This window comes from Narcine bancroftii, chromosome 9 (assembly GCF_036971445.1).
Source record: "Narcine bancroftii isolate sNarBan1 chromosome 9, sNarBan1.hap1, whole genome shotgun sequence".
Classification (NCBI taxonomy): domain Eukaryota; kingdom Metazoa; phylum Chordata; class Chondrichthyes; order Torpediniformes; family Narcinidae; genus Narcine; species Narcine bancroftii.
Genome location: NC_091477.1, coordinates 3,092,780 through 3,156,057, shown reverse-complemented (window position 1 = coordinate 3,156,057; position 63,278 = coordinate 3,092,780). Strand labels below are relative to the sequence as shown.

Genomic DNA, 63,278 nt, shown 5'->3' with positions numbered 1-63,278 from the left:
CTGGACAGGATGCTGCCTGGGGGTGGGGTCATGGTACTGGACCGGATGCTGCCTGGGGGGGGTGGTCATGGTACTGGACAGGATGCTGCCTGGGGGGGGGTGGGTGGTCATGGTACTGGGCTGGATGCTGCCTGGGGGGGGTGGTCATGGTACTGGACTGGATGCTGCCTGGGGGGGGTGGGTGGTCATGGTACTGGACTGGATGCTGCCTGGGGGGGGGGGTCATGGTACTGGACAGGATGCTGCCTGGGGGGGTGGGTGGTCATGGTACTGGACTGGATGCTGCCTGGGGGGGTGGGTGGTCATGGTACTGGACTGGATGCTGTCTGGGGGGGGGGGGTCATGGTACTGGACAGGATGCTGCCTGGGGGGGGTCATGGTACTGGACAGGATGCTGCCTGGGGGGGGGGGGGGTCATGGTACTGAACAGGATACTGCCTGGGGGGGTCATGGTATTGGACAGGATACTGCCTGGGGGGGGTGGTCATGGTACTGGACAGGATGCTGCCTGGGGGGGGGTGGGTGGTCATGGTACTGGGCTGGATGCTGCCTGGGGGGGGTGGTCATGGTACTGGACAGGATGCTGCCTGGGGGGGGTGGGTGGTCATGGTACTGGACTGGATGCTGCCTGGGGGGGGGGTCATGGTACTGGACAGGATGCTGCCTGGGGGGGTGGGTGGTCATGGTACTGGACTGGATGCTGCCTGGGGGGGTGGGTGGTCATGGTACTGGACTGGATGCTGTCTGGGGGGGGGGGGTCATGGTACTGGACAGGATGCTGCCTGGGGGGGGTCATGGTACTGGACAGGATGCTGCCTGGGGGGGGGGGGTCATGGTACTGGACAGGATACTGCCTGGGGGGGTCATGGTACTGAACAGGATACTGCCTGGGGGGGTCATGGTATTGGACAGGATACTGCCTGAGGGGGTCATGGTACTGGACAGGATACTTACTGCCTGGGGGAGTCATGGTACTGGACAGGATGCTGTCTGGGGGGGTAATGGTACCGGACAGGATGCTGCCTGGGGGGGGGGGGGGGGTCATGGTACTGGATCAGATGCTGCCTGGGGGTGGATTATGGTACTGGACCGGATGCTGCCTGGGGGGGGTCTTAGTTATGAGGTGAGAATAGGCTGAGTTTGCTTTTGTTGGAGCAGGAGGGGGATTAGTATGGATGGGCAGCATGGACCAAATACACCAGAAAGGAAAAATGATCTGGTTTAAGGGGGCAGCTGAGATGGGATACTGACCTTCCAAAGAGCTGCCCCAATCTCTGCCATAGAATTTAAGCAAGGAACTAAAGCTCAGTCCTACATCTTATGCTGCACTGCTCCTATGTGAAGTAAACCTCAACGCTGCAGAAACTCAGCAGGTCAGACAGTGAACTTTATATAGCCAAGATAAAAATACCGAACCAATGTTATGGGCTGGAGCCCTTCATCAGGGTATGAACAAAATGTAAACCTACTTCCCCCTGTCTTATTTCCCTCAGCTCTCCATCCCCTTCCCTCTCTATTCATCCAGCTGTCCCTCCTCCCCCTGCTCACTGCCGTGTCCTCCCTTCTCCACGTATTACCTTCTGCCTTTGCAACCAGGCTCCTCCCTCAGACCTCGCCCCCTTTTTATTTGGATGCCTGCTGACATTTTTCCATACCTTGATGAAGAGCTTAGGCCCCTAAACTTTGGTTCTGTATTTTTACCTTTGCTATATTAAACACACTGACCTGCTTTTACTTCAACCTCAGTGTCTGCAGGCTGTAATGTTTTGCTGCTATGTTAAGTGTAGGTTGTTGACATCAGAGTGGATTTGAGTGATGTCTGAAACACAAAACTGCAGATGTAGTAAAAACACACGAAAATGCTGGAGGAACTTGGACGGTCTTTTCACCGTCTATAGGAGACAAAGATCTATTGTGGACGTTTTGGACCTGAGTCCTTCAAGGAGGAAGCAGAATGAGCCTGAAGCAGGAAATGCGGATGTTTGAGAATTCAGTAATGTCTCTCCTTGATATGGTGATGGTTCACCAGTAGAGGATGCCAGTGAACTGTGGGTGTCTGGCTATCACTGCAGACTTCTTCATTGTTTTGCTCTGCTGCAAAGTCCCTTTGAGGAATGCTGACCCTGAAGACATTTTCCTCTGCCCTCCGGCCACTGCTGCTCAATTCACCCATCACCTGCCAGCCTGTTTCACCCCCCCCCCACCCCAGCCTTTTGCCTGTACGTCAACCGTGGCTGTTGCTATTCCTGATTAAGGGTTTCGGCCCAAAACCATATGTCTGTTCCCTTCCTCAGATGGTCAGACTTTTGACCTTGGTAATTACCTGTGTCGTTCAAGACATCAGGTGCTTGGATAGCCGGGACTTGATGGTAAGTCCACGTTCGGGGCTTTGAGAGTGGGCAGGCAGCAGAGTGAGAGCCCACTGTCAGGGAATTGGGAGCTCAAATGGGAGAGCAGTTGGGGCCAAAAATATGGGGGAAAGTCGATTATTACACGGTATCGACCATGAATATATACGGGTATATTTTGTGATAAACAACCATTTCCCACCATGACACCTGCCTCACCTGCTGAGTTCCTCCAGCTTCTAAATGTTGACTCACATTCCATCTGCAGTTCACCATCTTCCCCAAAATCAAGCCACACTATTTTCTAAGCCTTGGGTGGAACATCCATGGTTCCCCTTTCGTCTATAAACAAGAGTCTGCCATCCAACCTGCTCTAACATTCCTTCAAATAAGATCAGGGTGGTTCTGCCCGTAGACATACCCCCCACCTACCTGCCTTTTCCCCAATTCCCGCCAAGCAAAAATCTGTTAAAAATATTTCACGAGGGCTGCATCCTTTTCTAGAGAATTCCACATTCACTAATCTCTGGGAGAAGCAGCTTCACTGCAATGCAAATTGTTTTAAATTTAAATTCAGACATACCGCCCGGTAACTTCTACCCCACAAGCCTTTGGCCCCACCCCACAATTAACCTACAACCCCGTTAGTTTTGAAGGGTGGGAGTACACCAGAACTGTTGAAAACCCACGGGGAGAAAGTACAAACTCCTTGCAGACAGCGCGGGATTCGAACCCTGGTTGCTGACACTAACACTATTGCGCCTTCTTCTTCTTTGGCTTGGCTTCGCGGACGAAGATTTATGGAGGGGGTAAAAGTCCACGTCAGCTGCAGGCTCGTTTGTGGCTGACAAGTCCGATGCGGGACAGGCAGACACGGTTGCAGCGGTTGCAGGGGAAAATTGGTGGGTTGGGGTTGGGCGTTGGGTTTTTCCTCCTTTGCCTTTTGTCAGTGAGGTGGGTTCTGCGGTCTTCTTCAAAGGAGGTTGCTGCCCGCCAAACTGTGAGGCGCCAAGATGCACGGTTTGAGGCGATATCAGCCCACTGGCGGTGGTCAATGTGGCAGGCACCAAGAGATTTCTTTAGGCAGTCCTTGTACCTCTTCTTTGGTGCACCTCTGTCTCAGTGGCCAGTGGAGAGCTCGCCATATAACACGATCTTGGGAAGGCGATGGTCCTCCATTCTGGAGACGTGACCTACCCAGCGCAGTTGGATCTTCAGCAGCGTGGATTCGATGCTGTTGGCCTCTGCCATCTCGAGTACTTCGATGTTTGGGATGAAGTCGCTCCAATGAATGTTGAGGATGGAGCGGAGACAACGCTGGTGGAAGCGTTCTAGGAGCCGTAGGTGATGCCGGTAGAGGACCCATGATTCGGAGCCTGACACTGGATCAGAGGTCAATCTCAGGACCTTAACAGTGGATCACTGAGTGGATCACTGGAGTCTCCCTCCCCAACCCCGTTGACGTGAAAGTCTCTCTCTTCTCCATCAACGTGATCGACCTGGATCGTTGTCTGAAGGGGGTGCACAAAATCATTGAGGACCCCTTCCACCCCTCACACAGCATCTTTCAGCTGCTCTCGTCGGGGAAGAGATCCAGGAGTATCAGCGCCAGCACCACCAGGCTGAGGAGCAGCTTCTACCCATGGGCAGTGAGAACGCTGAACGACCAAAGGAATTGTTCACACTGACCCTCCCAGACTCTCATATTCATGAAGCAATATTTATTTGCATAGATGAATACTTGTCCTGCCTATGTATAGTTCATCTGGCTGTGTGTCTGCATGTTAACACTGAAGACTGGAAAACCTGTTTCGTTGTCAAATCAAATGACAATAAACTTGAACTTCCATTCATTGGACTTTGAACTCCAACACTAAAGCCTGATTGGCTGCTGTATGACTCACCAGTTGCTGGGCAGAGGGTCTTGGTTGAGTTTAGGTTTCGGAAAATTAAGAAAAGATTCTATAAACTGGCCTCGTGTGGTGCGCAGAGAGTGCACCATGAAGGTGGTGGATGGGAGAGCATTCCATTGTGGGAGGGCCAGCACCATCAGTCCCCATGGTAGATGGTTCTATAACGAGAGGGTCACGGGTTGAAGGTGAGAGGGGAGAGATTTAAGAGGGGCCGGGGGTAACCTTTTCACACAGAGGGTGGTCCATATCTGGAATGAATTGCCAGAGGAAACTAGAAGTGGGAACAATTAAGACATTCAAATGACATTTGGTCAGACATACAGACAGGAAGGGTTTAGAAGAGGTTTACAAGATTCTGAGAGGAGATAGGGTGAACAGCCATCTCCTTTCTCCCAGGGTGGGAGTAGCAAACACCAGAGGGCATATCTACAAAGTGAAGGAAGGGAAGTTTGGGGAGATATCAGGGGTATGTTTTTTACACAGTTTGTATGGTGGGTACCTTGAATGCCTTGCCATGGGTACTGAAGGCTGGTACAATAGAGACATTTAAAACACGTATGGACAGGTACATGGATGCAAGGAAAATAGAGGGTTATGGGTGTGAGGGAGGGAAGGGTTAGATTGTTGAGTAGGTTATGGAATTGGTGCAGACCAGTGGAAATAGCAGAATGATGTTTTGGCACAGACTAGAAGGGCTGTATGTCCTGTTTTCTGTGCTGTAGTGTTCTATAGTTCATAGAGGAAGGCACAATGTCATGGGCTAAAGAGCCTGTACTGCGCTGGAATGTTCTATGTTCTAAGGATATAGATCAAATGGAGGCAAATGGGACTAGCCCAGAATATCAGTGGGTTGGCATGAATGTGTTGGGCCAAAGGGCCTGTTCTGTGCTGCACGACTCTGTGAGATCTAATTGCTTGGAAGGAGTGTTTGGGTCCATAGATTATGGAGAGCAGATGTTCATCCATGTTTTCATGGGGAGGAGTCCTGAGAAGAGTGGAGATGGGAGAGAGTGTGAGGGGAAAGAAGTTTTCTGCAGTTTGATATTTAATTTAGACCCACAGTGCGGTAACAGGCCCTTCCAGCCCATGAGCTTGTGCTGCTCAATTACACCCTATTGACCTACAATCCAGGTACATTTTGAACGGAGGGAGGAAACTGGAGTCCCCAGGGAAAACCCTCGCAGACACGGGAGAACATACAAACTCCTCCCTGACAGCACTAGATTCAGACCCTGGTCACTGGTGCTGTAACAGTGTTGCACTGACTGCAAACCAATGGAGCCCTGATTGGCTGTTTGGAGCCCTGATTGGCTGTTTGGAGCCCTGATTGGCTGCTTGGAGCCCTGATTGCCTGTTGGAGCCCTGATTGACTGTTTGGAGCCCTGATTGCCTGTTTGGAGTCCTGATTGGCTGTTTGGAGCCCTGATTGCCTGTTTGGAGCCCTGATTGCCTGTTTGGAGTCCTGATTGGCTGTTGTGTGATTCATCAGTTGTTGGGTAGAATCTTTGGTTGTGCTTTGTAGAATTGGGGAAGGAAACCAAGCCTGTCCTTCCCCTGGGCAGTTTCAAGTCGCCCACACTGCAACTCACTACACAGAATGGAAAGTTCGAGGAAGTAGAAACAAGTGGGGGCCATTCAGCCTCTCAAGTCCCATCTGTGAACATTTGATCCATCTTCACACCACTTTCCTACACTCACCCCATGCCCCTTGATGGCCTGACTGTCCACATAATCTATCAGTCTGTCAACATTGTCAGTGACTGAGGGTCCATCGCCCTCTTGGCCTCTCCTTCGTATACAAGCCGCACCTTTAATCCATTCTCCTTTACTGGATGAAAGCGCTATATGAATGCAAATTGTTGTTGCAGCATTCTCTGCACTGACTCGGAAATGAGCCCCTTCCCCCTGAAGCACGTGGACCATGTTACAGACCACACTGGGACATCTTGTGGATGTGAAAGCTGGGTTGGGATCCATGTTCTGTTTTCACTGCAGGAAGATGCTGACTCTGGGCTTTGATTCCATCCGTATCCTGTTTTCACAGCGTTTGTCCCAGATACTGATAGCACGGGAACAGGCCCTTTGGCCCAGACTCACCGTACTGGCCATACTAGTCCCATCTGTCTGCATGCAGCCCCTATACTTATAAACCAGCCATTCTCAACGGGGGCCACACCACATTTAAATTTATTTTTTTAAATTTGGACACACAACATGGTAACAGGCCATTCCGCCCCACAAGCCCATGCTGCCCAAATCACACCCCATTAACCTACACACCCTGTACATTTTGAACACTGGGAGGAAACCGGAGCCCCTGGGGAAAACCCACGCAGTCTCAGGGAGAATGTACACACTCCTTACAGACAGGGCGGGATTCAAACCCTGGTCCTGATCGCTGGCACTGTAAAGGCGTGAGGTTAACCGCTACACCAACCGTGCTGTGTGTGAGGGGAGGGGGTGTGCGGGGTGGGGGTGTCACAGGCTGAAATCATTAAATTTTTTTTAGTCGGTAGGAGAGAAGGACGGAAGAAACTAAATTCTAGCTGCTTCACAGGGAACCCAAGAAATAAATGCAGGTGGAAGCCATTCGGCCCGTCAAGCCTGCTCTACCATTCAATGTGGTCATGGGTGATCTGATGATGGGCTCATCTCCACCGACCTGCCTTTCCAGTTCCCAAGTGGGGGCCATACCCAAATAAAGGTTTAGAATGGCGGCTCCCTTTATGGAATGTAAACTCAGTACCGGCCCTTCAGCCCACAATGTTGTGCTGACCTATCTACGCCATACCTTGATAAAGGACTCAAGCCCAAAATGTTGGCTATATAAAGGACAACATTTAATCTGCTGAGGGGTGGGGGCGTGGGACGAGCTGCCAGCTGTGATGGTGAATACGGGCTCAATGTTAACATTTAAGAAGAATTTGGACAGGTACTTGGATGGGAGGGGTATGGAGGGGTATGGACTCAGTGCAGGTCAGTGGGACGAGGCAGGATAATAGTTCAGCACAGACTAGAAGGGCCACAGTTCTTTTCTGTGCTCTAATGTTCTGTGGTTCTCCCCACGATTCCAATAAACCCACGGTCCTATCCTGTGCTTGCAGCCGTTCGAACTGAGGAGAACCGAGTACTGGAACCGAGCCAAGGCTGACAGCCTACAGGGGCTTGGTTGAATGGTTTTACTTCTGCAATGGCTGAGACAAGGGCCATGGGCAAGCGGCAGCCATTGGCTGTGACCGGTGACTCAGTGGTTGCTAGGCAAAGGTCTGCAGATGAGACACAGTTTTGAAGGACTATCCAAGGCTGTAATGAAGAGGTGATTAGCTGCGTTTGTGCGTGTCCCGCAGACTCACCACAGCTCTCACAGCAGACTTCACCCTTGCGAACCATGGAGGAAGCAGCGGTGTATCGACGAGAACTGGTTTACATGGGACCAACCTTTGACAAGGTCCCACACTGGTCCTCGACCCAAAAGGTTAGGGGTTTTGGGATCTCGGTCAACTTGGTAAACTGGATCAGCAATAGGAAACAGAAGGTATTTGCAGGATTAGCTCCTGGTTATGAGGATTGTTTGATGGTTCTGGGCCTGTACTCACAGAACATTCCAGCACAGCACAGGCTCTTCAGCCCACGGTGCTGTGCTGACCCATGTAAACCTGCACCACAACATTCTAACCCTTCTCTCCCTCACACCCACAGCCCTGTATTTTTCTTCCATCCATGTGCCTGTCAAAGAGTTTTATAAATGTCTCTATTGTTCCAGCCTCCATCACCACCCCCAGCCATGCATTCCAGGCCCCCGCCACTCTCCGTGTTAAAAACTTACCCCTGACGTCTCCCCTAAACTATCCTCCCCTCTCCTTAAACAGACGTCCTCTGCTATTTGCTATTGTTGCCCTGAGAGACAGCTGATGGCTGTCCACTCCATCTAAGCCCCTCATAATCTTACACACTTCATGAAGTCTTCTCTTGTCCTTTGTCGCTCTGGCTCTGTAAACCTTACTTGCTGGAGTTTAGAAGGTTGAGGTGGTTGTGGGGAGGGGGAATCCCATTGAAACCTTCTGAATATTGAAAGGGCTGAAATGAGTGGACGTGGAGAAGATGTTTCCAATGGTGGGAGAGTCAAAGACCAGAGGGCACAGCCTCAGGATGGCCCTTTAGAGCAGAGATAAGAAGTTTCTTCATCCACGGGGTGGTGAATCTCTGGGGTTCATTGCCACAGGTGCCTGTGGAAGCCACATCACTGGTTAGAATTAAAGTGGAGGAAGGTAGATTTTTCAGTTAATGAGGTCATCAGGGGTTATGGGGAGAAGGCAGGAGAATGGGGTTCAGAGGAACAAAACATCGACCATGATTTACTAGGTTGTTGCCCGTGCTTCAGGAACTGAGTCACAGGGAAAGGTTAAACAGGTTAGGACTGTATTCCCTGGAGCGTAGAAGAATGAGGGGAGATTTGATAGAGGAATTTAAAATTATGAGTGGGGGGGTAGAGACAGTAAATGGAGACTGGCTTTTTCCACTGAGGGTGGGTGAGATACAAACCAGAAGACAAGGGTTAAGGATAAAAGGGGAAAAGTTCATGGGGAACTTCTTGACACAGAGAGTGGTGGGGGCGTGGAACGAGCTGCCAGCTGAGGTAGTGAATGTGGGTTCAAATTTAACATTTAAGAAGGATTTGGGCAGGAAAATGGATGAAGGGATATGGACTGGGTGCAGGTAGTGGTACTCAGCCAAAAAAATGGTTTGGCACTGATTTAGAAGGGCCGAAGGTCCTGTTTATTTATGATATAATGTTCTGTTATTCTATTTGTGAGCTTTAAGGGAATCAAATTATCGGAAGTCACTGCAGGAAAAAGGCACTGAGGGAGAATGGTGGTGCAGGCTCGAAGGGCTGAATGGCCTTCACCTGCACCTATGCTTAGAGCCAAATGCAGGTAAAGGCGATTGGAGTAGATTAACATATGGGTCAGCATGGACATTGGGCTGAAGGGCCTGTGCTGTGTAATCCTGAGAACAATCTGGCAGCTTATATTCGAGGGTGGACTCTGTGTGGTTAAGTATGGTAGGGACTTTCCAAGCAAGCCAGGAGCCAACTTCCTAGTTTGGAGAGTTTAAGATTACGTTAGTATCTAGGTGGTAGTGTGCACACTGGTCTCTGCAGCCAGCTGCGCCTTGCTACTCCACGCAGAGGGCATCATGTCCATGGACCACCAACAAGACGCTCTGCTGAGTAACTCACAGCAGGATGTTGCCAGCAATGTTGCTGTGGAGGTCAGGGGGGTTCCCTCGAACCCTGCCCCCGGCCCGAGGTAAGATCCGAGCCACGCCGTCCGCTGTAGGTTCAGCTTCCCTGTGTCACGGGCTCCAGGCAAATGGACTGGTTCACCTGGTTATCACAGCTGAGGAAAGAGCCTGCGGAGCCTGCTCGCTGCAGATTATCTGGAGAGGGGTTCGCAGTGAGGGGGAGGAGGGAGAATATTTCAGAGGTGAGGTGCTGACCTCAAGAAGACTGGCCCCTCTCTTTACCCAGGGCAGGACACAGATCCCACAGTTGAGATGTACCATAAAGGAGTGTGGGAGATCCAAGACCTCCATCTGACCCTCACAAACCCTGCAGACGCTGGAAATCTAAAACAAAAGCAGAAAATACTCAGGAGGTCAAACAGTGTCTGTGGAGAGAGGTGGTCAGCCTGCAGGTCAGGTCAGAGCTCCTTATCGAGTCTTGATACCGAATCCCTTCTCCAGGTGTATGTTGTTCCCTCGAGCATCCACAATTCTGGTGTTTCTCAGTTTCACCCCTGAGACTGTTCACTCGTCATCCTTGAAGGGTCTTCGTCATGAAACATCAGCAGTGTCTCTCTCCACAGATGCTGAGTTCCTCCCGGACCTCACCAAACCTTTAACTTCTTCTCTCCCCAAAGGCGATGCCTCACCTGAAGTGTGTTTCCGGCATTTCTGTTTTAGAATATCCCACTACCCATCTAAAGTAATCTTTGTAAATGCTTGTTGATGTATCTGTTGATGGAGAGAGTTTGCAGAAGGCAAATGCTCTGTTCATTGGTGCCTGCAATCTTGTGCCTTGCATTCAAGGGGTTAGGGACACTGCATTCGCAGTGAGAAAGGCGAATACAATGCTGGCATTCATTTCTAAAATAGCACAGAAGAGCAGGGATATAGGGTACCGGTGAGACCGCATTTGGAGAACTGGGTACAGTTTTGGGCACCGTATTTGAGGAAAGATGTGATGGTGTTGGAGAGAGTTCAGAGGAGATTTACTAGAATGATACCAGGAATGAAAGGATTAGCATATGAGGAATGATTGCCGACTCTTGGACTGGACTCGGGGTGCAGAAGGATGAGTGAGAACTCGTAGAGACATGATGCTGAAAGGCCTGGATGGAGAAGATGAGGCAAGGGTGTTTCCCATGGTCGGGGAGTCTAGGACAAGAGGGCACAACTTCAGGACAAACGGTCATCCATCCATGGTCTCCATGGACGCATGTGGGAAATGGTGGCACCACATTCAACCTCTCATTTCTTCTCTTTGTTCTTCTCCTTTTCTAACTTTTCTGTTTTATATCATGTCTATCTTTCTTTTCTTGGGGGGAGGGTTGGGGGGGTGGGAATGGGAGATGAAGAGACGTCATATATAAGTAAATCACAGGATAAAAATGACGTGGTCTGTAACAACCAATGATGTACTCTCCTGTTTAAGATTGAAAAATCAAATTAGAATATATTTTTTTAAAAACAGCTTCAATTTAAAACAGACACGGAGAAATTTCTTTCGTCAGGGGGTCGTGAGTCTGTGGAGGCAGCCGTGGAAGTGAGGCCATGGGGTGTATTTAAGGCAGAGATTAGTCAGGGCATCAAGGGTTAAGAGGAGAGGCCGGCCGGGGAGTGGTGTTGATCAGCTCATGATGAAATGGTAGGGCAGACCCGATGGGCCGATTGGCCTACTTCTGTACTTATATCTCATGATCTTGTCTATTAAAATTGTAAACGTTTTGCAGATATGAAATGGGAAGTTTAAACCTGGCAAACATTGAGTGCGGTGAACTGATACAAATCTATGTTTAAACACCCTGTGATGACAATATTGTAGAGCAAAGTGCAGACTGCTGGAGGAACTCAGCATCTTGGAGAGAAAGGGATGGTCAACAGCTACATGGATTCAAGGGTCTGGTTTAGTCTCCATTCCCTCATTGTCAGGTTCTTTTTTTTTACCCCAAAATAGACTTTATTCACCATAAATTATTTACAAAAGGAAAATTGTTCAAAGTCTCTTCCCACCCTTAGTTTTGTATCCATACATTTCCATCACTGTACATTGTTATGTTCATTTCTATCCTATCCAGTGTCTTATAGAAACATAAAATTAGGAAAGGCGTAGATATGATAGAGGTAGGTGAGTTGTTTCCATCGGTGGGAGAGACTCGAACTAAGGGACATCACCTTATGTGTAGTAGATTTAACCATAACCACATATAACCATATACAGCATAGAAACCAGCCAATTTGGCCCTTCCAGTCCATCCCGCACACTTACTCCCACCTACCCCCACTGACCTACGGTCAATCCTCTCCGATCCATTTGAGCAGTTAAAAAATAAATACAGAATATCACATGGTACAATATTTTCATACTATCAGTTGAAAACTTATTTAAAAGAAAAGTTGGGAACTAGTCTAAGATTACCTGAGAGTAGCTGCTATAAATACTTAATTACAGAGACTGCAATAGTAAAAAAAAATTATTACAAACATGTGTAGCAAATTGCAATGCAAGGAAAATGACGAAGCAATATATAAACCCAAACAAGGTTGAGAAAACTAATTAAATATACAAATAAAGAATGAAACATGGAAGGAATTATGTGCAGGGACCATGAGAACTACAATAAATCCTCTGTTTCGTACGAGACAATGCAATTGGCTACATAGATTATATGTTACATCTCAAAATTTAAAAGAATGGAATCCAACAATATCAGACAAATGCTTCCTCTGTAAACAAGAAATTGGAACAACATTACATGTAATTTGGACATGTGCAAAAGTGAAAAGTTTTGGGAGGATTTAAACCTAATATTAAATAGAATTACAAAAAATAAGATACCAAAAGATCCAGAAATCTTCCTGTTAAACTACATAAAGACAAAGAATTAGGCCTAAAATTAGACAGGATTCAAAAAAGATTTATTAATGATTGCGCTCTCAGCAGCAAAAAAAGTGCATAATGATAACTTGGAAAATGGAAACAACCTTAAAAATACAACAATGGTCCATCGAAATGAACAAGTATGTTCCATTAGAAAAAAATTACCTACAATCTAAAAGACAAATATGCTTTATTTGAACAAATTTGGGACCTGCAAATTTCGGCCTCCGTCTCTTAAAGTCATAAGGTACAAGTACAAAAACATTTAAATATGGAATTTTGGACGACACGATTTCTTTTTCTTGTGTGTTCTTTTATTGTTTACTTTTCTTCTTTCTCTCTTTCAATCCTTTGAGTTATTGGGGTGGGGAGGGTGGGAGGAAGGGGGGGAAATGAAAATGTCACTGTATATTTTAATGCGGAATATTTGTATATATTTTTATTGACATGGTTCATGGTGAAGTATCAAATTAAAAATTATAAAAAGAACAATACAAGCTCTCATTTTATTGTTACAAGCGCCAAGATGCAGTGGTAAAGTTTGTTTTACAAGCAGTTTGGGTCGACATGGACCGGGTCCAGTGGGTGTGGAGAGGATTGTTTCCTGGCGGGAGAGTCTGGGTGCAGAGGGAACAAAAACGTCCTTCTGCCCGAAACTTTCTCACTTTGGTCCTGCCATCATGTGCTTATTATTACCACTTCCATTACCCTTTCATCCTGACCCAAAGTGTCGGTGCTCCTTCGTGTCCAAGGGGAGCTGCGTGACCTGCTGAGTTCCACCAGCACGCTTGTTCTTGGGCTTGACCCCAAGGTCTGCAGACTTCCTTGTGCAACTCTTTCAGAACACAAATGAGGAGGAGTTTCTTCACCCAGTGGGGGGGGGGGGGGGGTGGAGTTTGTTGCCGTGGACCTGTGGAGGCCAGGACATCAGGAATATTTAAGAAGGAGGAGGATAGATTCTTGATCAGGAGGGGAATCAAGGGATATGGGGTGAAGGCAGGAGAGGGGGGGGTTGAAAATGACCATCAAGGAGGTCTGTAGGATGTGAAAAATGTTAAAAATGCCCCCATGCAAAATGTAGGGCATGTATACCTGTGTGCAAGCATATAGATGCACACGCACGCACGCACGCACGCACGCACACACACACACACACACACACACACACACACACACACACACACACAGAATTATTTATTGTCATGTATACCAAGATACAGTGGAAATCTTTGTTCTGTGTGCTATCCAGATAGGTCAACCTATACTTAAGTGCAGGGTTTGGTGTTGAATCTGTGGAACATGTTGCCACAGGCAGTGGTGGAGGCCAGTTCATTGGGTGTATTTAAGGCAGTGATTGACAAGTTCTTGATAAGCCAGGGCATCAAAGGTTATGGGGAGAAGGTTGGGCAGTGGGGCTGAGTGGGAGAATGGATCAGCTCATGATTAAATGGGGAAGGGGGCAGAATCAATGGCCTATCTCTACTCTGATGTCCTATGTTCTTGTGGTCATAGTGAGTCAGATTGCAGGGTGTGGTGCTACAAAGGCACAATGCGGGGCGTGGTGAAAAACACAGTGAGGAGTCCATTCAAGAATCTGATAACAGCAGTAAAGAAATTCGGCCTCTCCACCATCTCCTACTTCCTTTCTTTTTAAAATATTTTATTGAATTTAATAAAAAACTTTACACATAATAATCTACTAAATGGCCTAAAACATATTTTGTACAGAACATACGTTAATTGTAAATCTAAAACATGATCATCATTCATTTCTAAATCTTATCCAAAACATTAAATCTAGGATTAGATTGAGTTAACATTTGACACTTTCTTCATAATATATCAACGGTAATATTGAAAAGAAAAGGGACAAACCCCAAAAAGGGGGAAAGTAAATAAAAACCTGAGCCAAAAACAAACTTTCTTTTAAGTTAGGTTATAAATAAAACAAAAGAGGATTTGTACTTCTCAGATATTAACTTTACTTTCTGTAATATGATCAAAGTTTACAATTCTCAACTAAACTCACATTTATTTTTTATGTCTCTAATGTAAAAAAAGAAATGAAGAGAAAAAAAAGTCATTTAATTAAACCCCTCCCTCTAAACATGGTTAATTTATATAAATAATTCACATAAGAATCGAATGACGACTTCAGAAACCAGTCAGCATGTCTCTGGAGCATCCAACCCCCTTCATTCTTTATATTATGAATAGTAATTTCATGTCTTATGAAAATGAAACTTTTCATTTTTAATATTCTGATTTTTTTTATAAACTGAGGGAAGACACGATATCCCACAGCCACTGAGCATGAGTAGGTGATCACTGTCTTTCCATTTCATTGTCCATTTACCAGAGAGGTAAAAGCTAAGATTCACTTTGAGATGAAGTGGAGAATATTTCCTATTCTGGAGGAAAACCAAATAAAGTATTTGAGGGGCCATGGCTCTAATTTGACCTTAAAAATAACTGATCAAGTTTGAAAGATGTTTTTCCAAAAATGTTTTAAACTAGGGCAAGCCCAGAACCTATGCATCAATGAAGCCTCATGTTTTGTACTTCCAAGCGATGTTCACACTCGCTGAGTGTGCTGCACTGGTGTGAACTGTGATCTGCTGTACCGTCTGGGTGAATTTGCCTCCACCACGTATCCTGTAGAAACCATTAAATTTTGAACATGGGGAGACCACACATCCCCTTCAGCCTGGCCCTGACCCTCAATGTGATCATAATTTGCCACGTCCATGACCAACCTTGTAACCTGCCATCTCCATGCTCCAAATATCATCCAACCTACTTCTGACTTAAAGATATAAAAACTCCAATTGTAAAGTCATGCTGTCTTTGTTCCATCTCAGCTGCATTCTCTTTGTCTCTGTACTTCTGTTCTGTGTCTGACTTCTTGTACTATGTATGGAATGTTTAACTAGACTGCTTGCCAAACAAACTATCACTGCATATTTGCTACATATGACAATAACTTTGAATCATGGCTACATGTTGATCCCTGGATAGAACTGCCTTCAGAATGAGCATCCAATAAGCTTCTAGAGGGACTTAGCAGGTCAGGCAGCATCTATGGGGAGAGATGGTCATTGATTCGTGTCAGGACCCTTTATGGAGATGAAGATAAATGGGGGGGGGGGGGGGGAGAGAGAGAGAGAGGTAAAAAGAAAGAGAGAAGAGAGAGGGAGAGAGAATTAGAGAGATAGAGAGAGACAGAGGGAGAGAGTGTGTCAGAGAGAGCGATTGAGAGAGTGAGAGTGGGTGTGAGAGGGAGAGAGAGAGAGAGAGAGAGAGAGAGAGAGTGTAAAGCCCTCTGTGTGCTCCTGAACCTCGGCTAGTCACACACCAACACCTCTCATAGTCTCCTGAGATGCTTCCCTCCCTGGAGGGGGAATGGGCTTTGGTTTCAGACAGCTGAGCTGCTCTGATTATAGCAGGGTTGGTTCTACGGATGTCAGAAGGACATGAAATTCTGGGCAAGATAACAGTGTAGTTCCTGTTTTACCCCACATGATTTGTATGCTCCCTTTGTCCATTCACCCTGCTACCCAAACATTCTCAGTCTCAATACTGGGTCCCAATTTGAAATGTTGACTGACCCTTCCCACCCACAGATGTTGTTTGACCTGCTGAGTTCCTCCACAAAATGGAGTTCGACAACCAGATGACATTAACAATTTCAGTTAACCGCATAGAATCATAGAACACTATGGCACAAAAACAGGCCCTTCGTCCCTTCTAGTCTGTGTTAAACTATTATTCTGCCCAGTCCAATTGACCTGCACCTGGTCTATCCCTCCATATCTCTCTCATGCATGTACCTGTCCAATTTTTTATTAAATGTTAAAATTGAGCCTAATCTCCCCCCCACCCCGTGTCTCTCTTGTCCTTTCAACCCTCCGTCTCCCTTCCTCCAGCTTTCCACCCACTCCCTTCCTTCTATCAGAGAGAAGACCTGTCCCCCAATCACTTCTCAGCTTCTTTCAGAATCAGGATTTATTATCAAGGACATGTCATGAAATTCGTTGTTTTGCGTCAGCTTCACACTTCAAATATTCACATAAACCACCTTAGAACAATAAATTTAAAAAATAACAGTGCAAGAAAAAGTCAGTCAGGCCGTGTTTGTGGTTCATTGATCATTCAGGAATCTGATGGCAGAGGGGAAGAAGCTGTCCTTGTGCAGTTCAGTGTTCGTCTTTCGGCTCCTGTACCTTTTCCCCGAGGGTAGCAGAGTGAAGAGGGCGTGGCCTAGGTGGGGGGGGGGGGGTCTTTGAGGATAGAGGCTGCATTTTTAAGACACCGCCTCATGTCGATGTCCTTGATGGAGTGACGTCTGGTGCCCGTGATGTCGCAGGCCGAGTTAACAACCCTCTGGAGTTTGTTCATGTCCTGGAGTTGGCACCTCCATACCAGGCAGTGATGCAACCAGCCAGATGTTCTCTACGGTCCACTACACTTAAGACCACTTACCTTTTAGCCTGTCTCCTCCTCTTTCCCCATCCTCCCTCCTCCCCCTCCCCCCCACCTTTTATATTTAGGTGCCCGATTGCTTTTTCTCACACCTGATGAAGTTCCCAGGCCCGTTATTCTTCTCTGGCTGGAGAGGGTGGCAGTGTGATAGAAGAAGAAAGGGAAGGAGAAGGGGAGCTGGAGGGAAAGAGAGAGACGGGGAGGCGGTGGATGCTGTGTGACCCCTGTGAGCGTGTGTGGCGCACCCACATGTTTTGCCACCAGCGCACAAAGGAAATCAATGTGCACTGATTATTAGTGACCTAAAATAATGTAGTAATTCGTAATACTTATTGAAAATCATCTCTTAGCTAACTGTTTCTGTTAACTAGTTAGTCGGTTAAACAAAACATGCCAGTACAGTTTTATTAGCCATGAGAGAGCTTTCCATGTACACAAGTGTTCAGTCCGCACAGACCTTTGTCACAGGACAACAATTTGCATAACGTAAGATTTTTGGTCAAACTGATGACTAAAGACAAGAGGGAACATTGTAGTGTGATCTGCTGAATTCACAAGATCACAAGAACAGAAGTAGGTCAATCGGCCCATCATGAGCTGATATTATCACTGAGCCCCACTCCCCAGCCTTCTCCCCCGTAACCCTTGATGCTCTGACTTGTCAAATACTTGTCAATCTCTGCGTAATGTACACCCAACAAGTTCCACAGACTCACGACCCTCTGATGAAAGAAATTTCTGCTTTCATTTGATGCCCTTTTATCTTGAGATTGTGCCCCCTTGTCCTAGACTCCCCGACCGCAGGAAACAACTTTGTCACATCGACTCTGTCCAGGCCTTTCAGCATTGGAAGTGTCTCCACGAGGTCCCCCCTCATCCTTTTCTCCAGCACGTTTGTGTGTTGCACTCTTCCCCAGCGACTACAGACTTTCTCATTTATGTTCTATTTTGCTATTTATTACATCAGTAATTACACATCTTTGCTTATCGTCGAGGATCTTCCATGCAAACCCTTGGATGATCAATGGTTCGCAGACTGCAGGTTGGGAGACGCTCCTGTTTGGGGAATGTCAGAGTGTCCCTCTTCCTTACCAGTGAGCTGTGTCTTTCAGGAGCCGCAGCTGGGCTCGAGGCCTCCTCTACACGGGCGTGTCCATCCTGGTGGCGATGCTGATCGCTGGCCAAGTGGCCAGCATCATGTTCCTCCTGAAACAACAGGACAAGATTACGAACCTCCAGAAGACAACGAAGCGCATTGAGAGCAAGTACTCTGCCCACAGGGGCCCAGTCAGTAAGCACACCTTTTGCCTCTCCATAACATTTAGCTTCACGGCTAGGGAACAGCAGGCCAGGGGTGCGGGGATTTTTGAAATGGAACATCTGGACGTTAACCAGAAGTGGAATAAGCAACCCTGGCCTAATCTAATCAAAACGAAAATGAAACATACTTCTGAAACCAAAAAGACTCCCAATTCTGATGAAGCAAGGCTCCCAGTGATTCTGGCTTGGAATGTTCGGAGCATGTTGAGTATTCTATCTGGATCCAGAGAGATTCAGTGAAGGAATTCAAATTATAAAAGGTTTTGACAGGCAGTGAGCAAAGGCTTTCCCCAGGTCACTGTGCCAGTGGTTGGTTAGTTGGCCACATTATTACTTTGTACAGTGAGAAGGTTTCTTCTATGAGCAGGCTAACAGGCTAGCTCGAGCATTCATACAGCTGTATAATGAGCACAATTTACAGGGTGTGGGATTACAATGGAAAAGACAAGCACGGGCAGGTGAGAGCACTGTTGTGGAACTCATTCAGGAACCTGATAGCTGCGTGGAAGAAACTAAGCCTATTGGAGCACAATTTTATCCTCTTGAGCCTTCTCCCCGATGGGAGGAGGGAGAAGAGAGCTTGTCCGTGGAGGGGGGGTGTGGGCGACGGGTCCTTCGTGGGTCAGCTGCCTTTCCCGGGCAGCAGGAGATGTAGACATGGTCCGCGGAGGGAACAGAAGTTTGTGTGTCTGCAGCTTCTCCCAACCCAGTGCAGCTCCCGTCCCACGCTCTGCACTCATAACAATCCCCTTGCCAGCCGGGGCCTGGGATTAGCCAATGTATCGGTGAATTCGCAGTTACCCTGCAAACTTCTTTTCTCCCCTTGCTTTGTGGAAAATAATTCCTTTTGCATCTTACTCCTTCAGAACCAATGATGCACCTGAGGCCCATAATGATGAACATGCCCGTTGCCTACATAAACCCTGAGGCAGAAGCTCCAAAGGTAACCATGAAGGGGCTTGTAATGATGGTCAGAGTGAGTGAGGTGGACACACGACTCCTGGCCTTTTGCCCTCAAGCTGCAGAGAAATAACTCTTTTATCAGTTGCTTGGATTGGAGAACGTGTCTTATGAGGCAAGGTTGACAGAGCTGGAGCTTTTCTCTTTGGACTGATGGAGGATGAGAGGGGGCTTATACAGGATGGGCAGCCAGCACCTTTAATCCAGGGCAAGTGTAGCATGTACCAGAGGAAATCTGTTTAAGGTGAGGGGAGCAAAGTTTAGGGGAGTTGTCGGGGATAGTTTGTTTTTTTTACACAGAGAGTGGAAGGGGCCTGGAATGCATTGCTGGGGGTGGTGGTGGAAGCTGGTACAAAAGGGACATTTAAAAGATTGTTGTGAAGTAGGTTTACACAGGTCAGCACAACATCGTGGGCTGAAAGGCCTGTACTGTGATGTGTTAACTGACTGAAGTGTATCAAATTCAAGTTTCTTGTTGTGTCCATATCGACGACAGAGATGGGTTCATTCCACAAGCAGAGATGGGGGGAGGGGGTGTGTGATGGAGTCGATGGAAGGGAGGGGAGGGGGTGTGTGATGGAGTCGATGGAGGGGAGGGGAGGGGGTGTGTGATGGTCGATGGAGGGGAGGGGGGTTGTGTGATGGTGTCAATGGAGGGGAGGGGCTGTGTGATGTTGTTGGAGGGGAGGGGGTGTGTGATGGAGTCGATGGAGGGGAGGGGGTGTGTGATGGTGTCATTGGAGGGGAGGGGGTGTGTGATGGAGTCGATGGATGGGAGGGGGTGTGTGATGGAGTCGATGGAGGGGAGGGGGTGTGTGATGGTGTCATTGGAGGGGAGGGGGTGTGTGATGGAGTCGATGGATGGGAGGGGGTGTGTGATGGTGTCGATGGAGGGGAGGGGTTGTGTGATGGAGTTGGAGGGGAGGGGGTGTGTGATGGAGTCGATGAAGGGGAGGGGGTGTGTGATGGAGTTGATGGAGAGGAAGGGGTGTGGATGGAGTTGATGGAGAGGAAGGGGTGTGGATGGAGTTGATGGAGTGGAGGGTGGTGTGTGATGGAGTTGGAGGGATAGGGTGTATGTGATGGAGACAATGGAGGGGAGGGGGTATGTGATGGAGTCAATGGAGGGGAGGGGGGTGTGTGTGTGAGGGTCTGAGCCACATTCACAACCCTCTGCAGTTTCTTGCGGTCTTGGGCAGAGCAGATACCATCTGGACAGGATGATCTCAACAGGGGAACTGTGGGAGTTGTTGTCCTGCCTGAGATCCTCGGGCTTCCGAAAGCCCCGGTGCTGGTGGTCCATTCTGAACGTGGAGTGGGGAATCCCAGTTCATGTATCTTTGGCTGAAGAAAGAAATGTCACCTCCTTTCCTCTTGTTTCCCAAAGGTCCCAGCGAAATCTCCTAAACCATTGACCCTGGTTCAGCAAGTGCAGCTGCTGTTGAAGGTAACTCTCAAACTGACTAGAATCTTCAAATGACATTGCACAACGGGAGGCCCTTCAGCCCAATGTAAACATGACAGCTCCTTGAAGATCCCTTCCAATGAGTCCGGCCCCACAACTTTTCCCCCATATCCCTGCAAATCCTCTTCCTGCCATGTCTTCCAATCCCCGGGGGAAATCTGCGCAAACGCACGGAGATGCTGGAGGAACCCGGCTGGTCTCACAGCGTCCATGGGAGGTGAAGAGATAGAACCGACGTCTCAGGCCTGAGCCCTTTCTCGTGGCATTGTTTAGATCTTAAGGAGGGGCTCAGGGCTGAAACATCAGTGATATCTCTCTACCTCCCACAGACAGTGCGAGACCAGCTGTTAACCCAACATCTCCATGTGTTTACTGCAATCATAGCGTTTGCAGACTTCCATGTTGCACTCCGAAATCTGTGTGCAGTCCGCTTCCACTGTCCTCTCGCGCAGAATCTCCCCGACTGCAGATCATTGCTATGTACATTGGGCTTGCAAAGGAGACGGTGTTTCCACACATTGCAAAGTGAGTAAACGCCCCAAAGTTCAAGATCCCTTTATTGTCATGTAATGGTACAGAACTTGCAATATTACACCAAACTGCCTTCTGCCTGCCGTAAAGCAAAGAGTTGCCATTTTGTAACCTGGAGGAGTAGCCTGAAGCCCTTGAGAGATGCAGCATGGATACAGGTCATTAGGCCCATTGAGCACATGCTAGCCCCCATTTACATAATTCCTTTACTGTAGGCTGAGTAGTGTACTGCCATGTAAACCAAAATATAGCAGAAATCTTCATTTCTCGTATCATCCCTGCCTCTCCAGGGCCTATCTAGATTCTGAGGAAACCACAGGTGCTAGGATCAAAGTAACAGGCTGATGATCGTAACAAATGGGGGCGTTGCCAGAGTTATTGTAATGGCAGTGCTGCTGGTATAGACCCTGGAGTGCAGGGACACAGCGCTACTCCAAAAGCTTCCACCCTTTGGTCCTACCGTCAATTGGTCCAGACAGACTTTAAATGGCCCTGTTAAAGGAGCTGACGGGGTTTTATTTAAAATGCTGCAACCGCGGGGTCTGTGCCCAAGATGGCTGCACCTGTGCTCGGTAGCGACCTGCGAGGGGATCAGTGACTGTGGGACCCACACAGGCTGCAGGCGACTTGTGGTCGGGGGAGCCACACGGGCTGCTGGAGGCGGGCTCCTGGGAATCAGGTATCAGAGCCGGGATTTGAGAGGGAGCTGAGGGGGAGGGAGAGCTCACGAAGGGGCCTTGGGCATGAAGGCTTCCTGATCGTGTTGGAGGTTGGAATCTGGAGCTCGGGCGGCCGATGGATCGGACAGGGGTCTGTGCGGCTGCAGAGGCTGCGGGAGGTGAATCCACGGACATTCGGCGACTCTTTATCTGCATTATGGCCGGCAGAAGGCAATTTCATGTAATAGTACATGTTCTGTACTATTACATGACAAAAAGGAATCCTGAATCTTGAAACTGGATTTCTAGTATCTGAACATTACAGGTGGACCAGATTCACATGTGGTGGGGAGGTGGGAACCTAATGCAGACAGTGGCTCCATGCTCCCGACCTTCTCAACAACTCCCCCCAGATTCTACCACCCCCCTTTTCCCCCTACCCCAACACTCTTGGGGCCATTTTCAGTGATGTTCAACACCAAGAAATCGAGGGAGGGGATAGTAAGAACTTGTCATTGAGAGTTAGAATGTGGCTCACTGTCCATTAAGGCTGGAGATTAGGAAATGTTGAGATCTTTGCTGGAACATCAGGCTGAAGATGCTCTACTCTTTCCTTTTCAACTGCAGGAAGGGAACAAAAGCGAGGAGATTCCGGAGATGGGTGACAGCCTCTCCAACAACCTGAAGCTGGTGAAACAGTCGTTGAACGTATCTGACTGGGAGGTGAGTGCTGGTTGAACAAACACTCTCCCTGGGCAGAGAAGTTCCTCCCTATCAGCTGAAGAGATTTTATTGACATCCAGTCATGACCAGTACACAACAGGCCATTTGGCCCTTCTTCCACACTGCTAGCACTGCTCAGTGTTCTCCTATAGCATGAAAGCTCAACCACACTAACCAAGGTGCTCTCCTGTGCTAGTCCCATTTGCCTGTGTTTGCCGCACCTTTCTACCTCTGCCCAAATGCCTTTTAATTGTCCCGCCTCCATTCCCCTGGCGTCTCATCCCCCAGATAATCAAATATTACATTTAAATTTTTAATTTAGACATACAGGCCCTTTCAGCTCACAAGCCCATGCCACCCAATTGATCTATAACTCTGGTATGTTTGGAATGGTGGGAGGAAACCGTAGCCTACGGGGAAAATCCACGCAGAAACTGGGAAAACATACAAACTCCTTACAGAAAGCACGGGATTCCGACGCCGGTCCCATTCACTGGTGCTGCATTGGTGCTGTGCTAACCGTGCTGCCACAGGTGCCCCGCTGAGAGCATCCTGCCAGGTTGTGTCACTGCATGGGTCGGGAACTGTTCTGTCCAAGGCCACAGGAAACTGCAGAGGATGGTGAATGTGGCTTAGGCCATGGTGCACCCCCTCCCCTCCATCACACACCCCCTCCCCACCATCCCCTCCATCACACCCCTTCCTCCACAAACACCCCTTTCTTATCCCCTGCCTTGGAAAGCCCGTTGACATATTAAAAGACTCATCCCACCCGCCCTCTTGCTCCTCCTTCCGTGGCTGTTTCGTGAGTGTGAGATCACGTATCTCCAGATTCAAGGACAGTTTTGTTCCCGGCTCCTGCTGTTATCAGACTGTTATAGGGGCAGAAGTAGGCCATTTGGCCCTTTGTCCACTCCATTATTCCATCACGAGCTGATCCATGCTCCAACAGCTCCACTCCCCTGCCTTCTCCCCATAACCTTTTATTCCCTGACTGTTCATATACCGATCAATCTCTGAAGATCTCCACCTTGTTTGAAAATGTTGCCCCTCAGGTCCCCCTTTGAATCTTTCCCCTCACACCTTAGATCAGTGGTTCTCAATCTTTCTTTGTTTCTACTCTCATTCCACCTTAAGTAGTTCCTTACTAACCACGGATTACCTGTGGTATAGATGCTCAGTGGTTAGTAACAAGGTGGTATGTGAGTGGAAAATAAAGGTTGAGATTCACTGCCTTAGACCAATGCCCTCCCCTGAACGTGGCAGGTGGGGTGAGGTGGGGGGGAGGCTACTGCAAGACTGCTTTGAGACCATGGACTGGAGGTGTTTCCGGGAGGTGGCCATCTACACCTACATGAGCTCAGTGACTGGCTACATCAGCAAGTGCATCGAGGATGTCACCAAGATCAAATACTTCACAACCAGGGCTAACCGGAAACCATAGTTGGATGCAGAGGTCCGGGCCCTTCTCAGCTCATGATGCTGCCTTCAGGACAGGGGATAGGATGGCACTAAGATGAGCCAGGGCTGAACTCCACTGTGCTGTCGGGAAGGCAAAGCAAGGGTAAGCGCTGAAGATCCACAGAAGTCAGCTGTGCAACACCAGTGACTCAAGGTTCATGTGCCAAGGGATGAAGACTATTACAGATCACGTCAACCTTGCGAATTTAAGAAAACAACACCTCCCTTCTCTGCACTTTTGATGAGAAGAACAGGATGATGATAAAGAAAGCTTCATGTTCCCCTGATCAACTGGCCTCCTACATAACCACGACCGAGGTGAGGAGAACCCACACGAGGTGGTGGGACCAGACAACAGACCTGGTCAGGTACTAAAGGATTGAACAGACCAATTGATGGAGATCTCCTCGGACATCTTCAACACCTCACTGCAGCAGTCCATCATTCACGTAGGGTTCAAGAGAGCCATCATTATCCCAATACCCAAGAGGGTGATGACCACAAGCCTCAATGACTACTGCCCTCTGGCACTGACCTCCACCATTATGAAATGCTTTGAGGTCTGGTGATGGAACGTATTAAAGCACACTTCCCAGAGATGCTGAATTCAGTTCAATTTGCCTATAGTAGAAACTGTTCCACAGACGATGCTGTCACTTCACTCCGTCCTGGCCCATCTGGAGAATGACGCCTCGTATGCCAGACTGCTCTTCATTGACTTCAGCTCAGTGTTTAATATGATCATTCCCCAGAGGTTAGTGGAGAAGTTGACCTCATTGGGACTCAACACTCCTCTCTCTAAATGAATCTTGGATTTTCTAACAGAAAGACGACCACTGTCTATTTGGGTCAGTAACAGAATATCACGCACTGGTGTACCTTAGGGCTGTGTGGTCAGTCCACTCCTGTTCACGCTACTGATCCACGACTGCATCACCTGATCCAGCTTCATCAGTGTCACCGTTTGCAGATAATACAACAGCAACAACAATGAGTCGCACTACAGAGAAAAGGAGGAAAATCTCATGAGTTGGTGTGAGAGGAACAACCTGAATCTCAACATGGACAAGATGAAGGAAATGATCGTAAACTTCATAAGGACCAGGAATGACCACCCTCCACTACACATCAACCACTCTGTAGTGGGGAGAGTGGAGAGCACCAAGTTCCTTGGAGTTCACTTAACTCAACATTTCCTAAACTGGGTTCTGTGGAAGCAATGATGATCTGCATGGGCAAAGCCGGTGACTGTGGGCCAGAGTCGGCGCTGTGCTGTTGCCGGGATGACGTGTGCGGTGCTTTCTGGGAGCTAGCAGTGGCAGCATGAAGATTTGCCCCGTGTGCAAGGAGGGGGTTCCAAAATACCAGTGTCCAGCTTGTCACAACAGGTGGGGTATGCGGCCAGCAGTGTCTGACGTGGCAGTGGCAGCCCAGGCCACAGCTGTGAGCGAGGTGCGGCTGTGGCAGCCTGGGCTGTGTGGGGGTGAGGTGTGGCGGGTGCAGCCTGGGCCTGTGGCGGGAGTGAGGTGTGTCGGGGGCAGCCCGGGCCACGGCTGTGAGAGAGGTGCGGCGGGGGCAGCCTGGCCTGTGGCGGGGGTGAGGTGTGGCTGGGTCAGCCTGGGCCTGTGGCGGGGGCAGCCTGGACCCGTGGCAGGAGTGAGGTGTGGCGGGGGTAGTTCAGGCCCATGGACAGGCAAGTTCAGGGGAGGCTATTGGTGAGTTTAGTTACTTTCTTACTGTGCTTGTGTATATACCAGGCCGTTTAAACTGTGATGAATGATTGGGCTCCGTGATTTCCAAGTGCTCCACAAAAGGGTTTCATCAGCTAAAATGTTTGAGAAGTCCTGATTTAACTAGTGACCTATCATGGACACTCAACAGCTCCTCACTTGTCAGTGACTGCACTTCCTGAAAAGACTTAAAAAGGTAAGTCTACCGGCCATCATGTCAACCTTCTATAGGGGCTCCATCAGGAGTGTCCTGGCCTACTGCATTACAGTCTGTGTACGGTTACTGCAGAGAAATGGATTGGAGGTCAATTCACAGGACCATAAGAGTGGAGGAGAGGATCACTGGAGTCTCCCTCCTCCCCATCAATGTGATCGACCAGGATCGCTGTCTGAAGAGGGCGTGCAAAATCATTGAGGACCCCTTCCCCCTGCACATGGCATCTTTCAGTTGCTCCCATCAGGGAAGAGATCCAGGAGGATCAGAGCCAGCACCACCAGGCTGAGGAAGAGCTTCTTCCCACCGGCAGTGAGAATGGTGAACGATCAAAGGAACTGCTCACACTGACCCTCCGAGATTCTCATATTCACAAAAAAAATTATTGATTTGTTTGTTTATTTGTATACTTGCATATGTGTGTTCTGTCTGACTGTGGGTTTGTGTATTTACACTGAGAACCGGTGAACGCTGGCAGCTGTGGAGGCCATGTCATTGGTTAGGTTAAAATGGCTTAATAAGGGTGTTGAAGGTTATGGGGATAATGGTATTGAGAGGGAAAATACATCAGCCATGATTTGAATGGTGAAGAAGACTTGACAGGTTGAATGATCTCAATATTCTCATATGAGGTGGCATGGTTGGCGTAGCGGTTACAGCCTCAGCAATCAGAACCAGGGTTCGAATCTGGTGCTGTCTGTAAGGAGTTGGCACGTTCTCCTCGTGTTTGTGTGCGTTTCTCCTGGGGGCTCTGGTTTCCTCCCACACTTCAAAACATTCCAGAGGTTGTAGGGTAATTGGGTGTAATTTGGGTGGCACAGGCAATGCTGTATGTCTAAATTTTTAAAAATATAAAATTTTAACATGTCTTATGCTTTGTGCTTTGTGTGTTTTGCAGGACTTTGAGTCTTGGCTTCAGAATTGGCTTCTGTTCCAACTGGTTCAAAACAAGAAGGAAGAAGCTCCAACCAGTGCACCCCACGTCCAACCCTGGCGTGACCCCAAGCCCAGTGGTATGCACTCTAGTGATTGACCATGCTCTTCCGACCACTCCAACACTCCCCTCAACAATCCCTCCCATTGATGGCCAACCCCTCCCCTGAGGGCAGAGACCCACTGGAAATGATTGATCTCCAGGGAGAGGGAGGGACAGGGGTTCTGTCAGAAACTGAAGAAAAATCCCCACAGGGAATTCCTCTCAAGGTTCTGTCCCTTGACAGAGGCCAGCCACTGCACAGCAAGATCCCACAAAACGCAGAGAGGATGGTGGCCCAAAACGTCGGCTGTCTGACTCTCCGCGGATGCTGCCTGACCCACTGGGTTTCTCCAGCACATGGCGCATTGCTCCAATGAATAGATAAATATTCATAGCTTCAGTTAGTGCCAAATAATCGCCTCAAAAGTGAAGACAGATCATTTGGGTGGTTCTGGAGTAGTTTATGGCGAGTGTTAAGGTAGTTCTGTGAGGTTCAAGACCCTGATAGAATGTTCCAGCACAGTACAGGCCCGATCTTGTGCTGACCCATCTAAATCTACTCCACAACAATTGAACCCTTCCCTCCCTCACACCCAGAACCCTTTAACTTTCTTAGATCCATGGGCCAGTCCAAGAGTCTTTTGAGTGTCCCTATTGGACCAGCCTCCACCATCACCCCCAGCAAGGCATCCCAGGCACCCAGCACTCTCTGTATAAAAAACCGTACCCCTGATGTCTCCACTAAATTTCCCACCCCTCACCTTAGACAGATGTCCTCTGGTGTTTGCTAATGTTTCCCCAGGTAAAAAGGTGCTGGCTGGCCATCTTATCCATGCCCCTCATAATTTTATACGTTAAGTCACCCATCATCCTTTGTCTCACCAAAGAGAAAACCCCCAGTTCGGTCAACTTTGCTTCAGAAGTCAAGTTCTCCAATCCAGGCAGCATCCTGGTAAATCTCATCTGAACTCTCTCTAAAGTTTCCACATCCTTCCTGCAAGGAGGTGACCAGAATTGAACATGACAGAACTGGTGTAAAGAACCTGTTCTTGAACCTGGAGGTGCTGGTCTTCACACATCTGTACTTTCTGCCTGAAGGGAGCAGTGAGGAGAGGTTGAGACCAGGGTGATGGGGGTCCTTGATGATGTTGGCTGCCTTCTCAAGGCAGTGCCTCACATTGTCTAAATCAAACTAAAACTGCTGCCTGCACACAATTGATAACCACAACCCCCCCCCCCCCCCCCACTCCCTCCAGTCTCCTGTCTCAATCTAGGAGTGGCACAGTTCGCGAGGTGTTTCGTGCACCGCTGTTACAGTGCCAACAATTAGGACCAGGGTTTGAATCCCACATTGTCTACAAGGAGTTTGTACATTCTCCCCGTGTCTGTGTGGGTTTTCCCTGGGGGCTCCAGTTTCCTTCCACCCACCAGGTTAATGAGGGGCAGTTTCATGGGCTGAAAGGGCCTGTTACCGTGCTGTATGTCCATATTTTTGCTTTGACTCCCCCCTTTGGACTCTGCTCAAAGTTTACAGGCCCCTTTCCTGTGAAGCAGTCAAGTTTAGTTGGTTTCTTCTTACATCTCTCCTACCGACTACATAAAAAGCAGTGCCCCACAAGTGTGTTTTGGCCCCGGGGATATGTTGCCCCATCAAGAATGGCTGCTCTGGAGGAGTCACATGATGGAGTAGTGGCCTTCTCCAGAAAAGGAAAAAAGTGAGGAAAAAATAAAGTCCCAGGCACACAAATCACAACAAATTAAAAATAAAGGTGTGGAGAAAATGGCACCTAAGAAAGAAAAGCCAAAAACAACGGGAAGAAAAAAAGAAAGAAAGGCGCTGGAAGAGAAAGGTGAAGGCCTTACCTGTTTGAAAAAGCAGGGACCTGCCATGGAAAGAGGAGCCCACTCCCCGAGGTCAGTGGAGACCCCGCAGGGTCGCGACCCACTGAATGCAGGACTGCAAAGATGGCTCACGGAGCCAAACAGAGGTGCGCAACCGCGCATGCATGAGGAATTGTGGATGTGCTATGCACACGGCAAAGACCACACCGACGGGAGGGGGGACCAGCTGTGGAGTGGAACTCTACAGCACGAACAGCTGAGAAAGACCCGAGAGCAGGGCTCCCAGCAGGAAGATATAGAAAATAACGGGAACAGAAGGGGTGAGAATGAAAAGAGGAAATAAGAGAAACAGCAGATGACCAGCCCAGAGGAAGAGGACCAACATCAAGACACCATTAAAAAAAACCCCAGCAAACTGAGATAAACAGCCCAACAAGAAAGTCAGAAGAGACACAGATACAAGGAAGAGAGGTAGAGGACACAAACCCTAGAGCAGACACAGAAGAAGAAGAAGGAGAACATCAAGCTCTGCACCGAGAAATAGAAGATAAAGGGAATGGACAGTACATAGATTTAAAAAAATTTCAAGAATATATGGAAGCGTTAAAAGAATGGCTGACACGAGAATTTAGTGAAATGAAAGGAAAAATGAAAAGAAGAAAAAGTGTGTAGATTAGAGCTGGTTATAGCAGATGTAGGGAAAAGATTAGAAAATGTGGAAGAACGAGAAACAGCCGTAAAAATGGAAGTGAACGACTTAAAAAGAAAATTGGAAGAAACTGATAAAAGTTAAAGAAACACAGGAGTTGTTAGCTCAGAAGATGGATATAATGGAAAACTATAGTAGGCGAAACAAGATAAAGATAGTGGGCCTTAAGGAAGATGAAGAAGGCAAAGATATGAAAGAATTTATAAAAGAATGGATCCCAAACGTCCTGGGAATGCCAGAAATGCAGGAAGGAATGGAAATAGAAAGGGCACACAGAACATTAGCCCCGAAACCACAGTCACAACAAAAACCAAGATCTGTTTTAGTAAAATTCCTGAGATACACGACAAGAGAAAATATATTGGAGAGGGCAATGAAACAAATGAGAGAAGACAAAAAACCACTGGAATACAAAAGTCAAAAGTTTTTTGTCTACCCAGTCATAAGTTTTGAGCTCCTGAAGAAGAGGAAGGAGTTTAATGCAGCAAAATCGATCCTTTGGAAGAAAGGCTATAAATTTATGTTAAGATATCCAGTGGTGCTTAAAATAGTTATCCCATTAACCTAATGAAGAGGATCAAAAATTTATGCAAGATATCTTTTTGAAGATTGCAGATATACAGAGGAATATATTGATAGGAGGGGACTTCAACCTTAATTTGTACTCAAAGATGGATAAAACTGGATGCAGATAAAACTAGCAGAAAGAACAAAGTAACCAAATTTATGGTTAAACCGATGCAGGAAATGCAACTTTTGGATATATGGAGGAGACAACACCCAAAGGAGAAAGAATACTCCTATTATTCGGGTAGACATGAAACATACTCAAGGATAGACCTGTTCCTGTTGTCAGCCCACATCCAAGGAAGAGTTAGAAAAACGGAATATAAAGTTAAATTGTTATCAGATCACTCACCCCTGTTATTAGCAATAGAGCTAGAGGACATCCCACCAAGAATGTCAAGATGGAGATTAAACTCCATGCTACTTAAAAGACAGGATTTTAGAGAATTCATTGAGCGCCAAATTAAAATGTACTTTGAAATAAATACGGAATCAGTGAAAGATAAATTTATACTATGGGATGCAATGAAAGCCTTCATCAGAGGGCAGATAATAAGTTATGTAACTAAGATGAAGAAGGACTACAATCGGGAAATAGAACAGTTGGAAAGGGAAATAGCAAGTAGAGAAAAAGAATTAGCAATAAGAGAAGATACAACAAAAAGAAGAGAATTGGTGGACAAAAAAATAAAATATGAAACACTACAAACATACAAGGTGGAGAAGAACATAATGAAGACAAAGCAGAAGTAATATGAGCTAGGAGAAAAAACGCACAAAATATTAGCTTGGCAGCTTAACAAGCTAAGAGAAGCTAAAACAAGCTAAAAGAATGGTATTGGCATCAAGGAAAAAGGACAAACAAATTACATATAACCCAACAGAAATCAATGAAAACTTCAAGGAATTCTACGAGCAACTATATCGAACTGAGAACGAAGGGAAAGAAGACAAAATAGTTGAGTTTCTAGCTAAAATTGAACTACCGAAATTGCAAGAAGAGGAGAAAAACAAATTAATAAAATCATTTGAAATAGAGGAAATACACGATATATTAAAAAAACTACCGAACAATAAAACGCTGAGAGAGGACAGACTCCCAATAGAATTCTATAAAACATTTAAAGACTTATTAATTCCTCCTCTCCTGGAAGTAATGAACCAGATTGAAGAAACACAAAACATACCAGATTCATGCAAAACAGCAATAATTACAGTAATACTAAAGATGGGGAAAGATCCACTAACACCAGCATCGTATAGACCAATATCTCTACTCAACACAGATTATAAGATAATAGCTAAACTATTAGCAAACAGATTGGCCGATTGTGTACCAAAAATAGTAAAACTAGACCAAACTGAATTTATTAAGATGAACAACGGACAATATCTGCAAGTTCATTAACTTAATCCATGAAGTACAAGGAAACAAGGCACCAACAGTGGCAGTTGCCTTAGACGCAGAGAAAGCCTTTGACAGAGTAGAATGGAATTATCTATTCAAAATACTACAGAGGTTCAACCTACCAGAGAAATATATTAATTGGATTAAAGCATTATATAAGGGACCATTGGCGAAGGTGACAGTAAATGGATATATATCAAACTAATTTAAATTAAGCAGGTCAACTAGGCAGGGATGTCCACTATCTCCCTCACTGTTTGTGTTAGCTATAGAACCCTTGGCAGAACTGATAAGAACAGAAAATTAAATAAGAGGGATAAAAATAAAAGAGAAGGAGTATAAAATCAGTCTATTTGCAGATGACATCATAGTATACTTAACAGAACCAGAATTATCAATAAAAGAATTACATAAAAAATTGAAGGAATATGGAGAAGTATCGGGGTACAAAATCAATGCAAATAAAAGTGAAGCGATGCCAATGAATAATATGGATTTCACAAAGTTTAAGAAAGGATCACCATTTAAATGGCAAACACAAGCAATCCAATTACTAGGTATTCAACTAGATACTAATCTAGGCCATCTATACAAATTAAATTATCAGCCATTAATGAAGAAATTACAAGACGACTTAGAACATTGGAAAGATTTACCATTAACACTGATAGGAAGGGTAAATTGCATTAAAATGAATATCTTCCCAAGGATACAATACCTATTTCAATCATTACCAATTTACCTAACAGAGAAATTCTTCAAGGAGCTAAAGAAAATAATAAGGAAATTCTTATGGAAAGGGGGGAAACCGGGGATAGTGCTAGATAAATTAACAGAATGGTACAAACAAGGAGGCTTACAGCTACCAAACTTTAAGAATTATTATAGAGCAACACAATTAAGATACCTATCAGATTTTTATCAAATGAAGGAAAAACCAGATTGGACCAGATTAGAGCTAGATAAAATAGGGGAGAAGATACCTGAACATATACTATACAAGTGGGATGAAAAGCTGGTGCAACATAGGAATTCACCAGTACTGCACCATCTGCTCAACATTTGGAAGAAGATTCACGTAGAAAAGAAAAAAACAAATTATCAACTACCAAAATAAATATTGACGCAAAATCAACTAATCCCTTTCACAATAGATAATCTTTCCTTTAGAGAATGGGAGAGAAAAGGGATCAAAAGAATAGAAAATTGCTTTTTGGGAAATAATTTATTAACATTCGAACAAATGAAGTACAAATATGGAATCACTAATGGTACAATGTTTGCATACCATCAACTGAAAACTTACTTAAAGGACAAATTGGGAAGCAGTCTGAGATTACCAGAAGGAAGCAATTTTGAATATGTGATTACAGACACAATGATAATTAAAAGATTTATAACCAACATGTACATCAAACTGAAAGAGAACGAGGAAATAAGTTGTAAACCCAAACAAAAATGGGAACAAGATCTAAACATAAAGATAAAGAATGAAACATGGGAAAAGCTATGCTCCAGAACTATGAGAAATACAATAAACACGAGGTTACGCATGATACAATATAATTGGTTACACAGGCTATACATCACACCCCAAAAGTTAAATAAATGGGACCCAACAATATCAGACAGATGTTTTCGCTGTTAGAAGGAAACGGGAACAACAGTACATGCAATTAGGGCATGTGAGAAAGTGGAAAAGTTTTGGGAAGATCTAAATCAGGTATTAAATAAAATCACAAAAAAGCAACATTCCAAAAAATCCAGAGATCTTTCTTCTAAGTAATACAAGATGTAAAGAACTTGGATTCGATTTGGATGAAGCACAAAAAAGATTTATTATGATAGCCTTAGCTGTAGCAAAAAAATGTATTATGTCAACCTGGAAATTAGAAGATAGCCTGAGAATACAGCAATGGTACATAGATATGAATAAATGTATTCCATTGGAAAAAATAACATATAATTTAAGAAATAACATCACAGTATTCGAACAAATTTGGAAACCATACATGGAACACAACAGAGAAGTCAAACCGTGGACCTCCACCGCCTAAAATGACAGAAGGAGAAGACGAAATGAACTGACCCAGTGTGTAAAAGTCGATGTCACAAATTTCTTGTTTATTATCATTTTGTGATGACATTGTTTAATGGGTTTAATGTATCATATAGGTTGAACATTGAGTGAGTGGGGAGGGGGGAATGAAGGAGGGAGGGAAGGGATGGGGGAAAAGGGGAGATATTCAAGAGGGAAATGTTTATGTGTATTTTGGTTCATAGTTTGAAAAATTTAAAAAAAAAAGAAATGCTGCTCTAAACCCCACTCACCCCAGCATCCCTCCGTCAACTCCCCACTCATCACTTTTCTGTGAGCTTGCCCCACATTTCTCCTTTGAATTCTCCCCCCTCCCCACCTTAGGCAGAGCTTTGCATCACATTACCCACATTCAAATAAGTGAACCATTACTTTTTCCAACAGGGAGAAACCTATTCTCCAACATGGCGAAGCAACCAATGATGCAAGCCAAGGAAAAACTGGACGAGGCAGCTGGAGAACCCAAAAAGCCCCTAGTGATGCCAGGAATAAAGAGTAACTATGACCACAAACACTGGGATTGGGGAATGGCGCGCGTCAACCACTGGGTGTGAGGAAATCCATGTGGTTGGGAAAAGGGGAATCTAGAATCCGAAAGGAAGGTGAATTAAGGGGGGGCTTTAGGTCAGTTGGGTGTAATTGGGTGGCACGGGCTCATAGGCCGAAAGGGTCTGTTACCATGCTGTACGTCTAAATTTAAGATTTAAATTTAAATCTAAAAAAATTAAATTAGAAAATAAACATGGAGAGTGGTGGGTGCCTGGAATGCATTGGTGTGGGTTGGTGGTGGTGGCTGGTACAACAGGGTCTCTTAGACAGGCCGATGGATGGAAGAGAAACAGAGGGTTATGGGAAGGAAGGAGGGGAGGGTTAGTTTGTTGAGTTGGTTAATATAGGTCAGTACAGCATCATGGACTGAAGGGCCTGTATCCTTCTGGATTGTTCTTTTTTCTAAACCCATGATATTGGAACATATTAAATGTAAGAATGTGGAATGGTACAGGCCCTTTGGCCCACGATGTTGTGCCAACCTCTGTACGCCTTCTCCACACCAATCTAACTCTTCCCTTCCTCTTTCCCATAACTCTCTTTCTCTTCCATCCATCGGCCTGTCTCAGAGTCCCTATTGTACCAGCCTCCACCACCAGCAATGCATCTCAGGCCCCCACTGCTCTCTGTGTAAATACCTTATCCTTGATGTCTCCCCTAAACTTTCCTCCACTCACCTGGTACATATGTCCTCTGGTATTGGCCTTTGGTGCCTTGGGAAAAAGATGCTGGTTGTCCACCTTATCTACGTCCCTCATAACTTAAACACCTCAATTAAGTTCCATCTCATCCTTTATCGCTCCAAAGAGAAAAGCCCTAGCTCATTCTTTCTTTCTTCATAAGACATGTTCTCCAATCCAGGCAACATAAGAACACAAGAAATAGGAGTGGGAGTCGGCCATCCGGCCCGTCAAGCCTGTTCCACCATTCAATGTGATCACAGCTGATCTGATGATGGGCTCATCTCCACCGACCTGCCTTTTGCCCATATTCCTTAATTCCCCGACTATGTAAAAATCTATCCAACCTCGTCTTAAATGTATTTACTGAGGAAACCTCCACTGTTTCAAAGAGCAGTGAATTCCACAGATTCCCCATCCTCTGGGAAAAGCAGTACCCCCTCATCTCCGTCCTAAATCTACTACTCTCAATCTACTACTCTCAGTCCCCTAGTTCTGGTCTCCACCAATGGTAGCAACTTACCAACCTCCATCTTATCTGCACTTTTCATCATTTTATACTTTTCTATAAGATCCCTCTCATTCTTCTAAATTCCAGCAAGTACAGTCCCAAACGGCTCGATCTCTCCTTGAAGGTGAACCCCCTTCTTCTACTCCAGACGCGGCCTCATCAGGACCTTGTACAGTTGCAGCATAACCTCCCTGCTCTTAAACTCAATCCCTCTGGCAGTGAAGGCCAACATTCCATTTGCCTTCATGATTACCTGCTGCACCTGTAAACCAACCTTTTGCGAGTCCATGCACAAGCGCTCCCAAGTCTTTCTGGATGGCAGCAATAATGCAATCACTTGCCATTTAAATAATATTCTGATCTTCCATTTTGCTTTCCAAAATGGATAACCTCACATTAACCGTCATTGTACTCCATCTGCCAGACCCTTTCCCACTCATTTAATCTATCCAGGTAAATCTCCTCTGCACCATCTCCAAAGCTTCCACATCTTCCCATAATGAGATAACCACAATGGAACACAATACTCTGTGGACTAACCAGGGTCTTGTAGAGCTTCAACATTACCTTGTGGCCCTTGAACTCAATCCCTGACGACTGAGGGGTTCATTTGTGGGAGACAAATCTTTTCTCAGTTTTGGGAATCATGAACGCTCTCTTCCTCAAAGATGGTGGAAACAGCATTTCTGAATATTTGCAAGGCAGAGTTAGGGAATTTCCTCTTAAGCAAGCTGGTGAAAGGTTACACTCCCAACCAATGGGGGAGCAGACTAGAAGAGGAGAAAAGCCCACTTCTGCTCCAGGTTCATATGTCCACGTGTGCAGCTCCACTGCTGAATTCCAGTTCTGCCGACCACCACTGCTGGGGACCTTTCTCCACCTCGAGGCCAAACCAGTTTGTGTAGAGGGGAAGTCTGATCAGGACCTGGAGTCGGAATTCCATTCAGTGCTAAATCCATCCACCAATCCTGGTGGTGCAGTGTTGATTTCTTTGGAAGTAATTGAAGACTAACAAGATTCTCCACCATTGAGATTGCTTGATGCGCCATGAGGTTCCATTGCTATTCTGCTGGAGGGGTTGATGTCAAACAGTGCCAACCAGAGGGGACTCTCACAATTGGCATCACACATGTTGCTTGCTGACCTGAGAGATGGTGACAACCCTGGGCTCAAGCTGAGTAGGTATATTGGGAAAACCAAAGCCTTATCAGAATGACACGAGTTCTACAGCACAGAAACAGGCCCTACACCCCAACTTGTCCATGCTATCCAAGTTGTCTACCTGAGCTAGTCCCATTTTCCTGAGTTTAAGGCAGAGATTAATAGGGCATCAAAGGTTATGGGGAGAAGGCCGGGCAGTTGGGAAAATGGATCAGCTCCTGATTAAATGGTGGGACAGACTCGATGGGCTGAATGGCCTATTTCTGCTCCTATGTCTTATGGTCTTATTGGCCCTTTTCCTTCTGAACATTCCTGTACATGTCCACTGTTCAGCACTACAGAGTTACAGAGAGGGCAGTTAAAGGAAAGGCAGCATCACCTTACAGGCGTAGGGATTATTCAAATGTCTGATTATTCTGATTATGGCAGGAAAGAATCTGCCTTTGAATCGGGGCGGTGGGGGTGGGGGGGTGTGATCTCACACTTGTGAACCTTCTTCCTCTTGGAAGTGGAGTGAAGAGAGTGAGATGAGCCCTTAAATGTGTTAGTTGCTTTTAAATTTTTACTGTAGACATACAGGCCAATTCAGCCCATGAGCCCGTGCCGCCAAATTACACCCCATTAACCTACACCCCCTGGTACATTTCAAACAGTGGGAGGAAACCGGAGCCCCCGGGGAAAACCTGTGCAGACACGGGGAGAACATACATACTCCTTACAGACAGTGCATGATTTAAACCCCGGTCTGGCCCCGATCGCTGGCGCTGTAAAGGTGTTGCACTAACCGGTGTGCCAACCCTGCTGCCCAAGTCCAAACCGATCCACCTTATTAATGAAACTCCTCATTACTGGGAATATTATTTCTTGTCCCCTTTCTTGTAGCTGGGCAAACAAGATTGTACACAATACCCCAAGTGTGGACTCACCAACATCTTGTATAATGCAGACAAGCGTGACAAACGGTTTCATTACTCACCTTCCTGGAACTCTTTATCTCTACCCCCATAGTCTCTCTCTACAGCTCCTCCCAGGGCCCCACCAATTACCGTGTAAGTCCTGCCCTGGTGTAACTGATTGCACTTGCCCCATTCCCATCGCTATTCCTTTGCCCATATTCCAAATTCTTCTTTAATCATTCCAACAAACTCCAATTTTGGGCCACGGACACCAAGAAGAGCTTTGTACAATCTGCGTCCACAATCTGCACAGTGGAACGTTGAACATTCTATGAGTACAGCTTGTCTCATCTCTACCCACTGAATCCCCTCCCCCCACAGCCCATGGAATCTCACCCCCATCATCCAATCTCCCCATGGACACTCTCCCCACAGACGCTCTCCCCACGGACACTCTCCCCACGGAAACTCTCCCCACGGACACTCTCCCCGTGGACACACTCCTCATGGACACTCTCCCCATGGACACACTCTCCCCCATGGACACTCTCCTCATGAACACTACCCCGACGGACACTCTCCCCATGGACACTGTCTTCCCCACGGATTCTCTTCCCATGGACACTCACCTCACGGACACTCTCCCCATGACACTCTCTCCTCATGGACACTCTCCCCCCTCACGGACACTCTCCACCCTCATGGACACTATCCCCACGGACACTCACCCCACGGACACTCTACCCTCATGGACATTCTTCCCAAAGACTCTCCCTGATGATCTCTGCACAATGAGTGGATTTTGGAACAAGGAGCATTTGAAGGTTTGGGGGGTGGGACAGAGCAGAGAATCCCAGTCACAAATGGATCCATTGTGACACCCTCCTTATTTTCCCCGTGCAGTTCAGAGGGCAGAGACTCTGTGTGAGAGGAAGAGGAAAATGGTGAAGAGAAAACCTGGCAGTTTCTATCCCTCTTGTAATACGGATGGGAACTTTGAGCCCAAGCAATGTTGGCCCAGCACTGGCTTTTGCTGGTGCTCCTACCCCAATGGAACTGAAGTCAAGGGAACAGCAACTCGTGACCACCTGGATAATTGTGAAAGTAGACTTCAGCTGCATTCACCAGCCTGTAAGTGGGATTGAGATGAGCCAAGGACCTGCAACCCGAGGCTGCGATTACACAGCCCCTCAACAGAGTTACTGAAACCCCAAATGCAGCTCCCGCATTCACAGATTCACTGACTCAGCCTACTGTGGTAGGGGACAGTAGTGAGCAGTGGGAATAGATTATTTCTCCCCAGTCACAGTCTCCCCACAGACACTGTCCCCCACCGACACTCTCCCCCACAGACACTCTCCCTACAGATACTCTTCCCCCACGGACACTCTCTCCAAGGACTCACTTCCCCATGGTCACTCTCCCCCATGGACACTCCGGCACAGATACTCTCCCCCATAGACACTCCCCCATAGACACTCCCCCATAGACACTCTCCACATGGTCACTCTCCCCCATCTCCCACTCTCCCCACATTGCCTGTGCCTCACCCCATCAATGTGTCACCTCTTTCTATCTCTCCGATTCCAGAGGAAACCAAAGCTGAAGGAATCCCGAGTTGAACTGAGCAAGGGCCGTAGCCAGAGCGAGAGTAGAGCTCGTGACCTCTCTGCACTAATTTCACAGGGAATCTGAGCCCTCTGTAGTCCTGCTCCACACCTGTAACCTCTCTCCCATTGCTTATTCGGAATTTATTCAGTTCTGCATCAAAAAAAGGGAATTGTTGAATCAAGTATGTGGAGATATTTCCAAAACTGATGCAAATTTTTTTTCTTTTCTTACCACAGATATTGATTAAGCATGAACCGTTGGGGGACACAGATGATCTTCATCAGCTTTTCTCCCCAGACATTAATTGCAAAGATTAATTCTTCATTAACATTGTGTTTGATTGTTCATTTTTAGCAGCTGATGTGTACCGAACAGATCTATTTCCTTTCCTTACTTAGATGATTAGAGTTTTGCAGCACAAAAACAGGCCTTTCGGCCCATCAATCCTTGATGACCATGTCATCTGTAAGGACTTGTTTGGAGTAGAAAATGTATCCTTTGGGAGCTCCTAGAAGGCTTGTGGTAAAATTCGCTTGGATGAGCAACTGAAGGCCAACAAAGAGCATTGGTGGAAATTTTAGGGATTTATGGCTGGGTTTTAAGGTGGTAATCTCATGCAGATGTGTCCTTGGGCGTAGGTCTGCAGTCGGGGAAGGTGAGCCCTGGCAAGGCACAACATCCAGAGGACAGGGGCAACTCTGCGCTGGTCACTTTGATGGAGCTGTTACTCCGACTGGCCCCCACACCATCACTTCTGTCCATGACCCGCACTTCCTAAAACTTGGTCCATCATCCCAGAACATCTACTCAGTACTGGGACCATGAGGAACACCCATGGGAGAAATCAATCTCCAAACGGGCATATGGGATGCACAATGAGAGCTGACCCAGTTCCCGTGGAGTATTATTTTATCTGAAGTGATTTCTCTCTCTAGCCCATCATCTGTCCCTCCCACTCAGTGGGGTTCACTGGTTACAGCCAGTTATTGGGGTACACGTTAGGATTTTCTCCAATGCTCTTTCACTGGACAATTTAAAGAATATTAACATCATAACTTTATTTATCATTATGTTTTCAGCCTGTTATTAATTAAAACAATAATATTGATTGATCTTATTAATATTTTCTGATTAGTAACTGCTCTCTTCTGCTGGGAGATACTATTTCGCAATAAATGGTGTGGATTTTATTTTGTTTTTTAAAATTCTTTTGGAATATGAAAATAATTGGAATGTTTGAGTGGAAAGTGAACATTTGGCATGTTATGGGTCCTGTGAACCACAATGCGTTAGTGTTTGTAGGAGGGGAGGGGTGGTGTGTGTGTGTGTGTGTGTGTGTGTGTGTGCGCGCATGTATATGTGTGCATGAGTGCATGTATGCTTACCTGCGTGTGAGTCTGTGTGTGTGTGTGCGCGCACATGTGTGTGCATGTGTGTGTTTGTGCGCTTGTGCATGTTTGTGTGTGTGTGAGCATGCATGTATGTATGTGCATGTGTGCACATGTATATGTGTGTGTATGTATGCTTACATGTGTGTGTGTGTGTGTGTGTGTGTGTGCATATATGAGAGTGAGAGAAGAGAGAGACACAACCCAGGTGTAAATCTGCATCATGTGTGCAGGCTCCAGATTGGACAGCCTAGGATTTGGGTTCATGATCCTGAGGACTCAATGATGTTCACGTGTAATTCGGGCCTCTATTCAACTTCAGGATTCCCAAGGCTGGTGATATCATGGCAGGTTGACATAAGTGTCAACCAATCACAAGTTCAGAGGGTATTTTTCTACCAATGGCCTCAAGGTGCAACCAATGGTGGGGGAAAGGGGATGGGTTATGTGATACAATGAAAGCTCAAAGACTGCTACCAGTATGACCCATGGGAGCTGGTAACCTGCACTGTTGAGGATCAAGGTGGTTTTCATTATGAGGAGAGAAGGGATCCAAATGGACGTGTGAAATAAAACATGACAAAATTATCTTGGTTTTCCATTTGCCAAAGAACAGGATAACTCACTTCAACTTATATGATGAGTTATGAGTTCAAGTTGAACGTCATTGACACATGTACTGTGGTGAAGAGGTTTCTTTAGCGAGCTGACCAGCTCACCAACCCAAGCACAGTACAGCAGGTACTACACCGTTCAGAAATGGAGAGTTACAGAGAGAGAGCAGTTAAAACAGAGCAAAGGCAGCATCACTTTACAGGCATGGGGTCCATTCAGGAGCCTGGTAACAGTAGGAGAGAATCTGCCCTTGGATCTGGGAGTGTGTGATCTCATACTCATGAAACTTCTTGACGGGAGGGGGCAAAGGGAGTGTGGCCAGGGTGGAATGAGCCTTTTAAAGTTTAAAGGAGATTTACAAGGCAAGATATTTTACACAGAGTGGTGGGTGCGTGGAACGGGCTGCCAGGAGTGGTGGTGGAAGCAGGTATGATAGTGGCCTTTGGACCATTAGGGAATGGAGGGAAACATGGGAGACTGCGGGTGCTGGAACCTGTGGCAACGTGCAGCCTGATCTGGGAACTCAGTGGATCGCGCAATGTCAGTGGGAAAGAAAGAATGGTCAGCGCTGTGGGCCAGAGCCTTTCGTCGGGACTGAGAGCCAGGGTAATGAGGATGTGCTGGGAACTTACTCAACAATCTAAACCTTCCCTCCCTCATTCCCACAACCCTCTATTTTTCTTGTGTCCATGTCCCTTTTTTCGCAGCCTCCACCACCAGGCCTGGCAATGCTTTCCAGACACCCACTACCCTGTCTAAAATTACCCCTAAACAGTCCCCCTCACACCTTGTGCAGATCTCCTTTGGTGTTTGCTAGTCTTGACCTGGGATAAAGATGTTGGCTCTATAACTAACACAGAGTTTTTACCCGAGTTTTGATGCTTGTTTTACAAAACTGAAACTTGACCCTGACATAACTTGAGGAAATATAATGTTTCCATGGTACGGTCTAAGTAAAGGACTGCACCCTATCGATGCCTCTCATTATCTTGGAGACCGCTATCAAGTCTTCTCTCATCCTTCTTTGCTCCAAAGAGAAATGTTCCAGCTCTGCTAAACTTGCTCATAAGACACGTGCTCCAACCCAGGCCACATCCTGGTGAATCTCCTCTGCACCCTCTCCACAGCTTCCACGTCCTTCCTGTAATGAGGCGATCAGAAATGAACACAATACTCCAAATGTGGTCTAACTAGAGTTTTATAGAACTGCAACATGACCTCATGAAAAACACGATGCTGGAGAAATTCATCAGGTCAGACAGGGAACTTTATAGAGCAAAGATAAGGCTACAGAACCAACAATTCAGGCTTGAGCCCTTCACCAAGGTATCATAACCATATAACAAGATGGTCATGTTACATTGAAAGAAGCTACACTTTAAATTTTAAAACTTTCCTTTAAAGCCCCTGTGTCCCAGTGTCCCTTGGCGTAATGAAAGGCTTGTATGCACGGAGCCCTCATGGAGGGCTTGTGTGTGTGTGTGTGTGTGTGTGAGCGAGACCGTGTGTGTGTGTGTGAGCGAGACCGCGCGCGTGTGTGTATGTGTGTGAGCGAGACCGCACGCGTGTGTGTGTATGTGTGTGAGCGAGACCATGCATGTGTGTGTGAGCGAGACCGCATGCGCGTGTGTGTGTGTGTGTGTGTGAGCGAGACCGCGTGCATGTGTGCATTCTGTACTCACTTTTGTACATGCTGTGCCAAGTCTGAGATCACCAGAGTCCATGTAACACACGAGCGAAGCTACTAACTAACTGAGCTGAGACCGTTCCAGAAAGGTTGAGTGGGGATTTGGGCTCTGAGATCTGTCTGTAGGAGTGGCAACTACCGTTCCATGTCCAGCGACATCAATAGGTTTGCGGCTGAATGAGGATCAGGCATGCAAATAGAGATTTTGGACAGAAAAGGAGAGACGCCAGGTGCAAGGTTCTTTTATTTAAAAAAAATGGTGGGTGCCTGGAATGCGTTGCCAGAGGTGTTGCTGGAGACTGGCACAATAGGGACATGTAAAAGACTCTTGGACAGTCACAGTAGAGGGCTATGGGGGTGAGGGAGGGAAGATTTAGATTGTTGTGGAGTAGATTTACATGGGCTGGCACAACATCAGGGGCTGAAGGGCCTGGACCATGCTGGAATGTTCTGTTTTAATCTAATCCTGTGATTGCCTCAACTTCATCCAGAATTAATCTCCAGGACAACCCTACTCCTGAGTCCACACCAACCCTTCTGCCCACCTGCACTAATCCTGCACTAGGACTGACTAACTTTAGTGTCTGTATCTAAGCCTCTCTGTATCACTTAAGTCTTCCAGTCCTGGTAAAATCAACTGCTCCTTCTCCAGCTTCACAACATCCTTAGAACATAGAACACTACATCACAGTGGAGGCCCTTTGGCCCTCAATGTTGTGCCGACCCATATATTCCTTGAAAAAAAACTAAACCCTCCCTGTCCCATAATCCTCTATTTTGCTTCCATCCGTGTGCCTGTCTAAGAACCTCTTAAATGCCCCAAATGTTCCAGCCTCCACCATCATCCCAGGCAAGGCATTCTAGGCACCCACAACTCTCTGTGTAAAAAATACTTACCCCTGACGTCTCCCCTAAACTTCCCTCCTTTCACTTTGTGCACACCTCCTCTGGTGTTTGCTGATCCTGCCCCTGGGAAACAGGCGCTGGTTGTCCACCCAGTCCATGCCTTTCATAATCTTGTTGACCTTTATCAAGTTACCTCTTATCCTTCTACGCTCCAAAGTGAAAAGTCCCAGCTCTGCTAACAATGCTTCATCAGATTTATTTTCCAATCCAGGCAGCATCCTGGTGAATCTCCTCTGCCCTCTCTCCATACCCTCCACATCCTTCCTCATGCTGGCTGACCAGATCTGCACACAGTGCTGCCTTGCCAACGCCCTGTGCAGTGGTAACATGATGCCCCAGCTCCTGTACACAATGCCCTCATTCCTAGTATGAGCTATCTGACACCTCTGATGAGGAACCTGGGGCAGGACTGATGTAAACATATTAATTTCTGGGTCTGAAATGCAACAATAGAAGCAGATGCTTCCTCTCTGACAGGAACAAAGTGAGCCCCTCGTCATTATTCATTCCCCTTTCAATATGGGAAGTGATGAATTCATGTTCTTTTCTCACTGTGGCTCCTGTTTCCATGCACCGTGGAATCAGACATGAGCTGGATCTGAGAGGCTGAGGGTACAGAACACTGAGCTGCACAGGGCAGCCTTTTGGCCCACCTCGCCAGCAGGGGAACCGCTCCGCCCAAGACCACAAAAAACCCACAGAGGGGCGTGAACACTAATCTGGTGCTCACGCACAGCACACCCCCACCCCCATCCACTACACTTAAAAGTAGCCCACCCCAGCCACACTCATTTCACCCACTCCCCCCCACACCCCTCACCCCTTGGAAAGATGGGTTTTCCCTGGGTCCTCCGATTTCACTGGACGATTATGATTTTGACTCCCAGACTCTTTTGGGTGGATTTTTGCAGATTTTGGGTTGCTGATCGCAAGAATCACTGTAACATTTCACTGACCATTTTTTAGATGTAACCTGTTTTTGTGATTTCCTGTCATATTTTTAACCTGCTTTAAACATATAAAACCATGAAGTGCAACATGTCATTGAAATTTCATTTTCTGGATTCTCTCTTGGACGTCTTCCCTACTGATCCTAGTGCACTCAGTGTCGGACACGGTGAAATGTTTCACCAGGACATTGTGACCATGGAAAAGCCGTATCAGCCAACTGGAATCCATCACTGCCGGCCGACTATTGTTCGACACTGACATGAGAGGCATCAGATGCTGAGTACAAACGCAAATCAGCGGCAAAACATTTTTAGGTCGGTTGAACAGACCCAACGTCTGCGCATCAACCAGACAGAACACACATACCGACACACAATACACATGCAGGACAAATATTTCATCTCTACCAATACATAAAGAAATATTGTTTTGCACATATGAAAGTCTGGGAGGGTTAGTTTGAGCAGTTCCTTTGGTCGTTCAGCGTTCTCACTGCCCGTGGGAAGAAGCTGTTCCTCCGCCTGGCGGTGCTGGCTCTGATCCTCCTGTTATCTCTTCCCCGACGGGAGCAGCTGAAAGATGCTGTGTGCGGGGTGGAAGGGGTCCTCGATGATTTTGCACTCCCTCTTCAGACAATGATCCCAGTAGATCATGTTGATGGGGGGCAGGGAGACTCCAGTGATCCTCTCTGACTTTCTTCTGGTCCTGTAGATTAACCTCCGATCTATTTCTCTGCAGTAACCGTATCCACACGGTGAAACAGCTGGCCAGGGCTGGCTTCACCTCAGCTGGCAGCTCGTTCCACACCCCCACCACCCTCTGCATGAAGTTCCCTCTAATGTTCCCCCTTCTCACCCTGAACCCATGTGCTCTAGTCCTTGTTTCACCCAACCTCAGTGGGAAAAGCCTGCTTGCATTTACCCCATCTATACCCCTGATAATTTTGTCTACCTCTATCAAATCTCCAAAGCTCCAGGGAACAAAGTCCTAATCTGTTTAACATTTCCCTATAACTCTGAATAAGGCACCCTTTTTACACTGAGAGTGGTGGGCGTCTGGAACAGGCCGCCTGGAGAGGATAGGATAGGATGGGTTGAGAGGGATTTAGGCCAAACACAGGCAGGTCTGTATCACTTTATGTACCATGTTCTATTAGCCAGTCTTCCTGTACCTCATGTGGCCAACAAAGGTACAACCATCTCTGCCAGGGCCCCAGCATCTCACAACCTCCTCTTCCTCTTTACCGTTGACATGATCCAGGATATGGCCGCTTCCTCTCCCGAGCTCGCCCACTTCCCTCTTATCACCACGTTGAGTACAGTCAATCCACACATGATATTTCAGGAACATTTAAGGGATGCAGGGTTCGTGCGTTGAGCTCAATGCTGTTACAGCGCCACCTATCGGGTCCGGGGTTTGAATCCCACCCTGTCTGTAAGGAGTTGGCACATTCTTCCTGTGTCTGAGTGGGTTTCCCCTGGGGGCTTTGGTTTCCTCCCACCGTTCAAAATGTACCAGGAGTTGTAGGTTAATTGGGTGGCACGGGCTGGAGGACTGAAAGGGCCTGTTACCAGGTACAAGCTGCAAGCAGCGATGGGGGCAATAAGAACCATGGGATGGGAATGAGTGGGGATTGAAGGGAGTTAAGGAGTTGGAGATGGTCTGGAGATAGGGAGGGTACTGGGCTTGGAGTGGGTAACCTGTATATCCTCTCCACCCTGATGAAAGGATCTGGTCTGAAACGTCAACCATTCCTTTGCTCCCACGGATGCTGCTCGACCGGCTGTGTTACCCCAGCAGAGTGTACGTTGCTCCACAATCCAGAGTTTGAAGCCTCTTCTCTGCATCTTAAATCTATTCAGTGAGGCAGCCTGCACGGCTTCCTTGGGCAGTGAATTTCACAGATTCACCACTCTGGGAGAAGCAGTTCCTTCTCATCTGCGACCTGCTCCCCCGAATCTGGAGGATATTTAAATTTTACTTCTTTGGCTTGGCTTCGCGGACGAAGATTTATGGAGGGGGTAAAAAGTCCACGTCAGCTGCAGGCTCGTTTGTGGCTGACAAGTCCGATGCGGGACAGGCAGACACGATTGCAGCGGTTGCAAGGGAAAATTGGTTGGTTGGGGTTGGGTGTTGGGTTTTTCCTCCTTTGCCTTTTGTCAGTGAGGTGGGCTCTGCGGTCTTCTTCAAAGGAGGCTGCTGCCCGCCAAACTGTGAGGCGCCAAGATGCACGGTTTGAGGCGTTATCAGCCCACTGGCGGTGGTCAATGTGGCAGGCACCAAGAGATTTCTTTAGGCAGTCCTTGTACCTTTTCTTTGGTGCACCTCTGTCACGATATTTAAATTTTACTTACAGCACAGTAAAAGCCAATTCCAGCCATTTAAACCCACGTCGTCAAATTACACACAAATTAATCTGTAACCCATATGTTTTGGAATGTGGGAGGAAGCTGGAACATCCAGGAAAAATTCACACAGACACAGGGAGAATGTAAAATCGCCTGCGACAGTGCCGAGTTCAAACCTGTTCACGGGTGCTGTACTAGCTTAGATCTAGTCTCACCTGCCAGTGGAAACAACCTCTCTGCTCCTTCCTTATATATTTGTTTCATAATTTAATGCCTCTGTATGATCCCCTCTCCTCCTAAACTCCATTGAGAAAAGTCCCAGGCAACTCAAGCTCTTCTCATGTTAACCCCCCTCATCTCCAGAATTGACCTGGTGAACCTTCTCTGCACTGCCACCAAACCCAGTCTATCCACCCTCAACCAAGGAGACCAGAACTGCACACAGTTCTCCAGGAGTGGCCTCACCAGTCCCCTTTACAGTTACAGCAGAACCTCCCTGCTCTTAAATTCAATCCCCCCAGCATTTGCCTTCTTGATGACCTGTTGCACCTGCAACCCAACCTTTGGTGAATCAGTGGTCCAACCCCTGTTCTGTTGGCCACAATCTCAAAACACTCTGATATGATGTTGAATCTACTAATCTCTCCCTTTGTATTAGTTCCTAAGAGCCGTGAAACCACTTCCTTATTGGTAGGTTCTGGCATTTTCCATTTGACTAATTCCTGTTTCTTTCTTCCTTTTATTTTCTTAAATTGCGGGGATATTTTTGCTACTTTCTACTCTGTGGGGTTCATTGCAATTTACGGGAGTACGGTTGGCGTAGCATTTAGTGCAGCGCCTTTACGGTGCCAGCGATCGGGACCGGGGTTCGAATCCCGCCCTGTCTGTAAGGAGTGTGGATGTTCTTCCTGTGTCTGCGTGGGTTTTCCCCACGGGCTCTGGTTTCCTCCCCACTGTTCAAAACGCACAAGGGGTTGTAGGTTAATGGGGTGTAAATTGGGCGGCACTTGTGGGCCGAAATGGCTGCATGTCTGACTAAATTTAAAGTTAAAGTTAAAATGTTAAATTAAAAAATGTAAAAATTTAAAATTCATGGAATTTTGAAAGAGAGAAACTAATGGATTTGATTTCTCCATTGTCACCTTTCCAAACCCCTGGATGCAGGTCCGTAGGCCCAGAGGAAACATTAGCTCTCAACCCCACTGGGTTTTCAAAGACTTTTTTCCTTCTGAATTAGGCCGCACAAGGCCCTATTGCCCCCGAATTAGGCCGCACATGGCCCAATTTATCTCCCAAAAACATATCTATATACTGTCACATATGTCAATTGGGTGTAATTGGGCAGCATGGACTCGTGGGCTGAAAGGGCCTGTTACTGACTGTGCAATATATCTAAATTTAAATTTAAACTCTCTCCTGCCTGGAGAGACTGGCAAGGAAATCTCTCAGTCAACCAACCCAAACCCAGCCACACTAGGTGCCCAAAGAACAGGGCTCTGGGGCTGAACTGTAACCCTTTCAAATGTTCACAGAGGGTCTGCGACCTTTCCAATCATCTCTCACGCCGTCCTGGGAGTCCAGGAATTTGCATGAAGGTTCATTGAATAGGAGTATATTGTCATAGACATTGCACAATATACATATGCACCAGGATTCTTACTTGCTGCAGTCAAACAGATAGTGGACACAGTCCAGGACAGCACAGGCAAAACCCTCCCCACCATTTAGAATATGTACACGGAACGGTGCCGTCAGAGAGCAGCAGCAATCATCAAGGATCCTCACCACCCAGCACATGCTCTGTTCTTGCTGCTGCCATCAGGAAGGAGGCATCAGTGCCACAAGACTCGCACCCACCAGGTTCAGGAGCAGCTGCTCCCCCTCCACCATCAGATTCCTCAATGACAAACTCAGGAAACCCACAGGAAAATAAATCTCAGGGTTGTATGCGATGTCATGTATGTACCCTGATAATAAATTTGAACTTTGAACATTGTTGAACTTTGAAGTTAAACATAAAACACCAAAGCACAGGACAGGCCCTTTGGCCCTTGACATTGTGGTGACCCATATATTCCTTAAAAAAGAACTAAACCCTCCCTACTCTGTAACCCACTATTTTTCAGCCATCCATGTGTCTAAGAGTCTGTAAATGCCCCCAATGTTTAAACCTCCACCACCACCCCCAGCAAGGTATTCCAGACCCCCACAATGCTCCACAAAAAATACTTACCCCTGACATCTCCCCTAAACCTCCCTCCCTTCACTTTGTACATGTCCTCTGGTGTTTGCTGATCCTGCCCTGGGGAAAGGTGCTGACTGTCCACCCCACCTATGCCTCTCAGAATCTTGTAGACCTCTATCAAGTCTCCTCTCATCCTTCTACGCTCCAAAGAGTAAAGTCCCAGCTCTGCGAACCTTGTCTCATAAAATGTTTCCCAATCCAGACAGCATCCTGGTAAATCTCCTCTGCCCCCTCCCCACAGCTTTCCACATCCTTCCTGTAATGAGGTGACCAGAGCTGAACACAATTCTCCAAGTGTGGTCTCACCAGAGATTTGTAGAGTTGTGACATGACCTTCATCACCCCCGACTAACGAAGCCCAGCCTCCCGTAGGCCTTCTCACTATCCTTGCACTTGAACTTTGTAAAACCAAGACAAAAGCAACCACAATCATATCCATAATTGAATTAGAAGAGACACTAAATGCAAAAAATAGGTAGATAACAAATATTCACTTGTATCTGCCGTGGTGTTAATTAGCGAACAGAGCAGGTCTTGTCCAAAAGACACAGTTACACTGGAGCAGCTCAGCAGACAATCAGAACATCTGCAGATTTCTGTGTTTCATACGGGGGTTTTGTCCAGAACCCACTTCCACCGCGCAGGGCCTCGAGGTGATTGAACTGATAAAAGTTATGATATAACTGGGCTTGGAGTGATTGGTGCTGAACATTTCCAAAGGAAGGTTTTTCTGCTGGGGACGTCCCCACCAGCAGGTGGAGAAACAGCTTTACCAAACAACTCACATTGAGATGTCATTTTGTGGTGTTCCGGAAAGAATTTTCTCTTAAAAACAGCAGGAGGGCAGCAATGGGGTCGTGTTTGTCACATCAGCTTTGACTAATGGTCTGTTCAAGAGTCTGATAACAGCAGGGAGGTAACTGTCCTGGTACCTCGGGCTGGGGAGGGGGGTGTGATGGAGGGGAGGGGGGGTGTGATGGAGGGGAGGGGGGGTGTGATGGAGGGGAGGGGGTGTGATGGAGGGGAGGGGGGTGTGATGGAGGGGAGGGGGGTGTGATGGAGGGGAGGGGGGTGTGATGGAGGGGAGGGGGGATGTGATGGAGGGGAGGGGGGTGTGATGGAGGGGAGGGGGGGTGTGATGGAAGGGAGGGGGGTGTGATGGAGGGGAGGAGGGTGTGATGGAGGGGAGGGGGGTGTGATGGAGGGGAGGGGGGTGTGATGGAGGGGAGGGGGGTGTGATGGAGGGGAGGGGGGTGTGATGGAGGGGAGGGGGGGTGTGATGGAAGGGAGGGGGGTGTGATGGAGTGGAGGAGGGTGTGATGGAGGGGAGGGGTGTGTGATGGAGGGGAGGGGGGGTGTGATGGAGGGGAGGGGGGGTGTGATGGAGGGGAGGGGGGGTATGATGTTGTCAATGTAGATTTCCAGCAGCTGTATTTTTAATCAAGCCCATTCTCCCTGTATTATCCCTCATGTCCGCACATTCCCATTAACATTGACCAACGTAATGGCCTATTAACCTACTAACCCCATACATCTTCATGATGTGGGAGGAAACAGGAGAAGTAGGGGAAATCTACACAGTCACAGGGAGAACGTGCAAACTCCACCCCAACAGCACCAGGTAAAATGGCGGCTCTGCCAGAGCTGCTGTAACAGCATCTCTGCCACTAATGTGGACCCAGGAGAGCAGGGAGAGGAGACACAGCGCTGCTCTGCCGGGTCCAATCACCTGGTCCTAATGCTGTCGGCTCCATACAGGCTTTAAATGGCCTATTAATGGAGCCGATGGTGTTTGTAAGTAAAATCCTGCGACCGGGGGTTCTGCGCTCAAGATGGTGGTGCCCGTGTTCGGCAGCAGCCATGAGGGGTTGCAGACTCCAGGGGAGCAGCGGACCAGTGCAGGGCACCAGAAACAGGGAGAAGACCAGTGCTATTTTTATAAATGAGGTTTGATATTTGGTCAATTTGTTGCTTGTTTCCTAGTAGATAGAGCTCTGGGTCACCCGCCAAGGACATTCCTGTTACCCTGGTTAAAGGTTTTGCAATTTCTTGCACACATGGCCTCACTTTCACACACGATCATGTGGCACGTAGAAAAGTTCCTGCCTCAGCCCCACATTTGAGACACATCTCTGAAATTTTGGTGTTTGATCTGTGTATCTTTTGTGGGGGGAGGTATAACTGGTGTAAAGAATTATGTGGAACCAGTCCATATGTTGCTTTTTATAATTGATGTTGTGCTGTCCTTCCACCAATCTGACCAGCTTCTTTCTGAAATCACCACCCCCAAGTCAGACTTTGGTTTTGCACTTTTGCTGTTGAGAGTATATTACATTTTAGTTATAAATTTGGGTGTACTCCCCATCCAGACCGTTCGTTCCATTTGAGAGTGGCCTTTATTGGCAGGATACAAGAACAGGGAGGTCACACTGGGAATGCACTGAAGCCCACAGCTGGAGCACTATGTACAGCTCTGGTCAGCACACAGAAGGAAGGATGTGGGAGGACAGGGGGTGGGGGGGTGGGGGGTGGGTGCAGAGATATTGCTAAGGCAGAGGAATCTGAACTCTGAGGAGGGGTTTGGCAGACTTGGTGTTTTCTTTGGAACAGAGAAGGCTGGGGGAAGGGGAAGTCTGTCTGAAATACCTATTGTTCTTGGAGGAATAGTTCCCTTATGCAGTCAGAATAACGGTGGGAAAGAAACCTCCCCCTGAATCTGGGGGTGCGTGATATCACACTCGTGAATCTTCTTCCTCACCGGGGCAGGGGTGGGAGTGGAGGTGAAGAGATGGTGGCCAGAGTGGGATGGGTGATTTAATGTGTTGGCTGCTTTTCCAAGGCAGCGGGAGGTGCAGATGGAAGCGACGGACGGGGGGGGGGGTGCGCGACGGATGGGAGGGGATGCGCGTGACGGACAGGAGGGGATGCACACGATAAAGTCCCCTCCATCACACACCTCTTTCCACTCTTTCCACCCATCCTGTTTGGGCACCTGCCTACATTTTGCTCGTACCTTGCTGAAGGGCTCGTCTAAAACATTGGTTATGTATCTTTCTTATATAAAGTTTGTGTTTTGACTTAGAATGAGAGGCATAGAATTCTACAGCTCAGAAGCTGGCCCCATATTGACTAAAGCAGTTGCATTTATCTGCATTGGCCCAATCCCTCTGAACCTTTCACATCTACACATCTCTCTCAATGTCTTTTGAATGTTACAGCTGCCCACATCTCTTCCGCTTCCTACAGCAGCTCGATTCCCCCCCCCCCCCCCATCCCCACCCCCACCCACCTCTGTGTGAACTTTACCTCTCAGGCCCCCTTTAAATCATCCCCACCCTTCCTCCATTTTAAACCTGGTTCCTCTTGTGAACTCAGCCAGTGCCATCGTGGGCATCAGTTTCCACTCAATTGAGGATGTCTACAAAAGGCATCTTAAGAAAACTGCCTCTATCCTCAAGGACTCCCACCACCCAGGAACCTGGAACATTCAGCTCAGTACAGGTCTGCTGGCCCTCAATGTACCAACCAATACATACACAAACCAAAAACACACAAAACCCCGTAACCCTTTATTTTTCTTTCATGCATGGGCCTGTCTAAGAGTCTCAAATTCTCCCAATGTTCCAGCCTCCACCACCACCCTTGGCAAGGCATTCCAGGCCCCCACAACTATCGGTGTAAAAACATTACCACTGATGTCTTCCCTAAATGTTCCTCTCTTCACTGATATCCTCTGGTATTTGCTATTCCTGCCCTGGGAAAAAGGCACTGTCCGAACACCCCATCTATGCCTCTCATAATCTTGTCGATCTCGATCAAGTCTCCTCTCATCCTTCTACACTCCAGAGAGAAAAATCCCAGCTCTGCAAACCTTGTCTCATAAGAGTAGTTTTCCAATCCAGGTAACATCCTGGTGAATCTTCTCTGCCCCCTCTCCATTGCTTCTCACTACTACCATTGGGAAGGAAGTCCAGGAATCTGAAGACAAACACCCAGTGGTACAAAAACAGCTTCTCCCCCCTCCTCCATCCGATTTCTGAACGGACAATGAACCACAAACCCTACATCACTTTCTCTTGTTTTTTGCTATAAATTACATATAAATAAATAATTTGGTGCGATGTTTTCACCCGTAACGCTGCTGCAAAATTCCAAATTTTGTGACATGTTCATGGCAATACATTTTGATTCAGATTCTCATTTTAGATGGGCTGCATCAAAGGGTCAGGCTAAGGCCAGATGAGATGAGGGATTAGAGTTGAGGAGTGGGGGGGGGGGCAAGAGAACAGCTGAATTCTTCACCCACCTTCCCCGTCTTGTAAGCTCTGTGCACGCTCAGTGAAATTGGACAGGAGTGAACAAACGAGTCTTTAATCCCCATCAAACATTCCGCAAACAAATAGGTCATTCATGGAGCTGGGGATGGGAGGAGAAGTCATGAGGATTCGGTGGAGAGGAAGGAGGAGAGTTTGGTCACAGAGCGACTTTTGATAACATGATTAGCATTAACTAACATTTCAAACAAGAAAAGCAAACCTGTGTTCACAGAAACTGGTCAAACCTGCAGATGAGTATTTATACCAGGTTAAGATGCCAAAACAGAAAGTATACTTAGTTCAAGTGGAAACATGACTGTCTAAATAACTGTGTTTACCTGATGAGGAATGTGTTAGAACATTACAGCACACTACAGGCCCTTCAGCCCACAATGTTCTGCTGACCCATGTAAACCTACTCCACAACAATCTAACCCTTCCCTCCCTCACATCCGTGACCCTCTTTCTTGCATCCATGTGCCTATCTAAGAGGTTTTTTTTAAATAAATGTCCCTATTGTACCAGCCTCCACCACCACCCCTGGCAAGGCATTCCAGGCCCCCATCACCCAACTGTGTTAAAAAAAAACTTACCTCTGACATCTCCCCTAAACTTCCCACCTTAAACAGACGTCCTCTGGCGTTGGTTATTAATGCCCTGGGGGTAAAGGTCCTGGCTGTCCACCCTATCTGTGCCCCTCAATCTTATATTCTGAACCTCTATTAAGTCCGTCTACTTTTTAAATCCAGAGCTTTTCCCTTCCATCTTGGTCATTTGAAGCGAGTGGTGTGGTTTGTTGTTGCTGTCTTAGCCAAGGTGAGAGAGGCTACCGAAAGCAACTTCCACTACATCACCACCTCCTCTACATCGGGGAGAGTAGACATGGACTGAGAGATCATTTCATTCAGCCTCCTTGTTCTGTTCACAGCAACCACAAGGTCCTGCCAGTGGCCAAACCCTTAATTTTTTTTTACACCCCATTCCAACACCGCTGTGTCTGTCTATGGTCTCATGCACTGCCAAAACTGGGGCCACCCACAATTCAAAGAAACAGCACCTTGTTTTCTGACTGGGCTCCAGCTCTCCACTCCCTTCCCTCTCCATTCATAGAGCCACCCTCCCTCCCCTTTTTGCTGTTTTCCCCTCCTTCTCTTATCCTCCTATTGTCTCCTGCCTGTGGGACTGTGCGCCTCCCCCACCCCTCCCCCCCTCCCCCACCCCTCCTCCACCCCACCCCACCCCTCCCCCACGACATTCCATCTCACCAGGGTCCTATACAACTTCAGTACAACTTCAGTAGGGCTGAGTAGGGAAATGGATCAGCTCCTGATTAAATGGTGGGTCAGACTTGATGGGCTGAATGGCCTATTTCTGCTCCTGTGTCTTAGGGCCTTATAAATATTTAGGCTTTGGAAGAAATCCTGAAAAGCCATTGAAGTCAGATTATTTCTGTGGTTGAAACAACTAGGATAAAATAAGTATGAATGGGTAGATCCAACACTCGCATGTGGGCAGAACGAGCCAGTTCTGCCCTTGTGTCTAAACTGCAGCTTCAACACTAGGTTCCAGAACTAATCAATTATCCCTCAGAGAAACTATTCTCAACAGGGTGGGGGGGGGGGGGGGGGGAGAGAAAGAGACGGGGACCAACAACACAGTTAGGCAAAAGCCTTGTTTTCTTTTCACCTCACATAACAAATATCAGTGGTGTTTTTTTTAATGTTGTCAGTAGGAGAGAAACACTGAAGAAGGCAAAACATCCCTGCTTCGCGGGGAAGGGGGCCTGTAAACTTTGAGCATAGTCCTAAGGCAGCCAAGGCCAAAAATAAGTGGAGAATGGCTGCCTTAGAACAAGGACAGCACAGGAACAGGCCCTTCAGCCCACAGATCTGTGCTAAACATGTTCAAATCAAACAATAGGTTTGCTGCTTGCACCGGAGAGATCCCCCTCCATATCCATGTGTCTGTCTAGAATCCTCTTAAATCTACATTGTGTCTGCTTCCAACACAGCTCCAGGCAGCTTGTTCCACTGAGAATTATTTGCCCCACACGTCTCCCTCCCTCTCACCTGAAACACATCCTCTAGTTTCAGATTTATTGTCAGAGTACATGCATGACATCACATACTACAGATTTCTTTTTCCTGTGGGCACAGCAGAATTAACATTAATTGGTAGTGGAAAAAACTCTACACAGTGTAAACTTGTAAACAAACAAAACTAAACAAACTGACAAATACAGAGAGAACTAAAAGAAAATCAATAAAGTGCACAAGAGCCCTGATTGAGTTTGTTGTTGAGTCTGATGGTGGAGGGGAGCAGCTTTTCCTGGACCTGGGTATGAGACTTGAGGGTCATTTATGACACTTTTACCCTGGGGAAAGATTCTGACTCTCCACCCTATCGACACCTCCCATGATTTTATAAACCTCTATCAGGTCTCCCCTTGGCCTCCGAAGCTCCAGTGAAAATAACCCAGGTTTGTCCAAACTCTCCCCATACACACACCCTGTGGAGTACATCCCAGAAAACCTCCTCTGTCCCCTTTCCAAAGCCCCCATATCCTTCCTCTAATGGGTTGACCAGAATTGTTCACAGTATGGTGTACATCTTTGACTTCATGATCTGGAATTATGCCACCTACAATACCTTGGTGTTGGAATTGAGTAGAGTCTCTGTCTCAGGATTTGATTGCCCTCTCTCTCAGCACCTTGAATGAATGGGAGATTATTGTCTCAGCACAGCTCAAGTTTATGGTCATCTGATTGCACAAGTACAACCTGACAAAAGTGTTCTCCGGTCCTCAATGTAAACACACAGACACACAACCAGACACAATGCACATACAATCAAGACCAAGGAGCCAATTGTGGACTTTAGGAAGGGGAGACTGAGGGACCTTGATGGGCCAGTGCTGAAGAGGGTTAGTTCCTTAAAGTTCCTGAGACCAAACATCAAGGACCTCTCTGGGAGTTGCATGTTGAGGTGACCATGAAGGTGGCACACCAATTCTTTCTAAGGAGTCTGAGGAAATTTGGCAAGCTATGGATTACTCTGTCAAACGTCTACAGCTGCACTGTGGAGATGCACTGACTGGTTGCTTTTTCCAGGAACTGCAGAAGGCCAAACTCGACCAGGTCCATCACAGTAAAAACACGACGCTAGAGAAACTCAACAGGTCAGTGTCCTTTATATGGCAAGGTAAAGGTATAGAACCAACATTTCTGGCTTGAATTCTTCATCAAGGTCACATGTTCCAACCTCCTGGCCATTGCAGACATCCATGTGAAGCAGCCAACGTCATGAAGGACCCCCATCACCCCGGTCATAACCTCATCGCACTGCTCCCTTCGGGCAGAAGGTACAGAAACCTGAAGACCAGCACCTCTTTGTTCAACAACAATCTTTTTCAAGCTACCAGGTTCTTGAATCTCCACGAGTTACCCTTCCCCTGACCATAAACGACTCTGGGATCACCTTACATTTATACTCAGCGCCCTACCCAATGAAGCCATGCATACAACACTGCTCCTACTTTGAAGGATCTACGGATCTGGACCTCCAGATCCCATTGCTGTTCAGAGTCCTTCCATTAACTGTATACATTTCCCCTCCCAAAATGCCACACCTCACACGAGTCTGGATTAAACTCCATCCGCCATTTCTCTGCTCATATCTGAAACTAAACTGTTTTTTAAAAAATTTAGACATGCAGCACAGTAACAGGCTTTCTGGCCCCCAAGCCCGTGCCACCCAATTACACCTACATCCCTCTGCATTATATCAGTGTTCGATAAACCCAACACTGTTCACATTTCCACCAACCTTCCTGTTGTTAGAAATTGAAGTACCTTTATAAAGAAATTGCTCGAGACAAAAATTGAGAACAAAGAACATTTATTTTACAACAATGCAAAGTTGGGTGCTTCCCCTTACCCTGGGAATATACACACACACTGGGGCTCACCCAACTTTTATACAGTCAATTTCAGTATCAGAGTGCCCTCCCCCTTACATTCTTCTGCCCCCTGGATGGGTTTGGCATAGGTAATCCTTCCTGCCTACGTGCAGTTTCAGTACACTTGGAGGACCAGGGGGTATCCTGTGGGTGTCCCATCATGTCATTGTCCTTATTCACACCTTCCTGATTCTCGGGGCTACAATCTCTTGGTATGCGGAGTTGACTCATTCTATCTAGGGTTGGCTAGTTTCATATGTATAAATCTGTGTATGGTTAGCTAATTAGATATGTAGGACTTGGTACTTCTATCTAGGGCTAGGAGACCTTTATCTGATCCAGACTACCTCAACTTCCTACATTCTATTGTACCTTACCATTCCTTTTCTTAGTCTTATGGTGGCTCTTGTCCCACAGAAGATTCTTATGTTAATCGTGCTGGCTCTGCTTTCCTGCATCCTAATCCCCAAGCTCATCCTGTTTGTACTGGTTACAGCCATTAACTGATGAATTTTTGTTTCTTCCATGTTCATAATTTTAGATCAATTTTCCCATCTCTCACACTGTCATCTGCAACCCTCCCTGATCTCTCTTTTGCTCCCCCTCTATCTCCCTTCCTCTAGCTCCCCACCCCCTTCCCCTATCAGAGAGCTACCCTTCTTGGCCCTCTCCCTCTGCTGCTTTCTCTTCTACCCTCCCACTTGTATCTACCCATTACCTGTTTGCCTTGGGTTGCTCACTGCCCCTTCCTCCCTCCCCCCCACCTTTTTATTCAGATGTCGACCTGGTTTTCCAGATTCCTGACGAAGGATCCAGGCCTGAAGCCTCGACTGCCTTTTACTTCAATGGATGTGAGACGTGCGGAGTTTCTCCAGCATCTTTGTGTAGGATCCCAGCGTCTGCAGATTTTATTGTTTAATCCTTCTATCTACTACGTCATCCAACCCATTTACACTTAATCACAAACCACAGGGGTTCTAACTCGAGTAAACTATGAATTCTGAGGTTGAAGGCAAGAACAAAATGCTGGAGAAACTCAGCAGGTCTTGATGAAGGCCTCAAGTCTGAAACATTGATTTTTCATCTTTATCTTTGCTATATAAAGTCACTGTTTGACCTGCTGAGTTTAGAACATTACAGCACAGAAACAGGCCCCTTTGGCCCTTCTAGTCTGTGCTGAACCATTTTGTCTGCCTGGTTCCACTGACCTGCACCCAGACCATAGCCCTCTATTCCCCTCCCATCCATGTACCTGTCCAAATTCTTCTTAAATGTTAAAATTGAGCCCACATTCACCACCCCAGCTGGCAGCTCATTCCACACTGTGAAGTTCCCCCTAACATTACTCCTTAACTTTTCCCCTTTCACTCTGGTTTGTATCTCACCCACCCTCAGTGGTAAAAGCCGACCTACATTAACACTGTCCATCCCCCTCATAATTTTAAATACCTCTATCAAATCTCCTCTCATTCTTCCATGCTCTCCGGGGAATAAAGCCCTAACCTTTCCCTGTAACTTGTTCCTGAAGTCCAATCAACATCCTGATAAATCTTCTCTGCACTCTTTCTACCTTATTGATATCTTTCTAGTTTCATCACTATGTGAGAGGAGATTGAAATTAGTAAGCCCTAGATAGTATTAGCAAGCCCTGAGAGTTGGGAAGGTGTAAATTAGAACAAAGACAGGGTTGTGAATAAGGACAATAAGGACAATGACATGATGAGACACCGACAGGATACTCCCTGGTCCTCCAAGTGCAGAAACAGCACGTAGGCAGACAGGATTGCCTAATGCCAAACCTATCCAGGAGGCAGAAGAATGTAAGGGGGAGGGTATTCCTACTGAAATCAACTGTATAAAAGTTGGGTGAGCCCCAGTGTATGTGTGTATTCCCAGGGTAAGGGGAAGCACCCAACTTTGCATTGTTGTATAATAAATGTTCTTTGTTCTCAATTTTTGTCTCGAGCAATTTCTGTGAAGGTACTTCTGTTTCTAACACTGGTATAAGATCCAGGCACAGACCGTTGGAGCAGGGTAAGCTCAATCTGCAGAAGGCGGTCGAGCTAGCAGATATACTAGAGGCGACCCTCCAAAACATGGACTAAGCCAACAACATGGCCACTTCATGGTTCCCGCAGGGCCCGCCATCATGGGAAGTGGGCATACTTCCTGCCAGCGACCCAACCACAGCTGCTGTACTCCACAAGCCCCCGATGTGGGCTGCTCAAACTCCTGAGAAAACGCTGCCTGGCGAAAGATGTGGTTTGTGCTCACTGTGGGAAGAGAGGGCACTGTGCTAAGCTGAGTAAATCCAGGGTGCCCTCTAAACCCAGCAGTGTCACGTGCAGGCCGTGATGGCTGCCATCTTGGACACCACCAACTTCTTGACTCGGCAGCACCATGTGCAGGCCACAGGGTGCCATCATCTCAGACATCGCCATCTTATCAACCCAGCAGCACCACTTGCGGGCCATGGGGGCCACCATCTTGGGACCAAACACTCAAACACTCCACCGTATCTACGGAGCCTGACAGTGACTCATCACTGGCCTCCGTCACGCTAGACCGAGGGAGCTCTCACCAACTTGCCAGATCAATGATGGACATTGGGGTAAATGGTCACATGACAAGCAGCCTGTTCGACAGTGGGAGCACAGAGAGCTTCATCCTCCCTGACACAGTGCAGCACTATGCCCTCTTCAGGCAACGAGAGTCGCTGGTTATCCGTGAACAGTTATTGGTGTTTATTGATATTTATTTACTTATTGGTATCTATCGATCGATTTATTTATTTATTTAATTCTGTCGGTCGGTTTATTTATTTATTTGTTTGTTTATTTATTTGTTGTGATCTGCCTATTTATTAATTTATTTCATTTTGTGGGTTGGTTTTGGAAGTCGGGTGGTGGTCCTTATGCGCAGGCATATGACATTGGTCGGACAGGAGAATTTTAAAAGGGAAGGACAGCTGACCTTGCCCGTTCACTGAGTCAGGACCCTTGAGCCAGGTGGGTCTGATCATTGCTGGTCATTAATTATTGTGGGGGGATTAATTGGGAAATTAAGTAAATTAGCAGGGATCAATAAAAAGGAGGGTTTGCTAAAGGTGTGACCCAGTGAGTAGGACTGCAAGACTTTGGCCTAGAGGCTTTGGTGAGCAGAGGGTGAGGTGAGTCTTTTTTAAAGCTACTCTAATTTAAATTAATTCACCTCCCTGCTGGACTCTTCCTGAAACAAGGGATGAATGTGGTAAACCATTGTATACATGTTTGGATGTACTAGGACACACCCCTTGCTGCCTGTGTGTACTCCCACTGGCCCCTAAATAAAGGTGACTGTGCCCCCTCCCCAGTCCAGGGCAGTCAACCAGCATGGACGGCCGTTCTTTCTGTGGTGAATAAAAGCTAGTCAATTTCTCTGCAACTTCTAATCTTTGAAGTTGAGATGGTGTGTGTCAACAGACACGATGCAGAATTGGGTGGAGAAGTGGTAAATGGAGTTCAATATGAAGTGATGCACTTTGAAAGTTGAGGGCAGAGTATGTGGTTAGCGGCAGGATTCTTAACAGTGTGGAGGTACAGAGAGCTAACAGTGTGGAGGTACAGAGAGCCCATGTCCATAGATAGCTCAAGGATGCAGTGGAAGTTGATCGGATGGTTAAGGTGGTGCACAGTGTGCTGGCCTTCAGTCAGGGCACTGAGCTCAAGAGCAGTGAGGTAATGTTGCAGTTCTCTAAAATTCAGGACACTTGGAGAATTGAATTCAGTTCTGGTTTGGGGAGATGCCAGGGGTAAGTTATTTTTACACAAAGTGGTGGGGGCATGGAATTCCTTCCCAGGGATGGTGGTGGAGGCAGAAACATTAGGGGCATTTAAAAGACTCTTAGACAGGCACATGGATGGAAGAAAAACAGGGTTATGGGTGTGAGGGAAGGAAGGGTTAGATTGTTGTGGGGCAGATTTAGATAGGCCAGCACAATATTGTGGGCTGATGGGTCTGCACTTGCTGAAGTGTACTATGTTCTAGTACAGTTCAGTACAAGTCCTGTGGTAAATATGAAAACGAGGGCGATTGTAACTGGAAATTGGGCAAGTAAATGGAGACTGCCAGGGGGGAATACAAGGTGTTTTCCCAATTTGGGTCTGGTGTCAACCTGGCCTCAACCATGGCAGTACACGAGGCCATGGGCAGACATGTTGGAGTGGGGATGGGAAGTGGAATTGGAATGGAGTTCTTGCTGTTGCACTGGACAGAGGGAATGTGATCCACAAAACGGTCTCCCAGTCTGCACCCAGACTCCTCAATGAGGAGGATGTTGCTTCAGGACTGCTAGATGGCGTCGATGGGCCTGCAGATTCAGAGGTGAAGTGTTGCCTCACTTGGAAAGAGCTGGACTGGGAGGTGGTTTTAAAGTGGTTTCTTCAAGGCAGAAAGAAATGGAAGTCCAGCTAGACAGAGACTTGGCTCCCAGTGGTGAAGCAATCAGATTTGGAGGGGTGCAGAGATCTGAGGCCTGAAGGTTTGGGAGGAAGTTCCTAAACAAGGGAGTGTGGAATGAGGTGCCAGCTGAAATGGTGAATGGAGGTTAAATTTTAACTTTTAAGAGGAATTTGGACGGTACATGGATGGGAAAGGTTTGGAGGGCTATGGACTGGGTACAGGTCAGTGGCACTAGGGAAAAAAATGGTTCAGCACATACTAGAAGGGCAGAAGGGGCCTGTTTTGGTGCCAAAAATGTTCTGCTTCTGTTATTTGTCAAATCACTAATCACAGAGTAGAGTTAATCCTCAGGCCAGAGAGATGTTTCCTCTCCCTTCCCACCACCCTTTGCAAACGCGGGGCGGCGGGGGGGGCGGCGGGGGGGGCGGCGGGGGGGGCGGCGGGGGGGGCGGCGGGGGGGGCGGCGGGGGGGGCGGCGGGGGGGGGCGGCGGGGGGGGCGGCGGGGGGGCGGCGGGGGGGGCGGCGGGGGGGGCGGCGGGGGGGGCGGCGGGGGGGGCGGCGGGGGGGGCGGCGGGGGGGGCGGCGGGGGGGGCGGCGGGGGGGGCGGCGGGGGGGCGGCGGGGGGGCGGCGGGGGGGGCGGCGGGGGGGGCGGCGGGGGGGGCGGCGGGGGGGGGCGGCGGGGGGGCGGCGGGGGGGGCGGCGGGGGGGGCGGCGGGGGGGGCGGCGGGGGGGGCGGCGGGGGGGGCGGCGGGGGGGGGCGGCGGGGGGGCGGCGGGGGGGGCGGCGGGGGGGGGCGGCGGGGGGGGGCGGCGGGGGGGGCGGCGGGGGGGGCGGCGGGGGGGCGGCGGGGGGCGGCGGGGGGCGGCGGGGGGGCGGCGGGGGGGGGGGCGGGGGGGGGGGCGGGGGGGGGGGCGGGGGGGGGCGGGGGGGGGGGGGGGGGGGGGCGGCGGGGGGGGGGGCGGGGGGGGGGGGGCGGGGGGGGGGGCGGCGGCGGGGGGAAGCAACGCGGTGTTCTGCCCAACTTTTTTATTTTAACGAGGGCATCAAGTTTCTGGTGAGATAGCACCAGGAAATGTAAAGTAGGGGAGTCTGGCAGATTAGTGATTTGGGCTGACAGCAGCAGATGGAATTTAATTCTTGGGAGGAAGAGTGTAGCAGGGACAATGTGAAGTAATTGGCATCATCTTGGAGTTAGTGGGAACAGGATGTTTACAAATTCTCAAGATTGGCAAGATGGGAACAAGAAGGCTGCAATAACCGGCTGAGATCCTCCAGCATTTCTATGTGTTTTTACTACAGTCACAGCATCGCAGACTTTCACATTTGGTTGCAATAATCACCCAGACCCTGGGCTAAGCCACTTAAACCAATAAGTCATGTGAGTGCCTCAAAAAACCAGGAATTAAGATTTAAAAAAAAAAGTAAAACCTGAAAGTCTGTAGACACC

At 47.5% G+C, this 63,278-nt stretch overlaps 1 protein-coding gene across 2 annotated transcripts; it reads left to right on the top strand.

The window, feature by feature from the left end:
- The first annotated feature begins 9,366 nt into the window (after positions 1-9,366).
- Positions 9,367-40,165, top strand: LOC138743124 (H-2 class II histocompatibility antigen gamma chain-like). Of its 2 annotated transcripts, XM_069897993.1 has the most exons (9): positions 9,368-9,570; positions 18,017-18,195; positions 19,091-19,167; positions 20,572-20,631; positions 22,467-22,562; positions 26,866-26,980; positions 33,952-34,062; positions 38,268-38,495; positions 39,212-40,165. In XM_069897993.1, exons 1-9 carry the CDS (start codon positions 9,458-9,460, stop codon positions 39,220-39,222), a joined length of 990 nt encoding a protein of 329 aa, XP_069754094.1. In that variant the 5' UTR covers positions 9,368-9,457; the 3' UTR covers positions 39,223-40,165. The 2 variants fall into 2 exon arrangements, with proteins under 2 accessions (XP_069754095.1, XP_069754094.1); XM_069897994.1 differs by lacking the exon at positions 20,572-20,631 and having other exon boundaries at positions 9,367-9,570.
- Positions 40,166-63,278: the final 23,113 nt, after the last annotated feature.

Coding starts and splice junctions, on each gene's coding strand:
- LOC138743124 (XM_069897993.1), top strand. CDS start 9,458: ATGTCCATGGACCACCAACAAGACGCTCTGCTGAGTAACTCACAGCAG. Junction 20,632..22,466: donor AAGTGCAGCTGCTGTTGAAG/GTAACTCTCAAA, acceptor TTTCAACTGCAG/GAAGGGAACAAAAGCGAGGA. Junction 34,063..38,267: donor AGTGATGCCAGGAATAAAGA/GTAACTATGACC, acceptor TTCCCCGTGCAG/TTCAGAGGGCAGAGACTCTG.